The following is a 72,089-nucleotide window of genomic DNA, read 5'->3' on the forward strand; positions in this document are numbered from 1 at the left end:
CAATGTGTTGTATTAATTTTAAACATTCATTCAAAACATATCTTCTGAGAAATCTGGTTAATATGTTTGAGGGGTAAATGACGAACAAAAATGGGGAAACTACTATTAAGTTAACATAATTATAATAGGTATAACATGCTTCTCCTACAGGTAAAAATTAAATCAACCCTCAGAATTTTGCAAATGTATAAGGTTGTGTTACTGCCTTAAATCTAAAAGATAAACGGCGGCAGTGTAGCATAGTGGTTAAGGAGCAGGACTCGTAACCGAAAGGTTGCCGGTTCAGTCCCCGCTGGGATGCTGCTGTACCCTTGGGCAAGGTACTTAACCCATAATTGCCTCAGTAAAATATCCAGCTGTATAAATGGATAACATTGTAAAGAAGTGTAACCTATGTTACCTAAGTCGCTTTGGATAAAAGCGTCTGCCAAATGAATAAATGTAAATGTAAAATGTAAAATAAACTCTTGAGTTAGAAACGTATACATACTGTAGCATCTTAACATCGGACATTAGACTGATGCTCAACGCTTCTTGCAGACAGGGTGTGTCACAAATGCTAAGCAGTTCCCCAGTAATATTGCTTTGTTCCTCTGAGCAGCCTGAATAAGCTGATATTTGTGGTTAAACCGAACGGAGTGAATGAGCTGGTTCCCACCATTGCTGATATCTCGCTACTGAATACAGTAAAAGACCCCAAGGGCGTTGACCTTGTCTTCTCTCTGATTGCTGTGCTGTTCTCTGGTCTTCAGGGAACCTTTGCATTGCCTGTTCATTAAATGATTTGGGTACAAGCTTCCGGGCATTCTCCCAGGCTTGTAGAATGTGACAGCAATTAACTGCCAAGGGCTGAGAATGCTCCAGGTGATGTCTGTGGCAGGCGTGACTTTTTCTGCCTTCTCACTGCAAACTTACTGCTTATTACAAAGCACCTCCTTACTAATGGTTAGATGGCAAAACAGCTTCTTTCATCTTTCAGAATGTGTAGCATGTGACTTCACTCTCTTCTCCTACTGGCCCCTTTAAACATTGCGCTGCCGTGGCAACGCACTGGCCCAGAATTCCATCGCAGTTTTCTTTATATGCTGGGAAGAAAAAAATGAATGAGCGGAATGCGATTAGGTCATAGTTTTGTATTCAAACCATCTGTCAGTCCATCGCTTAGCTCTGTAAGAGCGACTGTGTTCCAGCTCAAAGCCCCAGTTTACCCATTCATTGGTGTTTGGTTCTGTGCTATACTTTAACCATGTATTTGTTGTGTGTGTCTGTGTGTTTGTGTGCATGTATGTGTGAGAGAGAGAGAGTGTGTGAGTGTGTGGTGTGTATGTCTAGGTGTGTACATGTGTTGATCAGAAAGAAGGATGTCAGAACTGGTAAAGTCTGGAGGAGGCAGACAGATTTCCTTTGTCAGAAGCAGAGGCACTTATCATTGCAGAAGCAGAGCATGGCTTCAGTTCTCCTGCTTGCCATATGTGTATGGAATGTTCAGATACCATTACCGAATTTAAATTTGAATTCGAATTGAATACGGTTCTGGCTTAGCCCTCCAAAAGTCACCTTTCTGTCTTCTTGCATACAGAGTACACAAATACCCGAGGATCAGCTGAAGCTGTTAATTTAACATGTAATTCACACCTTTACATTAACTGAAGTTCCAGACAAAATTCTGGGAGGAGAATTTTGAGATAATCCCTACACAGTTAACAAACCCATAACATCCCCTCCTCCTCCTCCCCACCTCCCCCTGTTATTTCTTCTGTTTACGATGTCCAGAAGGGAAAGTCAACAAACTCCTCTCACGGGCGGATCATCTTTGGCAGTGTACACATGCACTGTAGCTGACTCACAGAGCACTGATTGGAGATCAGTGATGCTGTGGGGGAAAGGGAGTACAGGAGCAGCTTAACACTGCTTTCATCTTTCCCTCCCTGTTTTTAAATAACTGGTAAAAACCAAGGTTCTGTTACCCTTATTGATCTCCAGTCTAATTGCCACTCATTACTTATTTCCCCATCATAATAAACACAGCTTGTGTGCAGAGTTCATGATTCTCTCCTTTTCTTCCAATTAGGTTGTACATGATTCATAACACTGGCATCCAGCATATCAACAATGCAACAATATCCCAATTAAACAGAGGTCATTACATGCAGTGAGAGATGTTTTTGTTTGTTAACTTAGTTTTCTTTCCAGTAGCTTCATTAGCTTATAGTTTCAATTCAATATCCATTATAATAACATTAATGATGCAAGGGAGGAGAATGAGCTGCACAGGAAACTCCTCTTATGTATCTGAGGTGAAATCACCCAATAGGGATCATTCCCAATGAATAAAAATAAATGTGTGCGTTTTGATTACCCAGTGTACTTCACTTCACACTGAGTTGATAACCAAAATGGATAGCAACAAAATCCCCTAGTAACGGTATTATCAATGGAAACAGTTATTGGAGCCTTCTAACACAGAGGATACCCAGAGCAGGAGACAGTTTTCATGTTAACAGTTTTCATGTCAAGCATACAGTTGCTAAATTCAGATTGTGGGCATTCAGATCAGGTTACTTTTGAAGAGCTGGGCAACTGTCAGGTTAATATTTTCCGTTCATTATGTCCGGGAAAAATTCTACCTCATTGTATGCTTGGCTGAAATGAGTCTCAGGCATTAAACTACAAAAGCACCGTGTTGCTATGGGCAAACATCAACAGCCTCCTATTGAATGCAGTACAGAAGAGGCTTGTTCTCCTCAGCAGAACATCACTTGCTTAAAGCCAGGAATGGGTGTGTCAGGCTCTTTTTCTTTGCTGTCTCTTTGTCTTTTTTGTCTGTTTTTGCTCAGTCCTTCTTTTCACTCACTGACTCTGAACTTATTTGGTTGGTTTGATCCCTGGAGAACAGTGTCAATACATTACATTATAAGTCAATAAATGACATTATACTGTACGTTAATACATCACTTATGTTTGCAGTAAGAAGAGGACAGGCACATATGGTATATAGGTTCTTTTCATTGTCTTCCTTTGGAGTGAATCTCATTCATTACAAAGGTTACTGCTCCTTTTATGATGAAAATAAAGGATTTCCTCAATAATACCTGAAAGAGAACTGTTGCATTACGTCACTGCCATTTCACAAACACTCTTATCCAGAGCAACTTACACAGGTTACAATTTTACCCATTTACACAACTAGATATTTACTGAGGCAGTTTTGGGTTACCAAATACCTCGCCCAAAGGTGCAACAGCAGTGTCCCAGCGGGGAATTGAATCAGCAACACTTTGGTTAGGAGCTGTGCTCTTTGCCAGTGCACCACAGTGACATGCTGTAATTGTTTCTCCTGCATAACTGATATGGACAGATGTGACCCAAAAATTGTAAACTCTGCCCTGGAAATACCTGTTTGATCTCCAGAATATAGCTCTCATCTGAATGTGTTTAACATTCTCTTTCCCCCATCTACAGGACCGGAACCACTGTAGGAGAATGACCATCCATAGGGACTGTGAAGGACGACAGAATCACTGGAGGAGAATGACCATCCATAGGGACTGTGAAGGACGACAGAATCACTGGAGGAGAATGACCATCCATAGGGACTGTGAAGGACGACAGCATGCCAACGTTCGGAAACGCAGATCAGAGCAGAATGAGTGCCACCCTTTCCCAGCTTCAGAAGCTGCTCTGTTTCTGCTCTGTTTCTTATCGTGTGCGTGGCACACAGGGAAAACACACGCCGTTCCCGTGCGGCGCTCGACAGCGGTGTGCTCGGTGTGGAGCGTAACGACTGGCAGGGGGCTGTGTGCACGGAGGATATCTATTCCTCCTGTCCGCTTTCAGAAATATTCACCTCCGCAGCAGTAAGGCTGAGAGTGCTGGGTTGAATTCCGTTCAGTGCTGGAATTTAGAGAAGAAAAACGCTCTCAGATGGAGCTGTGTTGTCACTGCGTCGGACTGTAGGCTGGCTTGTTGGTTGTTTGTTTGTTGGAGCATCCTGGGAGGGCTGGTGGCATCTCTTTTTTTGGTACGCCATCAACGCGGCGCCAAACGCTCTGAAGGCTGGCAGGAAAAACCGTTTGTAATGAATGAAATGGTTTCTAATTGCACTCATTTATTATTCGTTAAAAGGAGGGTGGTTCATTACTGTTGGACCTGGATTCACCACTTCCCGACGCTATAACCACAGAGCTGTGTACAGACAGCCGTGGAAGTGGACTTAGGAGCTCTGAGTCACCACACCCCCGTTCTTCCTGTGTTGTAAGAATTCGCATTTATTATTGGACACCCGAGGAAATTGATCAGAGTGTGACAAGAACAGAGAGGCGACCTTCCAATGTAATAATGTTTACTGGAGCTGAACGCAGACTCACTTTCCTCTTTGGCACCCGTGTTTTAACATGGGAGGTAACAGCTTCTCCACCCTGAGATTACAGCCACAGAACTCCCTCTCACATCCAACTAGGAGTGCTTTTTCATCTATGCTTATGGTAATATATATATATATGTTGCTGAGTAATTTTTCTTAGGGAAAACATTGATCTTTACACATCTGCGCTTCCTTGCAGATAAATGGCCAAGCATTGTGGCATTAAACTCTTAGCTGATCAAATGCAGAGTCACCTCAAACGCTAGTGTCACAGCAACTCAATACCAGCTTTCTTTACTAAATTTTTTGTTATTATCTTTCCTGATTTCCTTTGCAATTTAACCTCTCACGATCAAATGCCGCAAGGAAATGGATACTTATTTTGACCATATCCCTGCTTTTAAACACAGTTCCAGAGAGGCAGCAGGATCGCTCTATGGAGCTGTGAAGATACAGAACCTCTATGTTAATCTGAAAACATTCAGAACATTCTTAATCAACTGCACAAAACCCCTCAAGCTTAATATTACATCATAAACATAATGGATGTTCAAAGCACACTTGATGATATACCTTTGATTGAAACACATCTGATTAAATTTATTCATTCATCAAAATCATTTATTGAAAAATACTGTCCTTTAACTTTAACTTGTCCTTAAAATTATTTAATTAATCTATTAATCAAATGCTTTTTACTTTTTCTCTGGTTTTGGTTAAGCATTTTTAAAGGTTGAGAAAGTAATATAATAATGAAGTAATACGATGCTCTATAGCAGAGTTTGTTATTTAAAAAATACAATGGGCCACTCTGTAACTAAACGAAAATTAAATGAAAAAATATACACCTTTCTAGATTCCAATTAGGCGGTTACAAAAGAGTTTGAGAAGGTGCAAGGTAAAATGATTTAATGATTTCTGACCATGTTCGCATAACCTACCTACAGCATAATGCCTTTTTAAACGCTCAATTATGTCATTTCCAAATGACTGTTTGAACGGGTTTAGAGATGTGCACCTTTCGGCGCATTAATTCCTACCTTGATATAAAGTGCCGAGAAGCGGAGAGACGGGAGCGGCGCTTAGACAGAGGTCGTATTAAATTTGGCTGCCGGTCGGCCGAACATAGATCCCATTAATGCTCCAATCAATCACAGCCGTGGGGGGGAGAGGGGCGTGGTTTAAGGTCAGGTAACAGGGTGGCGGCTGAGTTTTGAGCCTTGCTAACGCCGGCGCGGTATTCGTCACGGTCTGTCAAAGAGCAGTGTTGTATGGCCAAGGCTGCGCTGTGTCTGCTGTTCTGTGGGGGTGTCGCTCTAAGTGCCGTGGCTGTAGCCGCGAAGATGATAAAGACGCCGTTACCCCCACTACCTGGCGTCACCGCAGGGACGGGCCCAGATAAGAGATACTTCATCATTTAACTCCGCTTTCATCAATGTGCCGATGGGAAGAGATAGGCTCATACAGACTGGAGAATAGAGCAATGCTCTGACATCTGAGCGAGGATTGAAAGGAGCAGACTCAGGGGAGGGGGGGCTTGATGTAATTAACTGTGGGGCGAAGGACGGGGGGGGGGGGGGGGGGGGCGTTCGGGGGGACTGATGCAGTCAAGGCGGTGTGTGCGGAAACAGTCAGTGCGCCTCGATGGGCCTGGAGGCAGTGATCACGTGGAGAGCCCCCAGGCCTTAGGGCAGCCATGACATGCTGGACAGTGATCTGTCTGCTTTGGCTATGAAAGGGCAGGCTTAAAGCCACGCTACAGCTGACTGATGTCTGACTGCAATGACCTCTGAATGCACTGTATTCTCACTGCCACAATGGGGGCTTTGTCCTTTCAAACATTTTTATGTCTCACTGTCATTTACAATATAAAACAGTACTGCTTGTTGAGAGTACAGTGTGCATATACTGGTGTGCAGCAGTATTTGCATGTTTGAAATTTTACACTTGCCATGGAAAATGAAAGCTACTTTATGATTTCAAACTACCCGCTAGTGATAATTATCCTAATATTCATACAACCATTATGCAATAAAATGAAATTCACTATCCCATTTAATATCTAACACTAGCAAAATTACATGAAGAGAATCTTTTACAGTACATAATAAATATATTTGGGTTTTAAAACACCTGAATATTGAATTTTAAATGAACTTTAAAAGACGGTAAAATATTAATATCATCATAAAATGGAGACATTTAAATTGAATCATTACTTTGAGTATTAAAGTTAAAATGATGTGCCAGATTCATTTTACCCCCAAGGAGCGAAGACCTGAGAACAGATTCAGGATGTTTGAATAAAATGGACGTGTTCTTCTTTGGGTCTTATCTGAATGTATGTGTGAATTTACTGTGTGTTTTAAAAGTGTGCTGTATGGCTCTGTGGCGCAACGGATAGCGCATTGGACTTCTAGTCAAGCACTACGAGAAGTGATTCAAAGGTTGTGGGTTCGAGTCCCACCAGAGTCACTTTTGTAGCCAATGTAAATCGCTCTGGATAAGAGTGCTAAATGCCAGTAATGTAATGTAATCCTATACCTATATTCAGTTGGTATGTATGTTTGGGGGGGGGGGGCAGGTAATACAGTAATTAGTGTGTAAGTAATTTATCTGCCTGTGCATTTCTGGAATGTCTCAATCTGTGATAATGTTCTGCTGAGTGGTAGGGTTCTAACTTGCAATCCTCAATCTAACAAAAGCGAGACACCCACCCCTCCTCCTTCGTACACATAACATCTTTTTTTTCTTGCGTGATCCCTCCAATAATTACCTGCTCAGTCATTCATCCACTGTCCTTCAGCTGAAACTGATGCACATTACAGAGGAAAAAAATCACACCAACATTGAGAATGTCAAAATTTGTCTTCCATACACAGAAGCTCAAGATTGAGGTCAAGTGTCTCAATTACAAGCCTCAAAGGATGGAGCCAAACGACGACTGAGAGGGACAAACAAATGAAGATGGATATTTCAAGGACATAATCTGCTACACAACTGGGGTTTGTGCATTTACAGTGCGCTCACAACACCGTGAGAGGAACATTTAGCTCCATGCTGTGCTGTCAGCTCTGCGGGTATTGACGTTGATTAACCACACAGCGTCAGGATTGCGTCACAGCGCTTCACTTTTGCTGTTGACGTCATCGCGCAACTCGAGGCAAGCCTATAAAGGTGAACTGCTGACCGGAAAAGGAGGAGAGAAAAGCCGGTGCCGGTGAACTTGAAATTGATTAACTTTGACTGTTGCTTTTTGTTTGCACTGTTTTTGGTGCAGTTTGGTTTTGTTTGTCTTATTTGTTTTAGATAGGAAGACAGCACGGCAGGTCGCTGTATAAAGATGTGTGTATTCGCCTGGACTCAAAGCCTGCATTGTGGAGACACGGTCGCCTCGTTGTGTTTCCTGAAGCCGAGCTGAACTGTCGTTTTTAAACTAAACTAAACTAAACTAAACTAAATGAAAGGTTGAACCCGCCGCTGCGGCTCTGGTGGCTGTAGAGCCGACAACACATCTGGCCCACCAAGAGATACCAGGAGTCGGTGAGTCATTATTTTTACCTTGTCTGTGTTGGATCGGGAGGTCAACCTCATGCCACTCGTTTTGTTGGAGTGTGTGTTGAGTGTGTGTTTGCTTGCACGATCACTTTCCCTTTACCGCCGTTTGGCATCGTTTCTTTTCGAGCCAAAGTAGTTAGCAGTAGCAACACGCGCTTAGGCAGTTGACTTATTTAACTTTACTTCACTCGCCGTATTTTTATATAGTCCTGATGATTTCAAAAACACATTAGAATTTAAATTATGTATTAGTGTGTGGTCACAACTTTTATTAAGAAGTGACGACCATGTTCTCTGTTAACGCGATACTGAGCTGTGTGCAAATTACCTTAAGTCCTGGCTAATGAACACGCCATATCCAACTCCAACTTCCAATGGTAACAACTAGGCCTACTACAAAACCAGAAAGAAATGCTGAGTAACACCCTGAGGTGCCCACCCTGAGGTGCCCACCCTGAGGTGCCCACCCTGAGGTGCCCACCCTGAGGTGCCCACCCTGAGGTGCCCACCCTGAGGTGCCCACCCTGAGGTGCCCACTCTGAGGTGCCCACCCTGAGGTACCCACCCTGAGGTGATTGACCGGTTCAGCCGGTACGGCATAACACTCCGACACCCGGACAGGCAGACCGGGAGAAGGGAAGACATGTCAGTACTGTCGTACCTGAATAAATGTTACATTAACGTGTGGTTACTCGTCCTGTATAGGGTACTAAGGCATTGGCGTTCCTCCCCGTGGTGTGAGACCGTACGCAGGGGGGTGTGGGGCATCAGTGTGGCAAAGTGGTAAGCAATGATCTTAACTGAAAGGTTGCCGGTTCGAATCCCCGCTGGGGCACTGCTATTGTAACCCTTGGGCATGGTACTTGATCCACAGTTACCTCAGTAAATATCCAGCTGTATACATAGGTAACTTAAACTATAACCTCTGTAAGTCGCTCTGGCAAAGACCGTCTGCTAAATAAAAATAATGTAATGAAATGGCGTCTTTGGTTTTGAGTGGGTGCAGAGAGAGCAAGCGGTTGCACGGCTCCACTTCCACACACACATCAGGTCTCTAAAGCTGCAATAGCATTCTGTATATGCTCCCTACAGGCACTGAAGGACACGTATTTAACATCTAAAGCCACGCAGTAAGCTGGAACACATTCTTTGCAGTGCCGGATGACGAGGTTTGGAATGGATTGACCTCCAGCAGTATTTGACTTCTGTTCTTTGAACGTTTAACAGGCTGCGGCAGATGAATCTTAGAACACAGGTTTACAAGAATGAGTGTCTTTGATGTTAAGAACCCCAACAGCACGCATTTCTTTGTTATTGAACGGTAGTAATGGTTTCATACAGCATGTTACTAACTCCCTTAGCTGCGCACTCTATAAAAGGTAATACATTTTGCAGTTTCCCCTCTGTAGTTCCAAAAGCAAGTGAAGTGTTCAATCATCACATAGTCTTTGTTTAATGAGCACTGCTCCTCTCCCCTCACAAATTATGCAAGCAGATAAATATCAATCACCCAGATGCGGCTTATACTGCGCGCCCTCGCGCCGTTCCCGGAACGATTCTTGCGCCGTTCGGTCTGGGGTGCACGGTTGTTGCCGATGTGCGATGGAGCCCTTAATCTCACAGCCATCTGAGGTTATCTTTGCACTAAAAGAGCAGAATCAAACGAACAGCCCGAAGAATCCAACAGGAATTACTTGCAAAGGGTCCCCATGCGCGGTTCCATTTACCTGCATTCTGTTGATCAACTGTGTGTAGATGTATTTTGGGGTGGATACCTCTATGATGCAGGTGCTACAAGTCACCTGCAATGGCTTTTCAAACTCTGAGAGACTGAGTGAGTGCGCACATCCATATTTCTTGAAATCCTGAATTTAAGTTGTGGCCTATGAGCAGTAGGCAATATGATGGAGGATGCTATCCCCCTTGTTAGCAAAATGACCAAAATGCATCCCCCTTGTTAACCTGCCATCCCCCCTTTCCATCCCCTATTTAGTAGCAGAGAGAGTGCTGTGTGTGCATCTGCCATCCCCCCTGTTAAAAATGAACAAATCACCTGCTGCCTGTCAGATGAAGTTATATTGGTGTATTTATTGATTGCTTAATTGATTAAGCTGTCTTTTGCTGGTTAGAGCAAGCTAACAAACTTTAAACCTCCACTGTACATTGAGAGAGTGTAGATTATACTAATTGGTAATTGAGCATCGACCTTACAGTACTCAACTCCAGGTACAAACTCATTTGTGACAATACATTTCTCTCCTTGAGGATTCAGAGCTGAAAGCTAGGCTAATGTCAAACCCTGATTAGCATTTAGTCATCAACTCAGAAGAGGTCCCATGGGTCCCATTGGTTTAAATGTAAGTGGACAGAGTGGCCATTGCTTAAAGATGCCTATTCTACACCCAGGAGACAATTTTAGTGAAGATTTTGTTGTGTGCATGTATTCAGAATATAGAATACATTTCCAAAAGGCTGTTTGTGAGAGATGCAAATGTTCTGTTATTATGCCAAATGCTGAATTCAGGTTTAATGAGAAATAAAAGGGTCTGTTATCTATGAGAAATATCCCCAGCACCACTGCCACAGTATAATGCCTGCACAATGTTGCATTTTTTTTTTTTTTTTTCTTCCAGGGCCGACTCGGGGAAATGCTTCTCGCTTCACGGTTATTGCATCTATTCATCATATTACCTCACCGTGCCGTGACGAGGGGAGGGGAGGGGAGGGGCGGGGCGGGGGAGAATAAAATCCACAAATTTATGTTTTCATAATGTTAGTTTATGTTGCATGACTGAGATGTACATCTTGACAAACTGTTCCCACAATGCCATTTTGTGAGCTGGATTAGCCATTGTCAATAAAACAATGCAGGAAGCGATTCAGTGTATAGACTAGCCTGTGTACCTTTTTATTGTCCAATAACAATGGTAACAATGTTTAACATTGCTTAGATTTTTGACACCTACAGCAAGAAGGACTTCTTGTAGTGATGATATTGGTACAGAGCTCTCCAGCACACAGGATACAGAGTCATTCCTAGAATTACATGGAGAATCAGCTCCATGTAAGATAATTTTAATACTTGATTGTTGATCTCCCCAACGTTATGTCACCTTGGCTTGACTGAGTCCTCTCTCAGGAGGGCTTTGATATTTTGTGAAATCTGCCTGGTCATAACTCAAGTCAAAGGTATGCAGCATGTGTGTGTGCACGTTTGTGGATTGGTGTGTGTGTGTGCACGTTTGTGGATTGGTGTGTGTGTGTGTGTGCATGTTTGTGGATTGGTGTGTGTGTGCGCGTGCGCGTGTGTGTGCGCGTGCGCGTGTGTGTGCGCGTGTGTGTGTGCGCGTGTGTGTGTGCGCGTGTGTGTGTGCGCGTGTGTGTGTGCGCGTGTGTGTGTGCGCGCGTGTGTGTGTGCGCGCGTGTGTGTGTGTGCGCGCGTGTGTGTGTGTGCGCGCGTGTGTGTGTGTGCGCGCGTGTGTGTGTGTGCGCGCGTGTGTGTGTGTGCGCGCGCGTGTGTGTGTGCGCGCGCGTGTGTGTGTGCGCGCGCGTGTGTGTGTGCGCGCGCGTGTGTGTGTGTGCGCGCGTGCGTGTGTCAGCCAGAAGGAGGCAGGGTAGTGACAGACATCTCAATAAGCAGGTTACTAAACATCCCACTGTCTGTAGATATGCAACCCCAGGGTCAATTGGCCGGTATTTTTCAGCTCATGCCAATAATCGCAGTAACTGCTTCTGACTGAAATTGTGCAAACCGCTATTGATCTGAATGTGAAATGAATGGAGACTCTGACAGCCATTTATGGCTTCATTTTGCTTTCTCTCCCTTTTCATTCCGTCAGGCTGCCCTGAAGTTTGAGTGTGACATGAACATGGGCCTGCAAAGAGGCACACTTTAATGGTGCGTGCGTGCGTGAGCAGGCGTTGGCATGCACGTGTGTGTGTGTGTGTGGACTGTAAATCTGGTGTTGAGCAGGTGGAGCAGTTCAGTCTAAGTGAGTTCTCTGGAGACGGGGTGCTCCTGTGCTGTGCCACGGAGGATGGTTGTTGTATTATCTCCTGTACTGGGGAGGGAGACATTCCCTATGTCTCCATCCACTATCCACTATACCAGGTATGGGTCAGCGTCTGGTTTCCTCCAGTATGACCAAGCCTGAGGAGTAGCCTTGAGTTGGGCAATTCATCAGAGTCTGAAGAGAGGGAGGTCCAGTGCCTGCGTAAAACGGGACAAACTCGCCTCGGAAAGGAAGAATCCGAGTGCGTGAGTGCGTGAGTGCGTGAGTGCGTGCAATGACGAGCCGCTGTGTTATGTGCATGCTGATGGGGTGTTTGGGTGACCTCTTCAAATCACATCAGAGTTTCTCTTGCAGGGCTCTCTTTTGCAGCTATCTCTCTGATGTGTGGTTCTGCCGCCACGCTGAACTGGCCTCTGTACGCCTCTCAGATCCAGCAGAAATGTGCAGAAAAATAATACTAGTGGCTGACATCAAAACACACACACACACACACAAACGCACACCCCCGTGGACATCAGTCTGATGTTTGTCCTTTGGTGTCTGACGCGGCAAACGCTGTGTAGTCTTCCTGCTCTGTGTCTTGCTGATATTTCAAAACCTGATAGGCAGCTGAGACTTGTGTTTATGTTCCTGTGTCAGTATTATGGGAGAGGTGATGCACCCCTTACCCCCCCCCCCCAAAAAAAAAAAAAAATTTGAGACAATCCGTCATCTTGATGATAGAGTATTGTGTGTTGTGTTAGGAACAGCAGATGATGATATTGGGTAATGTATCATGTGTACTACATCTATCATTGTTTTGTTGTTAAATATTTTCCTCTTGGATGATCTGTTTGGTATGAGTCATAGCATTTGTCTATAAATCACAATAAATATATTATAATCAGAAATGTGTTGCTCAGCCTAAGAATATATTGCAAGCATTAAAATTTAATATTAATGCAAAACGGAAATAAATTACAATATACCAAAATGGCAATTTAGATATTTTAAAAATGTTGATTTTGCTAAAAATTGTATATACTCAATGTATTATATTTTGTATGGGCAGGACTTTAAGTGGCATTGATCCGTCCAGTACTGTGGCAAGACAACTGAAAGGCAAGGGGATGTTAGCCATCTAAACAGGAAGAGGAAGCCAAGGAAGGCTTGCCTGGAATAGATAGGCCGTTAATTTCCCATTAGATCAGCCTTAGTACTGCTGCAGCTGAACCGATGTATTAACGTGTGAGTCTTATTTCCTGTGTCTGTCAGATTCCAATAAATGGATGTCACACCCGTCAGTTGTGGTACTTGAGGAGCTTTATTGGCCAGTGCGGAGAGTGATGGGGATGTTAGCCCACCTTTTGTCATCCATTAAGTGAATAACCACAGATGTCCATTACATGGAATGTTTCCACCTAAACAAGTCTCATCTCTGTGAGACCGTAACAGCAAAGACATTTCTTAAAACGCAATTTATTTTGTGTTGGGAGGCCTTAATTTTGTAAATGTCAGTGCTTTAATTTTTGATAAATGTAACTAATTGCCACTCTTCCATGCATTTGTAATATTTGTCTTTAATAGATACCATGGCAGTCAGTGAGAAGAGAACATTACTGGCTAGAATTAAATATTGCTGTGATATAAAGGTCACGCACTGTGCCTGGGCTAGTGTCTTATGCTTTAGGGACAAATATAATGCCTTCTGTTCTTCCCTCTTTATTCGAACTGTAACTCTGTGTTTGCTATTCCTTGGTTATCCTGTACTAAAGATGCTCTTAGTCCTTCACATTATCTATTTGTTCTGAGGGAATTACAAAGATGGCGCACCCCCCCCCCCCCCCCCCCCCCACCCTACCCCCCTTTTTTATTCAGACACTAGCAATATTTATAATGTACATGTAGCAGCCATTCTGCTACATGTATATTAATATGTCCTGATTCTACAAATGTGAACTAATATGTGCTTTTAAATGTTTAATAGCAGTTAAACAGGCATCACATTAATTATGTACGCAGGCTACAGAGAGATGTGAAATATTAAAGAGCGAAGTGAATTATATGGCTTTGATCTCGGCATGGACTGCAGGCTGCACTGGACTGATATGTGTAGATGAGCAGATACAGAAGTCCAGGCATTATTAAGCCATTAAGCCTCTGTAACCTCTGTTAGTTGTGGTCACACTTTCAAAGTATGACCACGACATTTTGTTGAATCAATGCAGCGCACACCAGAAATGCAAGGATTGCTGCCGGGTTCCTTCAGCATGTCGAACTGCAGATCAGGCGAGCCCATTGCAGTGGGGTTCCAAAGTGGGTTGACACCTCTGAAGTGGTGCGCGTGTCCTTCGTAAGCTCTGAAAGCTCTGAACCCGGACACCGCTCCTGATCTTGCCTCTGTTGACCCCCCCCCCCCCTTCCCCTTCCAGCTGTGTGGAGGGCTGTACCTGGAGTCCCTACGGTTTGGCCCCCTGCCCTCACCCCCATGGTGCAGTGGTGCAGTTCAACGTAAGAGACAAACACTGTTCACGATGGTGATTTTTATGGCTTTGTTGGCTTCTTTTATCTGGCCCGGTAAACGGTGGATAATCATATTGTATATGGAAAAATAACTTTCCAATCAGTTGGGTTTATCTGCTTCAGAAAAGTCCCCGAAGGCTTTGAAAATCAATGTTATTGGTTGACAATTACATCTACAATTTTTAGCCTTTAGTTGTCACAATTGGGGTGAAATTTGTTTTGTTTTTGAGGTTCACCTGTACCTAACAACTGTCTCCTGGCTTGGATGTCTGCGTGATACAAAACTGAATATACCCATACAAAAAAGTATTATACAAAAACTTTTCAATATGTTTCATCCATGCTTTCTGTCCCTTCTGCACTGTCCAAGGTGACGGCTCCATTGGACTGTTTTTGCTCCAGTCAGGTTCAGCAGACAGTGAGTTACCGAGACACTTCGGGTGAGTGGGGGTGGGGGAGAGGGACGCAGGTGGTCCGAACAGCACCACAGCCGTCAGTCACCCTGCAGCCTGCTCCACTTTGGACAGCTGCCTCCTACACCACTGGACCCTCACACACGTGTGTGTGTGTGTGTGTGTGTGTGTGTGTGTGTGTGTGTGTGTGTGTGGATATCTGGGTGTGAGTGACACTTTATGGACCTCAGTGTTTGTGTGTTTGTCTGTATGGATGTGTGTGTGTGTGTGTGTGTGTGTGTGGATATCTGGGTGTGAGTGACACTTTATGGACCTCAGTGTTTGTGTGTTTGTCTGTATGGATGTGTGTGTGTGTGTATGTATTGTAACAGCTGCAAGCTGGCATGAGTGAATGGTCTTTCTGGAGGCAACGATGTAACAGTCAGTTACACTACACTCAGTTACACTAACTATGGCCAAATAATTTTTTAACCGCAGCGTAGATGACACTTGCATGTGATGAATATTGCAGTTTTGCCTTATAAAATGACACTTGGAGCAAGCTTCCTCACACTGTGGCTGCTTATGCAGTATTGAGATGTCGTCTTGTTTTATAAACCCTGAATTTATCTTTGTTATTACAACACAGGAACAGTCACCTATACCGCAAAACGCATGTGTTCTTTGTAGTGAAAAGGCAGATATGTAAATTGAACTTGCCCAGTTTGTGTACATATACATTTGTCATGTAGCTGTACACGCTGTTAAATGTCATTGCACGCATGCAACATTCGGAACATTCAGATGTGACGCTGCGAACATGTGCGCGTGGAGAATCCCATCGAGAACGAGTTTAAATCGTTGTGAAAACGCAGGTGTGCACATTCCTAAGGTTCCCATAGGAACAGACGTGTTTCTAAGACGATGTTACACACAGTAAAGCCTTCACTGTGCCATCCTCGTGCTCCATGCGCAAGCCCAAGATTCTCGTTCCCACGTGAGGAAGTACAAAGAGGGACGCAGTGAAAGATCCATTATCTTGAAATCGCAGCCATCTCTACGCCGCCGTAATTACCGCGCGAGCTTTAAATTATTCGCCTATTGTGCTGCAGCGGTAATCTCTAAACGAGGAGTTAATGAGGACTGTATTAGGTGATTTATCTGCGCCTCTGTTGACCTGGGTGCCTGTGATCCGGACGCTCTTTCCTGGGTGGAACGTGCTCGCTAAGCGATCGTGGTAATGAGCAAAGACGGGAGGCCGCTGTCGAAAGAGCAGCCAGCAACACTGTTTGGCTTTTCTCTTTTTCTCTCTCTTAATCTGCAGCGGAAAAATCTTCTGCCGCATGGGAGGAAGATTAAAAGGGAAGCATAGGCACGAAAAGTTTACATGTGACAGAGGGAAAAGTAAATGGGCGTTTGGTTTTAAAATCAATAGGAAAAGGCCAGCTGTCTCGTGAGTACCAGATGAATCGGGAGTGATTTGGCTCCTGAGAGAATCGTCGTCTCTCTCCGCTCATTCAGAGCGAATCGTTGCAGTTTGTTTCCCCACCTTATGTACGTCCTTGAAATTATTCCTGTGCTGAATTTGAATCGGACATCAATGCTGCATTTTTACAGCTTCAATTTTTTAATACACTTGAGTCCATCTGGAGATGAAGAGTATACGTGTGCAGATTGAAATGAGGATTTTACCCATCTTCCTCGGCATTTTTAACATTTTCTCTTTCAGTTTCTAAGTCTCTACCATCTGCTGAGGCTTAACATCAAAATAAACCAAATCCATTAAACTACTCAGAGGGAAAATTTTGTTCTGTGCCATTTTTCTCATGTCATTAAGATTAGGAGGTGAAGTAACTTTAAAGGAGCTACAGCACACGTGGTGACTGGAAGCAAGAGCAGCTTCACCATCTTGCAGTGTGTTCTATGATGCGATTATGACCTCATAATGAACATGAATCAGAACAGGTTTTCTTTTTTCGACCATCCTAAACAATATTTTAGGCAGCGTTGTCTACAGAAACTGTCCTTTGTTGTAAATATTTTGAACAAACGTCTGCAGTGCATATTTGTGAGTGAAGGAACAATGCCCCATAAGTTGCTTTTTAAATTTGTGGCACTCAAAGCTAATATCGCAAATATGGATTGTCTGTTTGGAAGATTGATAGATTGTTTGTTTAACTGAGACCTGCACTCAGGTTTGCAGTTGTCTCAATCAACAAGTACACACTTCTGAGCCCAGGGGGCAAAATTATCAGTTAAACTGGGATGGTTGTAGCAGAATTACAACTCATTTAATCATCAGCGTTTTAACATCACTTTCCTGACAGGTGCTAAAAGGGGGCTTCCCTGGCAGGGATATCACAGGAGGAGAAGTGCTCTGTTAGAGAGGGGCGTGGGACACCCTGGAGTAGATGAATTATTGTGTTACTGATGCGAGGAGTGTAGCACTGTGGGGAATGTGAGAGCGTTCAGGGCCTCTCTGAGCCGTGGCTGGCCGGTCACAGCCTCCATCAGCGCAATTAGCACTCTGGATCCAGTGTTAGTCAACACGAGCACGAGGTTAATAGGGGAATCTCCTCATTCTAATCAGGCTCCAAGTTAAGGAGGAGAGCATTTTCTCTCTATCACTTGCCTCTCTCAAGGGTACAAGGGTTGAAATCACAACACAAACATCAGACATGAATATTAAAAAAAATAATTAAATAGCATCAGCATGGCATAGTGGTAAGGAGCAGGACTCAACCAAGAGGTTGCTGGTTCAATGCCCTGCTGGGGCACTGCTGCTGTACCCATGGAAGGTATTCCACCCATAATTTCCTCAGTAAATCTACTACATGGATAAAATCGTGAGTCACTCTGGATAACAGCATCTGCTAAATGATAGTACTGTAATATAAATACAAACAGAAATGCAGAAGTGGGGAGACTTTACGACTGAGGTTTTTCCATGCGGCGGAACTGCAAAACACACTGGCACCGGAGACCAAATCGGTGTCACACATCTCCACCGAGCATTGCTCTGCGCTGTGTCCTGCGAGCCCCCGATAGCCCTTAATTAACATGGCACACGCAGGTCAGTAAGCAGCAGAGCTCTTCAGCTGCGAGCAGAGTGCAGCCCGTCGACGCGGACGGCGATTAAACATTCCCGGAGTGTCACCGCAGTCATCTGTTAAGTGAGCGCACGAGTCACCGTGCCTCCTGTCTTGGAGCCATTCGTCACACACGGGCACACACACGAAGACCCGTTGCCATGGGGACGCTGGCGGTGTCTCTCCATCACTCGCGGGCAGGTCTGCGGAGCTGAAGCTCAGACAGGTGATCCCGTACAGGTGACCCACGACGTTTCGCATGTAGGAGTGAGACTGACGGTGACTGCAAAAAGGAGTTCCTGAGACCATGCAGGCATGCATGCAAAGATGGGGCAGCCACCACCGATAAGGAATGAAATGTGTTCTATATGGTCTTTTATTCACTTACTTGTATACAACTTTACTATACATCCAATGGCCAAACTAACTCATGGACGTGTGTGTCCTCCCGTCAGCCTCCCATAGCAGAGCACATGAACCTCAGAAAGCAGGGCTGAAATTATGCATTCACATGCTGAACGTCCCTACCCAGGCCAGCTTCATGTTTGAAGCAGCCGTTGTGGTTAAATGGCCTACTAAAGGGTACAACAGTAAATTCTCACCCAGAATTTAAAGTCCAGTTCTCTAGCTACAAAGGCAAGTGAAAGGAAAATCTGATTTGGTGAACTGGTGTGCAGTTTTGGAAATAAACTCTTAAATTTAATCCATACAGTCGGCTATATTGTATATTACACTTGTGATTCATCCCCATACAGCTAATATATGGTATTTGCTGCATTTCCTCATTAGGAGCCTACAGGAGAGTATCCCAGGTGCATCCTGGGTAATGCAGTGACTCTCAGCTGGAAACTGAAAGCAGTGCTCTGCTGATTTAAAGCCCCTGCTTTGGCATCATTCAGGCCTTCGCTAGGCACCCAAATGATTGCTTTTATCCACATCCCCCGATGAGAGATGTCACCAAACTCGGGAAACCGTTATCTCTTATTTGAATTCTAATCCTTTGGCAGCTGTATATATGGCATTCTGCCTTCCTGCTTTGGGACATCAATGAGCCCGTCACTGTTTAAACTCGCATCCAGAAGCTGTATAAAAGTTACCATGATTGTTTCTGTGCGACAGTAAAATCCCGGGGAAGTGTTTAAGATGCTCGGCCCTCTGCATCTGTGTCAAGAATGTGTTGCCAATCAGCCTGTGAAGGCTGCTGGCTGGGTTTTTGCTTGATCTGTCCAGCTGAACAGTTTTCCTGTAGTTAATTTTCATGTAAATACTCTGTTTTCCAGACAATAAGTCCTAAAATATAATTGCATGCACACTGATATCCATTTAGTGATAGTCGAACCACAATGGGTAAACTGCCACAGGGATTTCAATGCAGTGTAGCAAGACCGTCCAACAACATGCTAACATGCAGTATATGCAACGCACAGTAACCAGCTTGACTGGAACACCAATTCAGACCACTGGTTAGGTGCATATTTGGGGGTGCATCAGCACCTACCCATACTCGTAATGATGGAGAGACAGGTGGCCTGACAGCTTCATTCTGTCCTGCTTAATCCGTGCCACTTGAACAGGCTCATTGTTCAGAAATGAGTAATGTTGGCAATTCATTAATCAAACATGCTTTGCATTTGATTAATTTCAAAGGCATCACCACCATGGAATATTAATTTATTAAGGAGGACCTTGGCCTGTTGGTGACATATCATTACAAATGTATGGAGCATTTGAGTTCTGCTGTTGTATGTGTAGTAGGTGTTTTAACACACTCACAGGTGTCCACTTAATTATGTCCTACATTTGTCTGATGTTAGGTAGCACAGCTGAATCATTGCACCAGTGTGATCAAAGAACCCCAGATTCACTGTGTCAGGACAGTGAGCCCCAGATTCAAAAGGACTGTCAAGGCAAAAATTATTTTGTTGTTGCAGTGCCCTACATATTAATTCATACTAGTGATTAAACAGGAACAAGAAATGAAGTATAAAAGAAAAAAAAAATCTACATAATGTACGTCACGCTTTAATCCGAAGAAGTCGCAGAAGTTCAGATTGTTCACAAATAATTAATTCTATAATATATGAGGGTCACATGTATTCAGTTTAGTGAAGTCCAATCCATGACTTTTCTCTGACATGAATGATTTTGTAAAAATTCTAAGAAGGAAATATGATCTGGTGTGTAATTTTTCATTATCCTATGTTTGCCATTTAATCTGGGGTATGAATAAATATGGAGCACTGTACATGGCACAGCTTTTCTGCTGAGAAACCCTTTCCTATAAGATGACTCGGCAGTTTCAGTTAGCGTCTTTGAGTAGCGCAGGATTTTAGAAATGTTTCCCCCGCGTCTATGCTCCTCGTTAACATGCACCTGGACAGCTCGCCCGGTCCCGCGGCTCCGCCTGATGAATGTGTGCATTGATCGTGTCGGGGGTGGAGGGGGGCGTGAGGGGGGCGTGTCTGTGAGTGGGTCCGGGGATGAGCTGATGAATGGAGTGATGGACTGAGGGCTGAGAGTGGAGTGACGGGCCGGTGGAGTGAAGCGCTCTGCATTGCAGCAGACAGCAGCCACAGCCCAGACCCTGCTGACAGTGATATGTCTTAATCAGTCTGCATCTCTCTCCGCTCATGCCCCCCCACCCCCCCCAATGTACAGCTCTGTCTGCTGCCAGGATGCTGCCCAAGGTACACACACAGACACGCGCACACATGCACATACATACCCATGTACATACACACACCACATAAAAACAAACAGAAACGCACACTTAAACACAGACATGCACACACCACACACAGATAGGCATGCATGTGCACATATGACACATGGAGCTACACACACTCACGGTCACGCTCACGCTCACACATGCACATGCACCCAGAGCCACACACACACTGACATGCATCACACTCACACTCGCGCTCTCTCGCACTTTTCTCACATTTTTTTTATATTTATATAATTTTTTTTTTTTCTTTTTCTGTGAGTATCCCTTAAATACCACATAAAACTGGTGGGGCACAGGTGTGGGACACTGTCGAGTGTCAGGTAGCCTTAGCCTTCAACACACATGCACAGTAACAGTCACCAGCAACGGCCGTCTTAGTGCTTGCCAATGGTTTCCTATCCATGGAGGGTATAAAATGTCAAGCGATGCCACAGAAATCAAACTAAGATGCCTTCCGCACCGAAGGGCGATTAGCCTTAGATTCCACTGCAGTGAGAGCAACCTCTGAATGTTTATCTAGCTTGGTGCAATGTGTCACGCCCCCTTTTTACCCTACCAGGGTAATACTGTCAGTAACCTTGCAGCCCATCCCACTCACCCACCCCGAAACTGCACATGCTATACGGTCCAAAGCAAAGGTATTATGAAGGAATTGTCTCAGGTGAACTTTGGGTTTGGGAGCCCGGTAACCAGGGCAACCACGCAGTAGGGAGAAAGTGGCATCGAAACGGCAGGGGCTGTGTGGATGAGACGTGGCTGTCTTCTGTTTTAAGCCTTTTCACAAACCACTCACTGGCGTGGGATGTGACACAGTCTCCCGCTAAACCGCACGTGGCACCGTCACTGTCAGCGGGGTCATTCGGGGTTCACCCAAAGCCGCGAGCCCCACGCTAGATCTGAGCTGGTCCCACTGGGGCCCTGAGTTGGTTTTAACAGTGTGACAGATGGTGCAGAGTCTGTTGTGTAGCTCGTTAAAGGCATGTCGCTGTGCTTGAACCCAACGTGAGAATAAAACAAACACCCTTCGGCTGACAAATGGCTCCTGCTGTTCTCCTCCACCCCTGCAAGCACAGGGCTGCAAAACTCAGCCCTGCACGCCCAACCAATCAGAGCCTCACTGCCTCAGCCCTTACTGACCAATCAGACCGTCAGCCCTTTCCAACCAATCAGAGCCTGGCTGATTAGAGTCACACACATAGCCCACCCCACCAAGCCCCAAATTAGAACAGGGTCAAACTCAGCCCTCTATGCAAATCAGTGGAGAAAAATGATTTCCTGGAAGGGAAGAGCGTAAATTACAAAAAAATTAATATAAATAAATTTTGTCCCTACATTTTATGAAGGAAATAGTTTTCCAGAAAATACACTAACTCCTTGCAAAAATTGCAAGAATTTTACGTAAAGAAGACACTTTATTATATTGTACATACATTTCTTAGTATAGTCAGTTTTTGTTATAATAATACCAGTACATCAAAAATAATAATGATTATAATTATTATATTTAGAAAACTAGCAGTTAAACTACTCTTTTACTTTTTTAAAAACATAAATATTTTAGTTCTGTTTATATATATTTGTCATGAAAAATAAAAAATATCACAGGGAAAAAGTTACAAAGTAGCTGTTAGGCATTATATAGGGTTTTGAATCCACTCCTCTCACAAACAAATGAACACTAATGTTTTATGTAATACTCTTAGTGGTGATGAGTGTTCAGCCATGGCTGAGAGAGGAAGTGAATATTACTGTGTGGGATTTACTCATGAGAGAAGCAGAGGAATATTCAATTACTGCTGTCTGATCGGCACTGAGAAATGAGTTTCCTGGAGGAAGGAGCCCGTTTGGGGGCCAGGGAGTTCTGGGGGGGTTTATTCTCAGCATGTGATCACTGCAGGTGAACTGCAGATGTAAACACCTGGGCCGGTGATTTCCCCGCCCTGCTGTTTTTATGCTTTCTGTAGGAGGTAGGGCTATTTCGTTGGCAACAGAGAGAGTTCCGCTCTTCACTTACAGTGCATCCACAGTGTATCCGCAACTTTTGGGATTTCAGCTGTGTCCAAAGAGGATGGCAATTCCAGGTTTTTTTTATATATATATATATATGCACGGATGAAGCATGTAGGAGGTCTGGAGGTGTTCTCTGTGTTAATGAGGACCGAGTCACCAATGAAGGGTGGTTTCCAGGGGTTGCCTCCTCAGAAGATGTCTTCTGTAGGAGGGAGAGCAGAGGACCTTCAGTCTCCCGGCAGGTCAGAGAGCGGGATATCCCCGTTCCTACAGCTGGATCCAGCGAAGGCTGTCGTCAAGATGCATCAAAGCTACGAGAGAAAAGCAAACAGGTGCTTTTAACGGGTTTGTGTCTTAAAGACTGAGAGTGAGAGAGACATTAGGTGATCATTCAGATACGTCAATGCAAACAGATTTGGTGACTAACCACTCATGCTTTTCTAGCCACTGTAGCCACTACAGAATCAATCTTTTTCACCAGTGTAGGGAAGGATTTGACTTGTCTAGTTTGTGTTGTGTCCTGTCTCTTTCATTATCAGTAATGGGGAGGGAACTAGAACTACTCTACATGGACAGCATTGTGTGCGTATACATGTTTATATGTGTATATATGTGTATATGTATAAATATATGTGCAAATCCATGCATGCAGATGTGACTTCATGACTGTGTGTGTGCGTGTGTGTGTGCGTGTGTGTGTGCGTGTGTGTGTGCGTGTGCGTGTGCGTGTGCGTGTGTGTGTGCGTGTGTGTGTGTGTGTGCGTGTGTGCGTGTGTGCGTGTGTGTGTGCGTGTGTGTGTGCGTGTGTGTGTGCGTGTGTGCGTGTGTGTGTGCGTGTGTGCGTGTGTGCGTGTGTGCGTGTGTGCGTGTGTGCGTGTGTGTGTGCGTGTGTGCGTGTGTGCGTGTGTGCGTGCGTGCGTGCGTGCGTGTGTGCGTGTGTGCGTGCGCGTGCGCGTGTGCGTGTGCGTGTGCGCGTGCGAGAGTGAGTGTGAGAGAGGGGCGGAGGGGGAGAGGGAGACTGAGACTATGCTAAACTGTAAAATCAAGAGGGGGATGAACCTCTCAAACTCTGTCCTAAGGTGCATGTATCATCCTGCCAGTGAATTGTCTTCGTGGTTAAATATTAACACACCCCAGTGCCTGTCCTGCCCACAGCAGATTTAAGACTGAGTGCTGACAAATGAGACAGCCTCCAGCCCTGCATCAGGCCTCTGTTTGTTACACACCTGTAGAAGAGAACAAACTCTGTCTCCCTGCGTTTAGAAACCATCAGATTCAGTAATCCGTGACAAGCTAACGAGACTCTGTTGTTCATGTGAAGTGGCGGATGTTTATGCAGAGAGCTGCGTTTTCTGTGCGTTTCAGTAGTGTTGACCGTAGCCTGCCCGTTCTTCCCTCTGACTCTAACTCATGGAAATGCTTCTGTTTGCATCATGGTATTGCACAAGATCAGTCTTTATACCCTGTTCAATAACAGGCCTAAACTTGTGACCTCACAACTGGGTGTCACCCTGAGGTTCACACACTGGGGGCTGGTTTTGACAGCGCAACCAGAAATATAGTGCAAGCATGATGGTCAGTGACAGACCAGAGGAGGTGGGGCCAGGGCAGCTGTGGTACTTTCACAATAGGAAGACTTTAATAATGTCAGAAGGGTGTCAACATGCACTGGCAAACTGAGGCATAGCACCGTACCTTTGAAAGTGTCCATATGACACTGTTATCCCAATGGTTTGCTCATTGAAGCAGCAGACCACTGTCATTGTGAGCACGATGTAGTGGCAAGGATTAAGGAGCATGCGCTTATCCGACATACCTAACATACATGTGTGAAGGTACCGCTAGCATTGCAACCTACCTGTGCTTTGATTGAATGGACCCCCTGACAATGACATAAATGATATAGTTGACTGATGGTACTTGCACCTGCATAAGATGAGCTTTTTTTTTTTTTTACTTTGACTTGTAATCTATTGTTCTGAGGCAGGTTGGTTTATGTATAGCTGTTTTTTGTCATTTCTGTTACAAGGCAGGTTGGCTTGAACCATATTGATATTGTGCTCGGGTTTTAATAAGTGTTTTAATATTTGACCACTCTCAGCTATTTGCTAGATTGATTACTGCAGTTAGTATGAAGCAGAATTAATTAGAAAATGTGACAAGCCACACAAGATGGGCAATCTATTTTTTTTTTTTTTCAGGTTTGCACCAGGCCACTGTTAGAGTAAACAGAACGAAAATGGCATTTGTGTTTTGCCAAAAAAACACATAATCCTTTAAATATTTACATTACATTATATTATCATTTAGGAGACACTCTTATCCAGAGCTTACATAGGGGTACATGTTTTACATGTTATCCATTGATACATCTGTTCTGTATATTTACTGAAACCATTCTGGGTTAACTACTTGCCCAAAGGTACAGCAGCAGTGCCCCTGCAGGGAATTTAACCAGCAACCTTCCGGTTATAAGCCCTGCTCCTCACCACTATGCTACAATGCCAATAATGTAATGTAAATGATGAACAACCACACCCTAAACCTTCTGACCACCACTCATCCTCCTTAACTGGTCAGGGTACTACAGCTATGGGGATGAAAACTGTGATCTCCATGCTGTTGGCATTTTCACAGACTGCACTGATGTGAAATCGCAGCAAGTGCCTGTGTGTGACTGTGATGCTTTTCCGTGCCATAAAAACGGGACTCACAGGGACTGTGATGATAATATCACAGATAGTGCTGGATGTGCAGCTAAAAAAGGGGTCATGACTCATTGAAAAAATAATAGAAAACAACAACAAAAATGCGGCATTGTTTGTGCACACCTGACATTCCCATAAATCTGCCTGTTAAAATGTCCCTGTCTTCCCCAGCTCAGCTGTGGTATCGGGGGCTTACCTGTCCCAAAGCTTTACACTTCTACAAGAGGCGGTGCAACAGCCAGCAGATATAAGAGCTGCAAAACAAAATAAATAATGATAAATGAATTCAGCAGATGTGCGATATGCCTGACCTGAGCCCTTACAGTCAGAGTGTGGCAGCGCTGTCGGATGGTGCTGAGATACACGACCGGGATTGTTACAGATAGCAGATGAACTATGCCAGTCACCCAGTGTAAGGACGTCTGAAAAACAAACGAAAAATCAATTTGAGACCAATCAAGACAATCTTTGTGTCCTCTCTCATCAAGGTAAGGGTCTAGGCTGTTACAGATGGTTAACGGCTGGGGTAATGGTTCTGTAAATATTTAAAAATTCCTGTCTATTATAAGATGTAGCTGGAGATTTTTCCCAGAATGCACTGCAGTGTACATGTGCAGAGCTATGCGCAACACAGATACTATGTTCACACTCGTAAGTAAGGATCCCCATCCTTTATTATCTTTATAAGTGCTATTTAGTCCCAGGTATCCGGTTACCACTTTGTTCAATTCAGCTTGTTTTTTATGCTTTCACTTTCATAGCGGAAATCTGGTTTCAGTGTCGAAGGACACAATTATTCTTATGATTATATCACAGCCATCAGTTCAATTGATCTTTGGCAGTCCTAAAGGGTCAAGGGGTCCTAAAGGCTCCTCAGTCTGAACAGGAAGGGCATCTGGCTAGGGAAAGAAGCTTATAACTTCTGGGTGTGACTGGATGTTGGATTTGTCACTATAGTGAAGGTGGCATTTCCTGCCTCCTGCGTCACTCTGTCAGACCTGGAGCTGTTAACTGCTCGCTGTTCCGACTTCCTCTCATTTCACAAGCCCAGCCTGCGGTTCTGCTTCCTCTGAGTGCCGTGACACGGCTTGCAAGGTGTGGGAATGGGTCTTATGCCAGTGTCAGCTCCACAATCATCCAAAAAGAAGGTGCACGCTCACCAGCACATGCAAGCATGCATGTACACGCACATGCACACACCCTCATGTGAGCACATGAAGGCACATGCGCGTATTGCAAACGAGCGCGCACACACACACGTAGACAAGCAAGTACGCACGCACGCACGCACGCACGCACCCGTAGACAAGCAAGTACACACACACACACGCGCACACACGCGCACACGCGCACACAAGCACACATACACACACACACACACACACACACACACACACACACACACACACACGCGTGCACACGCACACACAAACAAGTACACACACGCACACACACACCTGTAGACAAGCAAGTACACGCACACGCGCACACACACACGCGCACACACACACGCGCACACACACACGCGCACACACACATGCATGCACACACACACACACACACACACACACACACACACACACACACACACACATGCACACACACACACACATGCACATGTGGATGCATGCATGTGCACATAAACACAGCATTATAAAACAGTGTGGTGGAAATCGGAGATACTGCAGGACGTTAGTCGGTGTGACAGACCCCTTTTGAAGGACAGATGGCTCAGGTACTGTGAGCAAAAGACAGATTTAAATACAAAGCTGGATAAATACATCACTACCAAAGGTGCTGACAATTTCAATGGATTTCTGCGGAGAGGCTCTGTGGGATGTGTTGGCTGAATGGGCTTATATTCCAATGCCTCTTCCATGAGTCATAAGCAGTCCTTCTGTCCTGGCTGGTTCATATTTCTCTGCTTGTTTTATTGTTAAAAGAAGTTGGAGGAATTGTAGTTGCACGTGTCCATGTATAAATGCATCAAGTATGGTAAAAGTAATGGGAGTGTGGTGTCACTGCGAGGTGCCCTTTTTCCAGAACATGACTGTACAGCAGGCTGTCCTGTTTAGATTGTTAGACTGCTGTCATGCGTAGCTAGCTGTAAGTAATGGCAGAAGAAAGATAAAGAGTCCGGGACAGTTATCCTCAAGCACCCATCTGAACCCCCGACCTGCCACAAAACACAAAACCATGTACAGCAGAGTGCCATGAAGCAAAGCCGTGTCTGCTGGAAGCTCAAGTAGCACCTGCTACGATGCTCTGAATTTTTCTGCTTTTTTGGTTTTAATCTTACTGTCACTTTTTTTTCTTGAGTAAGACAATTCTTACATGGCTGCTTTAGAATCCCATTTTAGTTTTTTTAGTTACCTATTCTATTACATTTCCTAATGGAGAGATGCTGCGTCATCAAAGATTAATGTGAGCTCATGATTGAGGAGATATGAGACTTTTCACAATGCAATCCTTGCTTATTAGCCGGTAAATACAGTGTCATCGGTTACTGAGATGCTTAAAAAGTGCGACACTCAAAAGAGAGGTTTTCCCAGCTGAAGATCGTGGGAATAAGAGTGTGAAAGAGAACACAGCCTCTCTCCATAAGAAGATTCACCCCAATGCTGAAGGTTACCTTTGGCAGCTGTAACTGAGAAAACACATTACATTAGACTGTGGAGGGCCACTGACTACTGTGATGTGTGATACAGTGATATAAGATGATTAAAGTGCTGTTCCTCAAAGACACTGCTGGAGCCCATAACATCTACAGAAAAAAGATACTTAATTTTTTTAGTATATTTCTACAATTTCTGTATCTAAAGGTGACATTCATGAGTATCAATTCTGCACACAGGGAATAAAGCTTCTTTGTACATTTCTCAAAATGCAATGCTGTCTTACAGTAAACGCAGCCCATCGCCGCCTTAACAATGTTATTTTTCACGCTTACTTTATGCACTGAAATACATGCTGGAGTCGTTGCATAGCCTATTATACTGCCACTGCCCCTCCTCCCACTCGCTCCCACACACTCCCTTATTGAAAAACTAGGTTTCAATAAGCAGTCGTGTCCTTGTCCCAAGTTAGACAGCTGCACTGAGCTAAATGTGAGGAATTCAGCCAGTCACACAAAAATCACTGTTATCAAGGTTCTGTTGCTATGACTACACTACAGTTCTGGGCCACATAACTCTGCAATTAAAGAATTAAGATGAGTCTCCTGTCTCTCATGTCCTTGAAGAACATGGCACAAAAAAACTCTTTGGACATTTTTAATATATCACTGTAATAATTAAAAAATGAATATGATCATATATACGTTAATATGGTCAGCATTTGTGACAGGTTTTTAAAAAGCAAATCTTCTGCTTTAACCTCCAGGGTCACCCCTTTAAATGTGCTCTTGTTCTGAGTTTTGACTTTCACATAGTTTGTAATGAAGAAATTAGTTGTTTTTCTATTTTTTTTTTTTTTTTTTTGAGTAAGCTGGCCTTAGCCTTGAACTTATTTATTTCCCAAGCCTAGAGCTGTGAAGATCTATATCTGGTCGTATCACATCAAGCTGCCTCGGCCATCTCCAAAACGCATCATCAATTATTTACAGTCATATAAAACAGGCTGGAGGCTCAGAAGCTGCCGTTTATCACACTGTGAGCTCCCTCTTCGCCTGCTGCCCCCCTAAACGCCACCCACACAGCCACTCGCACACACACGGCATTATGGGCCATGACCTGTGACCTCTGACAAGAATCAGCCACACTGTTCCTGGAGGCCTCTACTGTGACGTCAGGGAACATTCTGGAGCCTACGAAGGGGCTAGCCTACTTGCTATTTACAATATTGTTCTTTTCATGTTCAGGTTATAAAAGTGCTGAGTAATGTGACTGAATAAATCACTGAGTCCCTCCTGCTCCTCTGTCCTCCTGCTTTTCTGTCCTACTTAGTTGACTACCTTTTCATGTCATGCTATTCATGTCAAAGTGAAGAAAAAAACATCTCAAGCTTGAAGGACCAATCAAATCAGTGGCAGAGCTGAAACAACTGATGCGTTCCCCCCTCACTTTTCTCTGAGGAGCCAATGACACTAACCCTGAAGAAGCTACCGGAACACTGCACTTACCCTCTCCTGATTGCTGAACACTCACCTCCCTGCTAGCTTGCCTATGGGAAAAGTAAAGGTGTAGATTGCATAAACTGCCCCTCTGTTATCACGCACGCACGCACGCACGCACGCACGCACGCACGCACGCACGCACGCACGCACGCACGCACGCGCAGGAAGATGAGCGCTTTGCGTGACAGGTCAGGCATTATAACGGGACACACAGCGTGGCAGTAATTGCTTCCTCCGCCGAGGTCGTCTGTCACCCCGCTATAGATGCTAATGGCTGGGAGACAAGGCTGTACAGCCCTGCTGTATAAATCTACCCATAAGCATGTGGCACGAACAGGTGTCCTGCAGGAGAGAAAAAAACGCCCAATCTTGGAGGCTGACCAAAGGCATTAATCATCAGCTGTATATTTCTTTTACTGTTGGAGTGTTAGGAAGCCTGCGGAGGTAGGTCGGGGAGGGGGGGGGGGGTTTAATTTAAATGGGGGGCGGGGCCGCGTGCTGCCCTTTGGTTCTGCTGCAAGGATTGACTCCGCTCAGTCGGATCACGGTCCACAAAGTGAACCCTTGTAACACGGTGTCATGAGACCGCCCCACCCTGCAGCTGCTCGGATTTCCTCTCAGTAAAACCTGAGTGGCTCTGTTCCCCTTGCCAAGGGCATCCAGCTGGCCAATAATTATACACACGTAGATACAAAAAAAAAAAGAGAGAACCTATGTACAGTATACTACATGTATTCTGCTCACTTTGGGCTGGGCAAAATCTCTCCAGCATCTACCTACATATGCTGTATATATCCTGGTCATTTTGGACTCAGCAGAATCTCTCCAGCATTTAGTTGCATATACTGTATGTATCCTGTTCACATTATGGAGCTGTGTAATAATCATTTATGTGCACACCTGTCCAGTGACCAGTGGCCACACTCACTGCTTCTGACAAAGGCTGTCAGCTGGCTGAGACTCCCACTCTCGGCTGAGACCAAACTATACCGTTTCTGCTGAAATTCCCATTGGCTAAACCAGCTTTCAAAAAAAAAAAAAAAAAAAAAAAACGCTTATGCCGAAATGACCCCTCCTTGAAAGGCTGATCCCTGCCTCTGTGGGCTGGAACAGGCATTGTTATGGGCTGTCCCATGTCACTGCTGCTCAGACCACTGATCTGAGGCCTGTCACTGATGAGCTGGATTAAGATGTTAGGGCAAGTCTAACGGAGGAGCAGACTCCAGTTGTCTTTTACTGTCGACTTGGATCAAGGAGTAGGAAAACCCAAACACTGAGTGCACAGTGCATCCGCTCTTGGATTTAGATGCGCAGTGATGCGCAGGTAGTGATGTCATCAATAGGTGTGGATTTCAGAGGAGTGCCCTCTTAAGAAACACACACGCTACCTCCCTGCCCGGAACATTCATGCTGCCCACCTCCACTTGAGATTAGAGCGTGGCATATGAAAGCTAAACCTACATCTTTTCCCCGCTTTCTGAGAGACGGAAAGCCCAAACAGATGTCAGCTTTATCACAAGCTCCGGTTACTGTGCTCTCACACGCTCCTCTTTTTACGGCTGTGCGGCTGCAGCTGACGGCGGCCTGGACGTTGTCAGTGTGTTAGGAGCATCAGCATTATTAATATGTATACTGCCATTTGCTTAATAGAACTGGAGGGAAAAAAGCTTCAAAGGGAAATGCTAATCTGTGTGACAGAAGCAGCTGTCGGGCCTGTTCTCAGGCCGTCTCTGCGAGTCAAAACAGAAAACGGGCCCATATACTGCTGTTAATAAATTAACCATGATATACAGTGCCAGTCAAAAGTTTGGACACACCTTCTCACAGAGGGGTTTTTCTTTTTTTTTTTTTTTTTTTTTTTTAAACCATTTTCCACATTTTAGAATAATAAAGATGTCAAAATTATAAAAACCACAAATGGAATTATGCAATGACCAAAAATTGTTAAACAAATCAAAACTATCTTAATTTTTTTTAATTAATTTTTTTGGAAAGAAATGCATACATAGGCATTTAATTCACAATTTATATTTGTCAAATTTCAAGCATTTAAGCATACGTCTACAGATCAAAATGTCTTTGAATGCATATTTTCCATTATCTTAATTAGGTGTGTCTAAACTTTTTACTGGTACTGTAGCTCAGGAAATTGTGGATAAAGGGGAAAAAAAACAGAGTTGGCATTATATTGGTCACCCTCCTGCTGCTGGAGACTTCTCCCTCCCCTAATCCCACAACAGTGCACAGCACCCGAGGTCAACATTTAATGAGTTTCTCTCCAAATATCTCCTGGCTTAGGACCTCGCTGACCTACTTCCTGGGGGCAAGAAAAAAAAAATTTGTTTGAGTTCCTTGTAATATTGCACCAGAGTCACTTTTTCTTGCCGTTGATTCGTGTGATGTCAGGGCTTACAGTTCAAAATGGACATTCAGAGATGGCCCTCTAACACACACACGTGCACAATTTCCTTGGAAGCACAATGAGTGATTACAGAAACGCTGCATCTTTTTTAGGCTGACACTCTGTGCGCTTCATAAACACCAATTTCTCCAAGACAATGTCAGGCTGTGATGGCTTTCTTTTCAGACCTGAACAACAGTCCCTCTTAGCACAGCGGGAGAGTCGTTCTGGGTATTCTTAGTCTTAGAAATGATAACGCAATAAAGTTGTCTGGAGAGAGTCCCACTGACCTAGCTGAAAGAGTCCATTCTGTCCTCTGCTCCATAAAACAAACTGTACCAACTAATCTCCACTGTGGGACCAGGGTCTTAGTGCTACAGCTTGCAAACCCAGAGCTTCGGTGTTTAGGCCTACCTGCAGCTGAAAAACCCAAGTCCAAACATTTCATCAATGTTCTGTTTTAAACTGTGCTAAAACTCAATAATTAAAAGATCAGAATGAAATGCAATAATTAATAATTACAGTGATACATCTTTAAATAGCATAGAGCTGTTCAATAAATAACTGAAAGGACTGGGGGGAAAAAAAAAGGATATTCTCATCAGAGTTCTTTTCATTGGCACATGTCATCCGACAGCTAAAAAAACTGATGCTACTTTTAATTATGCTCTGGATCATGAAGCAGTCTCGCAAAAGGTCCTGCTTTAATTAAATGAAATGGTTATTTAAGACTTCGAGCCAATAATTACAGAGCGGGGAATGAGAGCTTTTGCAAACCAAAGGGTGACTATGACTGTCTGACAATTAATGGCCATGTCTGGAGATGGGGCTCTGTCTGGCAGATCAATCAGTGCGGCCAGGCAGAACCAGACAGCGCTGTCTGTAAGGTGCTGTCCTGCGGCTCTCAGACCTGTAATTGCGCCCGTTTGCTGAGGTCCCGTCTGTTGGGCATTATTTCAGGAAGTGTGATGCAACACCTACACACAGGTTACACTAAGCTGTGATTGGTGGTGTGACATTGTGCTGCTGTTTACCTCAGGGTTTTTTCCACATCCATGGGTTTCCATCTGATTAGAAGCCGGAGGGCAGGCCGAAAAATAACCCCCGGAGAGGGTGTGGCCAAGGCTTGGAGGGAAAGCCACTGTGAGAGAGTCGCTCATCTCTTTACGGTGAGGCAGGTTTCCCCAGTGTCCCCTCCTCAGGAAACTGCCACTGCTTTAACCCCTTAGTGGCCACGCTATTGATTTAATCTGGACTTCCTGCAAAAACTGCAGCACAATTTAACGGGGCTGTTGGCCATTGTCAATATACCAAGAAATGTGTTTTAGCAGGTCAATGTGTACATTAGTTTGTGAAAAATTGGAATTTTGGTCATACTTTCCTGCATGAGGTGTACACTAAGGTAGTTTGCCTTTTAGCACAAAAAAAAACCCAAAAAGCAGCTTGCTGATGAACCAATGCAGCAAGCTGACAAGCCAAGTTATACAAGGGAGAACTACCTACAAAGAATTAACTTCTTAATAATCCATCCTATGAATATACCGAATGACCATTTTCACACTCATATTGTAAATGGGGGATAAACCCCGTACATAAATAGATATATTCAACAAACTGTTTATCTTACCAATATTATATTCATCCAATTAGGGGGAAAAAGCTCCAACTATACAAAAGTAAAGATGTACACCATAGTATATTATTGTGTGTATGGTCTGCTTCCACAAACCATGTTACAGAAAGCATACAAAACGGAAAGATAACAGAATTACAGATAAGTAGATAAAATTATTGATTACAGGAAACATGCCAAATGACTTGAGTGAAAGCCGACAGATATTACGTAAAATCTGGCATGAAAGCCAGTTTTCCCTCATATCTCTAGGCAAACCCCGATGCATGAGCCGAAATGTGAAAAACGCATTAGGACATAGGTATTGGACAGAGCTTATAACCCCAGGGAACAAAACTACTGCAAGCACATCCAGACAATATGAGCCAAATTAGATAAGGCAATGCTGTGATAAGCTAAGCAAAAGATCTGCAACCACACTGAGTATAGTTCACACGCATGTACAGTCCATGTCTGTGGAGGTTCCAAATACCAGATAACTATAACAGCAGTAGTCATTTATTTTATTCATATATCATTTCCATATGGGTGTAGCCTCAGGCATAAGCCAATGGAAATGCAGGCATATATTTCACATACTATTCATTCAAATCTGGCCAGTGCTGTCGAAGCAGGCAAGTAAGCACAGGCCCCAAAATAACAGGCTTTAAGCCACTGCGGCTCGCAAGCCAAAAAGGCACAGGATCGTGCCTTTAATCAAGGGGGCAATCCCGTGTGCAAAAGGGGGAATGACAAGGCAGCACCAAACCTGATTTCATCTCCCTGTAATCTGAGTGATTATCTGATTTTAATGCCTCTCCCAATTACCTGCCACCATCTCCCACTCTCACTCAGTGCCAGGATTCATTTCTCACTTCACCTTAGGGAAGAGAAAAGAGTCTTCTCCGTCACACAGCCGTTGGTTGTGCTGCAGCGGTCGTCACAACCCGAATCTCAGGGTCACAGACCACGTTACATCAGCAGGGGCGGGGCCTTGTAGCCCCCTCCCTGCCAGCTCCTCTCCTGTGACGGGCCGCAATGCCGCCAGATGATGCCTGTTGGAGCGCTCTCTCTCTCACACGGTCCTGTCTGCCTTTCTGAGTTCTGCCTCTTTGTTATCATCCAGCCGCAGACCTTGATGCTTCGTCGTGTGACAGTGCGGCGTCTTTATCCCACCTCCTCCCAGGAAGGCCACATAAAGTGGCATGCTGTCAGAGTCTGGAGTGGCACCGCACAGGGAGCTGAGAGGGCCCAAATCATGACTCACTCAGAACACAAGGTCTTAGAGGGTCCAGGGAGGTGACTGGACAGCCTTCAGGTTGCTTTCGTCAATGTAAAAAGGGTGCTTCTACGGCATGCAATTACGCACAACACAGCTACAGATCTCCAAACTGAACACAGAGCACTAAACTCAACATCATCAGCTGTCTCCACGGCAGCACGCATCCATTCTGCTGATGAAAAGCACACTGTCGCCAGATTAGCGGGCTGTACCAGAACCACGACGCGCGGCCCAGGGCTCTACCCTGACAGCATCCTCTGCTGCTCATTGCTGAGCTGGTAGGCGGTTTTCGGAGGGAGAGGGAGCAGCTTGGATCGTGGGCCAGTGTTACTCCAAACAGCATGGCTGGAAGCTTGCCCTTGCATTTGCTTAGAGTCAGCTTCCCTTTGGCCAGGAATGGAGCAGGGGTCTCGGGAAGCTGATTGGTCAGTCCCTGCTCCAGCTCTGTTGTTGCATCAGTAACAGTCTCAGCCAATCAGGAATGTCAGCACAGCATCCCCACGTCACTGCTCTCAGAGCAGGCCCCTCGTGAAGCACACCGAGATTTGGGCTTGAGACCATGAGGCAAGAGCATGAGACAGGAATTATTCACACTGAAGCACAGTTACATGCGTGGATTCTTTTCTGCCACTAACAGGAAAGGAACAATCTGAGTAAAGAACCGAAACTGCAGTCCTTACGTTGTGAAAAATGCCCGTCACTGCCAGTCTGTGCTTGCAGAGAGTGTCTCCGTGCGCCCTGCAGTGAGGGGAACCATCTGTTTCTGCCCACGCCAGGCCTGACCTCACCAGACAGCAGCTCCACAGAGTCAGCAGTGCCACCAGCCCGCTCTGCATTACGGACACTGTGTACACACACAGGCACGCACGCAAGTACACACACAGGGTACACAGACACAGGCACATGGACATAAATACACTCACAGGTTACATAGGCACGCACAGACTCTCTCACACACACACACACACACATACACACACACAGGATACACAGGCACACGCACATACACATGCATAGACACTCACATATAAATTCTTGCATACTCACACATGCTGTACACGCACGCAACGCACACAATACTCATCTCCACAATATCCATAATAACCAAGTCTGGGTCACAGTGTTTTCTTCACAAATATCTTGGCATCTATAAATAAATAACTTTAATTTAAATCACACTACGTCAGTACATATACACGCACCACTAATGGATAAAAAAGTTTGAAAATAATCCTCTTCTGTCCTCTCTGCTACTTAGCAATAACCTGCTAAAGATAATAAAAAACTGCATTTTGAGCCTGAAGCAGCTGGAGGAATTTCATGCACCACTTCTGATAATGAATTATTGCTATTACCATTGTTATTTTCATTATACGACCATGCGTAACACTTCTGCAATAAGCACAGGCCAGGCCAGGTTAGTCTGATTTAATTCTGCAGCCAGCAGACTTACACATTACACTAATAGAGGCAAAATGAAACTTTAATTGGAAATCACAGAATGCGTGGGGATTCATCCATAAGCAATACAGATTTCCTCTTCTTGGGCTCTGTGCTTAGTAGCTCGTTTCTGAATTAAATGCATCCAAAAGCACGTTCCACTGCTGAAACGCTTATTTTAAGGCCCAGACTTCCATAGAGGAGAACAGAAGCACAAGGGCAGATAAGACAACAAAAATACAAAGAGTCGTGGTATTTGGCCCATACCACCCTGTGGAACACAGTAACCTCTTTGTGTGTCTATGCAGGTAGGAAAAAAGCCAAAACTAGGGGATTTTTATGAAACGAACAAGCAGGCAGTACAAAATGGAAACTCACCACAAGTAAAGCAATGGCAATGAATGAATGCCCAAAGAGTTGCTGGACTGCCCAACTAAGTGCTTAGATGCAAAGGAGTAACTGCTGTTAGTAAACCGACCACAGGATGTCAGCGCATGGTAGTATCAGGTAGAATTATTAATGTGTTTTGATGGATGCGGTATAAGTGTATAAATAATATCACAATTATACTATCTATGCAAATGACAGCAGACAGTCTTTAATAATATTGTAATACTGTGTTAACTGCATCTACAGTGTAATAGTCCTTGATTAATGGGTCCTCTGTAAGTATTAACGCCGTACATGTTTTGCGTGCAGTCAAGTGAACAATACAGGTATCTGATTTATTATAGAAAGTGTTACTTTGAAATCATCGCTGTCCAAATGGGAAATATGTCATTGCTACCTGCTGCATAAGCAGAGACGGGTGAAAAAAACTGCTTACCCAGTGACTGATTTTAATCATAAATTAAATACATGTGCACTGGCATATTTAAGAGTGGTCTGAGTTGTGGTCCTGCACTGAGGGGAAAAAGGCTGAAATAACTGCACATCACAGACAGGAGCTCACATGTAGCAAGTTCGGTGAAACAAGCCCCCAGTCAGATTCCCCTCCTGGCCCCCTGCATCTGGTCACTTAATCATCCCCCTGCAGCCGACTGCCTCCATGATCCCGTGCATCCTCTCCCCACCCTGTCTCTCCAGCTCAGCTCTGTAAAGGAAAACTGCTGTCAGTCGACCTTGGTGTTAGATAAAGGTTAAATTAATAAAAATAAAGCGTGGTGCTTCCCGTGCCAATTCACCATGGGAGCATGGTTAACACGGCCCTCTACATTAACCCTCACAACTAAATTAAGTGATAACATCCACAACTACATTTGCTCTTTATTAAAGAGATAATCCACTGTACTGGACAATAGCCTGCACGATGAAGCAAAGGTCTGCCGTTAGGTCATTACCGAAAGCCTGCCGCCGGAGCCACCTGGCCGTCTCTGCACCTCTGGCACGATCGCGGCGTTTTCACCTGTTCTGACGACGCTCCTCTAGGTGACCCTCCCTGTCTGCTGGGCTTTGATGCATCAGCACTTCTCCCACTGTGGGGCCTTCTGCACCGTGAGCAGTCAGCCTGAGGTCAGACAGTCCTGCATATTCAGTCCCTGACCGCTGCGGGCAGCACACACACACACACACACACACACACACGGGGATACACTTACACCCCTATCAGCAGGGTGCTGCATCTCAAAGCACCACCGTGTCTCTCCTCTATCTCCCATCACTGGACTATGAGGAAGTGACCGTAGGAACGAAACTTAAGAAAATGCAAATGCTTAGAGTAAGAGCAAGGATAACCAGATTATCCAGCTCGTGTGAGAGATTACCTCATACGGTTAAAACTTTCATTCTTTCCTGTGGGGGGTTATGGTGGGATCGAGGCTGCTCATAAAGTCCGTCCTCAGTTCTGCGCTCATGTGGAGGTGAGGAGCAAGAGCGAGGACTCATCTCTGACCTGACACTGTTATCCACCCGATTACCTCATATGATTAAACCCTGCCCTTCCGTTCATTCTTGTGGGAGTTACAGTGGGGATTGGGGCTGCTCATAAAGTCTGTCTTCTGCTCTGTGCTGCTGTGGAGGGGAGAATATTCCGGTAGATTACTAAAAGCCCTTTGGTCTGCCAGCCTGACTGCTGCCAGGCCCCCCTGCAGCGCCTCTTCAGGGGGCAGGTTTTTGCCAGCCTTGTCTGAGGCGTTCACCCCCGGGCCGCGTGGGCACCCTGCTCCGCCCTCAGACCGAAACCCAAAGCTCCGTGTCCTGCTTTCGTTTGTTTTGCTGAGCTTTCCATTCCTGAACCAGACCTTTTGCTGAACACAGGCCTTTTATGTAACGACTAGTCTCAGATTACACTTCTACAATATCTCCAAGCGAATAAAAAGGTACTGTAAGTAGTTAATTAGAGCCTTTAAAATGGTAATTAAGCACTTAAGAGCTTAGCTGGAATATCGGACAGCCAATGTTAATCTACGCTACAAAACAAACCAGTATCTCAAGTATTGTATGTCCATATATTTCTGTCTCTGCCTGAACTGTGCAAGCATGCAGCAGTCTCTCCTATGACCTCCAACACCTGCATCACATGGACATAAATCTGCTCCTTACACATGCCTTTAAATATATGACTAAACCTGTCTGCCCTGCCTGCATCTAGATAATATATCACTTGCACTAAATAATGAGGTGTAAATGTATTTAACATTTAACATACTGAGCTGCGGTAAATTTTTTGACAGACCCTTTAACTGCCACCTTTGGGTCAAAAAAACCTTCACCCATCTTATTTTCTACAACATGAACCCCTCCAGAGCTCAGCCATGCTTCTGATCTAGCTTGCCGCGTTCTCCAGCGGAATCAGAATCCCTCTGTCACTATGTCACTTATGCTACCTGTACCTGTGTGCCTGTAGTTAGAATCGTGTCGTATCTGCTGCCAGCAGAAGCACGCCACATCGCTGCCACAGAGCATGAAAAGACAACATTTGTTTCTGGAATCAAACAAGCCAGCATGTAGCCCTTCACAAAGCTCCGCAGGTAAAGCTGAGGCTGTCGCAGGTACACCTGAGGCTGTCGCAGGTGAGCTGCAGCTGCAGTACCCGACGGTGCCTCGGCCAATGGGATATAATCTCTCACATCACCCCTGCTGGTGCTCTGGTTCTGTGTAATGGGAGAACACGGTGGGATTCAGGGGTGCCTATTACGTGTGGAAAGCGATCTTCGAAGGGTGCAACCAGAGCCGTTTAAATTCTTCTCCGCTATTGGTGAAACGCTGCTGCAGTACCCTGACTGGCGGAAACGCGCTGCTGACTCTCAACGCGCTGCAGAGAGGGGAGGATATTAAATCAGGAAATATTAAAGTTTCTCATTGCTTCCGTCTTCCGCTCACATTGCATTTCATTTGCATTCATAAAACAGTTTCGCTAGGTAAACCGATGGCACCGACACTGCCATACTGTAAAAATAAAACATACTGAAGAAATGTGCGTCTGCTGATGACATCACTGTCCGTCTCTCGACGCAGCTGAGAATCCCGTGATGCGCCCGCTGTGCCGTGGCACGGTTGGGCCTTTGGCTTTGCTGTAGGGAGCACTGGGAGGGTAATAGTTTCTGGAACATGTCACAGCTTTAGGCGCAGATAAGGGTCCCCTGAGATTTCACATGAAATCTCTCTTAAACGATTTCTTTTATCTCGTCCATCAGACAGTGGGGGTGGCCGTGTGACAGGCCTGCACAGGTGCTGGAGAATGGAAGGACATGCTGTGACAGGAAAAATGGCTCAAACTCACAGTCAACATTTTCTGTTTTACCCCTTGCTGGAATCAACACCGTATCATAACTATAATGTATATTTCTATTTATATCTTATTGCTTTCTCAGTCCTACTCCTGGAGGCCCACTGTCCTGCATATCTTCTATCTATCCTTGCTGCTTGATTAAATCAGGTGTGTTCAGCTAACAAAAAGTGCCACTGATGAGTTCAGTCATGTAGGTAGAGCAAGGATAGATAGATATGCAGGACAGTGGGCCTCCAGGAGTAGGACTGAGAAACACTGGCTTAGAAGACGTCTACATTATGAGAAAACAGAACAGAGGAAAAGAGTTTAGCTGGATGAAGGAAAAAAAAAAACTTAAAACAAAATACACTCCCATGGGTTCATTTTCAGACACTTATTGACCTTTTGCAGAACTTAATATTTGATTCCAATTTAATTCCACTTCCAGTTCCAATTTGATGTGCAAGTTGAATGATAACTAGAAGGTAAATTACAGTAATTTTCAGTGAACACCTGTGCGCACTTTAACTTCCCTGTTTGTTTCTGTGAAGAGAAGAGTGCTTTTTCTGTGCATTTTCACTGACCTCTCAACAGTGGCTGCTGTACACTGCACTCATAAGGTTAAATGACATTGGACAAAAGGCACAGATAAGATTGCATATGTAGTGTAACATATACGAAATGAAAGTCAGAGCATATATTGGTTATTTCCAAAACATAGGTCACAGAATAATGCCAGTTTCATTAAAAAGGAGCAACATTTCGCTTTTAAACGTGCAAACCGAGTCTACAACCTCACACCACAGCATAATGGTAATGAGCCTTAATGGGCTATTTTCAACAGTAAAACCAAACCAAGTCAAACCATTAACGCCGAACCGATTCCCACCGCAGCAAATTATTTCGCAACACTCTGGGGTTCTTATTAGCACTCAAGGTCACAGGATGTACACCTCCCAATTGGGGGAGAGTGGAAAACATACTGCAATAAATGAGTGAATCACCCATAGACTCCTTTCGACCACCAGCTTTAACAGTGCTAATGGGTGCTGCTTCAAGACTGGGATTCAGTTTATCTGACTCAGTTAAGAATCAATGTTAAAACTGTGTAGAGCAAATCACAAGGCATTTGACTCTGGAGAAGTTTGACATCAGTCTGCTACTATGCCATCTGTCCATGGTGCTCACCAAATAATAAACACTGTCTTTCAATGAAGATAATCCTGTCCCAAAGGGACCTGGGCATCGGCTACATAAGGAAGCATGTATGTCGCACAACTGCAGCCAAAATTTCAACAATAATCTAAATTCTTTCGCACACGGAAACCGTGGATGTAAGTCACAGCACTACCCTGTAACTGAAGCTGATAGTCCTGAATCAAACTCTTACTGTCGAGCTACTGTGTCAGATCAAAAAGTGACTCCTCACTTCACCCAGCAAGACTTTAATTTGTACCAAATTTCACATCTTTTTTCTTATTCTTTTCCTTTCCACTTTAATCTATGGCTGTTTCTCAGAGAATCAACTTTAATCACATACTGCAAACATTGAAGCAACCACAAAAAGGGGACTAGTGGTTAAATTCTTGAAATTGTTTTTTAATAAAACTGTAACTGCTGTTAATCTGACTTCCTAACTACATCCTTCAAATCTCCATACAGCCACACCCTGTAAAACTGCATACTTAAACACTGCATCCTGTAAAACTGTATCTCTTAAAAACCTCCTGGAAACTTCTGTCTCTTTCTTTCAACTATAATGTGTAGTGCATTACCTATAAGTAAACACAAAACCTGACCTATTCATTTACTTCAGGGCGTAGTATAGTGCAATGGCAAAGCTAATAACATGTCCATCTGAACTGTTTAGCTTGATAACCGAGGGCCAGATTCATTTTAAGGCAAAGGCTTTGCCCTCAACTGAGTAACAAATACATTCCTTTTTGCATGTTTTGCATAACATGTTAAGTTCATTTCAGAGGCCACCAAAGGCACAATGCTGTACAGGAAATACAAAAAAAGCCATATTTACTGTAGACCCATAAATCAAAATGAAACAACAGAGCCTGCCCTCATAACTGAATTCATGCAAAGAGCCTCATTTAACACAGTAAGTGTGTCACAGAAGTCAACAATGAAGCAGCTCTCGCCACCTAAACTCACTGTGGAACTTTTAACCTAAAACTACAGTGAAGTGAGAGTCATTGAAAGCACAATGTTACCGCTTTACAAAAGCGCATGAACAAAGAGCTCCTCCACGCCTTCAGCTATGACACATACCTGTTATTTTTGGCCGCTTTATAAAAAGTCTGATCCTGTGACAGCATCGCTTTGAGGCTACAATCAAAGAGAAAACTGCATGCTGTGTGTTGCTGTAAAATGCTGAAATGATACAAGACTCAGAAGCTGTAGGGTGTAGCCTCAGACACGGTCATCAAACCCCCGGTAATGACTTTGCGCTTTCCCAATGTAAAGGCCATTACCTACTGCATCCCCCACACTGATTTTAATCCATCACCTAAAAAACACAATGGTATTGTGTATGTGGGGTTTTAAAATGCACCAGATCAAACACAAGTGTGGAGGTAACAGAGAAAATTCACTGTTTGCAATATATAGCACCAAAGAAGTCAGTCCTATTGAATATTTGAGAGTTACCTGATGCTTCAAAGTTTTGCATGACTAAGACAGTCACAGGATTTAAAATGACTTAAATTTATTGGAATATGATTTCACTGATTTGTTTATGAACTATGATGAATTGTGAATAAGTGATGCCTACATGTTCAGCATAAAACCTTTGTTACAAAGTTCCCTCTGCTCTGCAAAGCATATGATTAACTCTCCAAAATGATACCAATTAGGGTCTTTTGAAGAGGTGCTTCACTTAAATGAATTACATGGATTTCAAATGACTGCAAACGGCTGAATGAAAAACGCCATCCCTTCAGGTTTGAATTACGAGGAGACCCAGAAGCCGAGTACAATGGCCAGTGTGAGAGGGACTTCATTCCTATCGTTTCCTACACCAGTGCATCTCACAGCACCACCACAGAGCTGTTCATTGTTTACTGAGACTGACTGACTGTGTTCAGTTTTCATTCTGTACCACCGGAATGGAGAAAGAGATGACAGAGAAGCTATTGGCTGAGATGCTATATTTGGCCTATGAATGGAAGGCTAGTAATTCTCAAGGTCACAGTCATGCGGCGCTGAAGTTGCAGCTCGTGGCCTTTTGGCTAAATCCTGCTGGACCTGCAGGCTTTGCTGGAGAGAGGGGGAGAGGGGGGGTGCACAGCGCCAAGGGGACGCTGTCTGGAAGCGTTCAGTCCTTTTCTCCACTCTCGCCACTGTTTCTAAGCTGTTTTCTTCTGAAAAGGTTAAACTTCTGAAAAGGCTGTCTGGGAGGTGCCATTTCAACAGGGTGTGCGCACACCACTGGGTTGTGGTATTTGAGTACCAAATCCACGTGTTTTTCTGCACGTCTGCCTTTCTTTTGGGCTCGGCTAGAATAACTTCCACCCCTACGCCAACCTCAGAACAGGTGAGTACCTGGGCAATACCGCAGCTGCAGATGAAATTACAACCCAAATTTTTCACTGCAAAAGCACATAAAATGTCTCTGAACAGTTTAGAGACAATCTTTACTATGTATGATCTTTACTAAGTATGATCCACATGCAGCTGAAATCCACACGGTTTAAAGTGCTGCTTCGCCATTTTACCGGCCCAGAGACCTGCTCGAATCAGCAGGCACACAAGCTGAGGATCCTGGGAGCTGCACCCCAATTCCAACAGCACCCCCCTACTCTCCCGCCTGGCCCACTCAACAGCAAACAGACAGACATCGAAGCTGCAAAAGGTAATTAAGATCATCAGTAAAGGTGTCTATCCATTACTGCACATGTTAGTGACTGAGTAAAAAAACAGCAGTAAGCTGAGAATCACATTGCACACAGCTAAATGCTCTTTAATCAGACAGGCAAAAGCTGTAAACAGTCTCATTTCTCTAGAGACCAGTGGTCTACAGCAGTATCTGTGCTGAGGATTTGCACTGTCGGAAATATTAACCCCTGGCAGTGCTGGCCAGTATTTGGGCCTCTAAAGTAATTATTTGGGGAGAGGCTTTCAGAAGAGAGGGTCATCAGGTCTTTTTTGTACAATCTTCCATGAATTTTACATGACATTCTGTATTGTGACAAGGTAATGTAAGCGAATTTACTTATTTGCTGTGTTTGTTAAAACCACAGTTTTGCTTGTTGAAGGCACAGTTGCGCTCTGAATAGGGCACAAACTGCTGAAAAAAAATTGAAGTCCATCAAAACCTCTTAAGGGATAATCCAGCATGGTTTTTTTTCTGAGGCAGGCTGTACAGTTGGCTACATGCTCACATTTTAATTCCTGGGTCAAAAAATCGCCTGTGATTTTGCCAAAGGAAGTGGGAGTCCATGTGAACAGTGGATAAGCCCACATTGAGGTCAGTTAAAACACTCACTTTTCCTATCCCACTGCCTGGCTGACCACTTACCCGTCCATCTGTTCATACATCTATTCATCAACCTGACTTGCAAGGTACAGCACCAGTTGAGGAAAGATGTCTTTCAGACACCTGCTAAATCGGGGACAATCGATTTTTTTTTTTTGTTTTTGTTAGTGCTATAGCAGCTAACGATAGTGGTGGTCGAAAGCATTTCAAACCACACAGTAATTTAACAGATGTCCTATATTGTGACCAGATATTCTGCTCATGTATTCTGTGCATCCTAACGTCCATGTCATCACAGATGTTCTATATTAAGACCAGATATTCAGCTCATGCATCCTAACTTCCATATATAGGAGGTTCCAGCTGATAACCGGGGGCTCTGGTCCTGCGTCTACTGCTATATTCTGTATAGATCTTCTGTGTTAGACCACGCCCCTTCAAGAATGTTCATTGCTCATTTGGCAAATCGGAACACTTGTAGCTTCAACAAGGGCACATACAAAATTTTCAATATGAAGCGCAGGCAGATGAATATCTGGTCCATATATTGACTATTTGTGGTAAAATCCTCTGCTACGATTACAGCTCACTGAAAATACAACAGGCACAACACAAGCAGAAGGTATATGACAGGTGTTCTTGTGTGGCTGACCCCAGCTCAGTCAGCAAGACAGTTACCAGCCCAGCATCATAAGGGGGTTAAGCATTGCTGGGCACCAGTGATTACCATGTACTGGTCGGCCGCTTTTTAGTTCAGTGTCAAAGAGGCAAATGCGCAGATGGGCCTATTTATCTAATAACAATACATATACCACTGTGTCACAAACAAGCAGGATTTGTGCTCATAAGGACTCGCAACAAAGGTCTGTATTTAGCTACACGTTAAACTGCCCGATCACTTTCACTTTGAGATCACTCTGGAAGGAAAATATCTGCTATATCTGGACCCTCTTAAAAAAAAAAAAAAAACGTGCCGTCCCTTTCTGGGGAGTTAGCAGTAAACGAGAGGCTTTTTTCCCCCTTTAATCGCAAAGTAAGGCAAATAGTTCACCTCCAGGAATCTGTCCTGTGGCTTCAGTCAGCTGAACCACTCAGCATTTTCTCTCCTGGAAATCATTACCAACCACTGTAGGAGACAAAAACACAAGCCAGGCAAATACTGGGATATACTTTCCCTTCTTGTGTCACACACAGCCCTTACAGATCTAATACGAGATAAAGCGCAGCCGGGGCAGAAATGAGGAGATAGGCCTGCAGAATAATTTAACTGCCAGAGGCTGGCTGGAGTGACGTCTCAGTTCTGAGAGATTTCGCATTGAGGTTTATATCAGACAGACGTATGCGAATCTCAGACACTCATTAGACGCTCATTCATACAGACTTAATAAAGAACTGTCTGACACTTGTAACATCTGAAAATGGTGACGTGGGAAACGTAGTTGTTTGGAAATCTTACATTATTATTTCAGCTGGAGGTACTTTCATGTAAATCCCCAAATATGATTTTAAAATCCTCATAATGTTTTTTTTTTTTTTTTTATCTTTTTTCTTTTTTTTTCTTTAAATGTATGTAGCCGGGACACATTTTGCAATAAATTATTCTCAGAACCCAACTTTAAAATGCATGCCTTTGGAACTGGGCATAAAAATAACTGAAATCATGGTACTAATAATAATAATGAACCGAACTGACAGGGCCTGCTGAGCTCTGCAGTATTACCTGAGGGACTGTGTGAACGCATGTGTGTGCTTACTGTGTGTGTGTGTGTGTGCGCTGACTGTGTGCGTTTGTGTGTGTGTGTGTGTGTGTGTGTGTGTGTGTGTGTGTGTGTGTGTGACCTTGTGTGTGAACATGTACGGCTGTGTGTGTGAGTGTCTATAGTTCAGGGGGATGGGAATGTGTTAGCTTGTGTATGACCGTATATGTGCATGACTGTGTGTGTGTGTGTGTGTGTGTGTGTGTGTGTGTGTGTGTGTGTGTGTGTGTTAGCAGGGAGGGGTAGTGTTAGCTTGTGTGTGTGTGTACAGCCATATATGTGCGTGTCCATGTCTCTCTGTGTGCGTGAGTGTGAGTGAGCAAACAGTGATATGACCTGCTGTGATCTCAGGGACTCTGGGAGTATTGGGGGGGGGGGGCTCTAATGTGGGGCTCAGATAAAAGCCGTGGTGTTGCCCCCCTCCTACCCCCGCTGCTGCGGCCCTGAGAATCAGACAGACCCAGCCTCCAGTTAGACCCACCGTTCACGCCGTTATAGAGGCTCCGGTGGTGTGGGGACAGCTCCTCTCCCCCCGGCCTCCTCGACGCCCCCTCTCTGCCGGGGCTGCCAAATTTTGCGTGTTCGGGGCTGGGGCTGAACTGGTGCCGGAGCGCCTCGGGGCTGGCCCCGCCCACGCGTCCCTTCGGCAGGTGCTCGGGGGTTCCCGCGAAGGCCTGCTTGGGCTCGGGACTCCCGCAGCTCCCCACGCTGGCCCTGTGCTTGTGGAAGTGCTCAGGACTCGCCTGCGCGGCCCCCAGCAGCTGCTTGTGTGGCGGCGTCTCGGCGCCCCCCCGTGCCACGCCCTTGCCGTGCTTCTCCGGGCTGGGGCCTCGCAGGGCCTTGTGGTCGGGGCTGGAGAGGGAGCCGCAGCGGGGCCTGCAGGAAGGCGGCAGGGGCAGCGGGTACTCCGGGCTGCCGCTCCTGTGCCGGCTGGGGTGCTCAGGGCTGCCCCCCTCCCCTCCGCCCCCCGCCCGGGGCTTCTGCAGGTGCTCAGGGCTGCCCCCCACATGCCCGGACAGGAGCTGCTGTTTGTGGTGCAGATGCTCAGGGCTGCCCCCTGCTGGCCCGGACAGGAGCTGCTGCTTGTGGTGCAGGTGGTCTGGGCTGTCCGTGCTGCCCCCGCTGGAGGTGCTGCTGCCGTCCCCCACGTCTCTCAGAAGCCCCGCCCCCGGGACCGCCATGTGCAGGAGGCTGACCTGACTGTCGATGGAGTTCCGGCACCCGGCGGCCGCCGCCACCCCGACCACGGCCCCTGCCCCGCCCCCGCCCCCGCCCCCGCCGGGCCCCTTCTCCTCGTCCAGCATGCAGCAGAGCTCCTTCAGCTCCAGGTTCTCCCGGATCACCTCCTCCTGCCGCAGCTCCAGCTCCTTCAGCCGCTGCAGGTAGAGCGCCACCTCCTTGCGCATGACGCCGGCGCTGTAGCGGCCCAGGCGCTGCCACTCCCGCGACACCCGCTTGCCCTTCTGCCGGTCGTCGTCCAGGAAGCAGCACAGGTCGCGCAGCTCCTGGTTGTCCTCCTGCAGCTTCTGGTTCACGTCCTTTAACGACGGCGTGACCGCAGAGATGAGGGGTTAAAAAACAAACAAACAGGATGAGCGAAACGTATCTCACGCTTACAGCATCCCCCGTGTGAACATGATGCACAGTGCACAGCATCAGCCCCGCTGGGTGGCCTCTGCACGTCCTGGTGTGCGTGATCTACACAGAGCAATGCCCCATTTTCACCTCACTTCTGTGCAGAAAAATGACAGCATACATGTCTCCATGCCAGCGAAATGTAACTCTGGAGATGAGTGTGAGAGAGAGGGAGAGAGTGGGGGGGGAGTGGTATGCATGGATGCAAGGGTGTGTGTGTGTGTGTGTGTGTGTGTGTGTGTGTGTGTGTGTGTGTGTGTGCGCGTGTGTGTGTGTGAGTGAAAGAGTGTGTGTTAATGAGTAAGTGGGTGTTCATGCACCTGATTGTGGGTGAGCATGCTCTACACACAAGTGCACAAAGGGTCATGTTTAGCATTTGCACCCGAACAGTTTGCTTACAGTAGGTGTAAGCTGCTTACACATGCTCTGAGCCCCTCTTCTGATCATGCAGGGATTATTCACGGCGCAATTTATTGGATTTTTGGGCCTAACAAACTTGTCTAAGATCCAAAGTGCTTCATCCCACATTCAAAACACCTCTCACCGCAGTAGCTTAACCTCAGTTTTAACGCCAGGCCTCTTAAATAACCCCTTAACACCATTGCAAATGAACATTCCGACTCATTCAGGCGCCCCTCGTTCACTCGCACCCTCCGGTCAGCCGCATGCGGTTGGTGAGCGTCTTCTCCTGGTAAGCATCTGTCTCCGTAATCCGCTCCATCGTTTGAAAAACACTGCAGAAAGTGTGCTGTCAGCTGCAGCCTACTTTTTTCAGCCACGGGAGATTTGTGGAAGTCAGCCTGGCTCGCGCACACCGCGCATTTCGGTTCCGAGTTTGTTGCACTGGACGCTCTCGCGCAGGCGAGCTCCGCGAGCCGACAGCCGGGCTCACTCGCGTGAGACACGCCTGCTCGTGCAGAGCGCAGAACATCGACTTCCGTTACTTTACCATTTTCCGCATATTTGGACAATGTCTATCTTAGCATCATGTTTGGAACTTTACTTAGTGCCAAAATTCACTGTTTTTCAAACGAATGCAAATTTACATTTTTGCGCTTTTCTTCAAGACGCGTGTGATTGTAATATTAGGTTCGCGCGCACGTGCACACACATACATTTAAAGAAATGTAAAACTTAAGACCTCTGTAGTCACCTTCCTTTGCAATTGTCACCTAAAGATATCCATGTTAATTCCATGTTGGAGTTGCATTTTTACGGTGATAAAAGGTGCCGGTATTTAAATCGCAAACCCCGCATCGCCCAGACACGCTCTCCTCCTACAAATGTCCAAAACGGGTCTCACCTTCAGCCCCCTGATTTCGGTCAGGTGCAGCTGCAGCCTGCGGTTCACCTCCCGGATCAGATTCCCGTGGTCCAGCATGACGCTCATCTTTTCGGCTTCAGCTCTCCGCAAGCGCCGCACCAAGTCCTCCTTACTCCACTTCAGCAGGTCCTCGTCCGTCAGCTTGGAGATGTCCTCCCCCGGACTTTCCGCGCCCTTGGTCAGCTGGGGCTGAGGTTGTGCCTGCGCCGCCTTCTCCATTGGTTTTAAGTTGTTCCGATACAGTCAAAAGAACAAAATATAAATATTAAAGTAGAGACAGCTAACCCCTGGCACCTGAACTTGTCGAAGTGGTCTTCCTACAGTGGCTGTGGAGTTTCAGCTAGCCCTCTATATGTATCGCATATTTGGTTTTTCTCCGCAGCCCATCTTTGCTTTGAGAGGTTAAAGGATTTCAGCGATTTCCATCTAAAATAAGTATTAACACAGACAAATAATGAAGCCCTGTGCAGAAGAGACCGCAGACGTCCGGGGTTTGTGATGTTGCACCCTCTCCTGTCGGGCTGCCTCCTTCGCAGAGACCCTCACCGTCTAACGGGATGCCGGCGACCATGCCTCCCGCCGCGTGCGCTGCTACCGGCTGCAGAGCGCGAGGGGAGTGCGTGATCGTGACTGCAGCGAGGAACCCGGCGGATCGGCACGCGCAGTGGTGGAGCGTGGACTCTCTCTCTCTCTCTCTCTCTCTCTCTCTCTCTCTCTCTCTCCCTCCTCCCCCTCTCTCTCTCCCCCTCTCTCTTTCCGTCTCCCTACCCTCAGAAAATTACAATTCAATCCAAGTATTGGAGGACGCGCATAGCCAGCGCCATCTGCTGCATTGAAATATATCCTGTCACTTCCACAAAATATACACATGTAAGTTTACCGCAAGGTTTCGTCAATTCAATGACGACTGAAATCAACAGAAATTACACCAGTGTTCATGACTATACGCCTATATTACGTTTTTCGTTTTACACGGAGTTAGCTGCGTGGTGCACAAATCCCAATACCAACTACATTATACTACAAATTAACAAAATGGGTGTCCCTGGTGTCCATTGAAAATACAACGGACGGTATAGTATGCAATAATGGATTCTCATGGTCAAAAAGGGACGTAAGCGCATATTCCAAGCAGAAGGTGTTCAAGCACTGGTAAGAGAGTGATGCGTGCAACAACAATGTCTCCACCTGGTGGATAAACACAACACTTACCCGAAGGTTGAATGAGACCTATCGAGAAAGCTTATCGAGGGAGGTGTGCGTTTGTGTGTGTGTGTGTGTGTGTGTGCGCGCGCGCGCACGCGTCGGCCAAAGAAATGCAAATACAATAGTACAGTGGAAAAAGAAACGTGGAACTAAATTGCCCTCTGAACTGCTGAATGTGCAGGCCTGCAGTGCTTCCCTCATCTAAATAGTATGCTTTTTTGAATTGCTTTTTGTTGTGCTAATTAGCAAATTAAGGTGTATTGTTTTTGTTCAGATTCTTGGCAGGTTTGCAAAGGTCCGTGTTGCTTTTTTCAGGAATTAATCTTGCGTGCAGGTCTATGCAGGTTTGTTGAGCAATATTAACATTTAGGGTGGCAGGACACACCACGTAAAATTCAGGACAAGTTCAGTGTAGCTCCCGTAACTTTTTTTTGACATCCTGGTATCCTCCTAGCCTTTAGCATATCTTTCTCTTCTGGGTGGATTGTTTGTAATATTTCAACATCTGTATTATCCAATCACATTGCGAGTGGTGTGAACACCCCACCCACGTTGATTGGAGCTGCTTGAGGAGTGCCCATTCTGAGAACTCCACTCTCCACTCAAAAGCCCCTCTCTGCACACAGACATGCGCATAGGCATCATTTATGCTGGGGACACTAGGGACATGTCCCCACCACTTTTTGTCGTGGCCCATTTCATCCCCACCACTTTTTGAAAGCCTTTAGTTAGTTGAACACGTCGAACCTGTCTGCAGGCCATTCAGAATGCTGCTGCAAGACTACATACTAGGTCATATAGACGGTCTCACATTACCCCTATACTTATATCTCTTCACTGGCTTCCTGTGAAGTATAGGATCCAGTGTAAAATTCTCAACCTTACAGAGCACTGCACAGTCAGGCCCCTGCTTATGTGGCTGACCTACTTCACCCTCACTCATCAGCTCACTCTCTTAGGTCTAATAAGCTAAATTTATTGTCTGCCCCACGCACTCGCTTAAAGACCCGTGGCGATCGAGCTTTTGAGGCAGTTGCACCTAAACTGTGGAATGCTCTGCCCACACTCTTAAGGTCTGCTGATTCTGTAGATTCTTTTAAAAGGCAGACAGACACATCTGTTTAGACAGGCATTTGGGTAATCTGTATGGACCAGGTCTGCATTTTATGTATGTATTGTGTAGTTTATTGTGTATTGTGTATTTTTATCATGTATTGTGTTTTTTTAGTTTTTAGCTTTGTTCTTTTTAAACACGTGGCTCGGGTGGTCATTTCATCTGTTTTTCTCTTTTATGTTGTATAATGCTCTCATCGAGCACTTTGTGGCTTATGTCCGTGAAAAGCGCTATACAGATACATTTTACTTATCTATGTCAGTGTTGCACACTTCTGTCTCCCCAAACAAGGAGTGTTTATAGAAAGCAAAAATGTCTAATGGCTGAATTACGTGGATAAGATGACGAAAAGGGGATAGAGGAACGTGAGAAAAGAGTATGTTTGGGTACATTCAGTGCCTCACTCTCACTGTGAACCTGTCATCTGACCTTGCACGTGTGTGTGTGTGTGTGTGTGTATGTGGCCTCACACCCCATGCCTCCAACAATCCTGAGGTGCAGATACGATATTTAAAAGCAAGAACAAGCCTTTCAGACTTACCCAGTGCCCACTTTGCAATACAATCATAGCTGGACCACAATTCCCTTGTCACTAGCTGATCAGATCATTCAAATGAATACATTGCCCAAATTTTTATGTCTTTGTCAATTTTCAACCTCCCTTCATTTATACCCAAAACCTAGAATTTTAGTAAGAATTTTAATTTATCAACTTGTGTCAGTCTTTTATTTGGAATGAAAAATCTCTTTTGCACATGCTGTTTTCACTTGTTTACACAGCGATAGCCCTGGCCAGTGAACAGTTTTTTGTTTTTTTCCTGGTGTTAGGATTTATCAGGGGACCTCTGCCTTCTTCCTTCTGCCAGAGTTTTTCCCTGCGCTTGGCTGTCCTACTCTCATGCCAGAACTTGATCATAAAGCATTCCCAGAAAATCTAGTCACAATTTAGAAAACATTTCAGTGTAACTTCACTCCTTATTCACCCCAGTTCCAATCACCTGCTGCCCGAAATGTCCAGCACCAAATTACTTTTCTTAGGTAAACCTCTTAAGTAAAGTAAACTTAAGTAAATATCCAGCTGCATTAATGTATGATTAATATGTTGATACATTAAACATATGAGCAACTTCCAGCACAAGAGAAAAGAAGTGTATCCATATAAGATGAATGAACAACAGTGTCAGACCAGACTAACAACACTCCCTGTCCGGTGAGTGTTAGCATATGAAATGTAAGTCACACTAGATAAGGGTGGTTGCTAAGCAAATATGTGATGGAAGATTGCACACTGGCTGTATTGTCTGAACTGTCACAATTTACCAATGTGTAATGTAAGGTTGCACTCTGGCTACTGTCTGAACTGTTCTCATACAAATATGTGGCATAATGTTGTCTGACTGATTGATTTGATGTCGCTCTACTGGCAGAATTCATTTTTCTCCTAGAAGAATACCTTTTTTTACTGGAAGAAGCCTGTCCCACTCATATTTACACAATGACTGGGCCATCCTTATCCAGAATAAACTGCATTTTTCACTGGTGGATATTTACTGAAGTGGTTTGAGTTGATTATTTTGCGTGAGCATATAGCATCAGCAGCCTACCGGGGAACTAAACCAGCAGTTACTGGGTTAGGAGCCCTGCTCCTTGTCGGTTTGTACCACTACTGCCACTGAATGTGTCATCTTGGGACGTCCTGCCGCTACCAAAGTAATATTTTAAACAGCCTATACGGGAAACGGAGGCACCGGGTACTGCTAATGCATCTCCAATAAACCTGCACAGCTTTGGTGATGTTTTAGAGTTGGGTACACAAAGAAACTTCCAGCTGTAGATTCGCTTAAAAATGCAGTACGCGGAAGCAGGTGGAGTGGCGGGTGTTTTAATTAATTATATATTGGTTTCTAAATACTCGTTTCTAAATATTCGCCTCTTGACTTAAAGTAGGTGCGCAATACATTTAAACTGAAAATGCCATTGACTTTTACTTTCTGCCAAACAAATAAGTTGATTAAGAGTTCCCTAACGATGACTTTTGATTTCCAAGAAGATCTCTTCAGATTCTCGTAATGCGCATGCAAGAATGTAGCGGAACATGTTCGTGGACAGAGCAGAGCCACCCAAGAGTTGCATCCAAACAATTTTATCGGAAATCCCACTCTGAAGGACAATTCAGAAATGGTTCCGCAGAAGGTAAACAAGTGTTAGTAATTCAGAGAAAACAGTTCTGAGTTGATTCTAAATAGGAAATTTTAGAAATAGCCTACTACAGTCCCAGTTTTGAATATATAGGAGACCTGTGTGCACGAGGAAGGCAAAACCGCAATATTTGTAAACCTTGTGGTAGATGGATCTGTTTGTGCCAAAGCAGGCAGTCGTAAGACATCGCTATTGTTTACAGATGACGTAAAGGATTGTGGATAAGCAGGGTACGGTAACCGGAAGAGTGCGTTCCGCGCTCCAGCACTCAGCAGCTGACACCGGCGCGATGAGGGCGGCGTTACCTGCGCTCATTCTCTCCGTCTCCTGGGTGCTGGTGTCTCCGCAGCCTCCGCAGGACGGCTGGACGGCTCCCTGGTTTTGCCATGGCTATGAGTGCCCACCGTACACCGTTGTACATCAATATGAGGTAAAGCACTTTTTTTTTTTTTTACTAATACTTTTGTCTGTCGATCCCGATGAGTTAATAAATGTGTTGCTCTAACTGCTCATTTTAAATGACAACATTAAAGCATCTTTGTTTTATTTTATTTTTTTATTTGGTAAAAACAGAATTTTGAGGAGCGTCTGTATAACGCCACCCGCTGGATGTCGACCGAGGTCGAAGACTCAACTTACACGCCTTTGTACAATGGGTTCATGAGGCTGTATTCTTACACCGACGGAGCGAACGAAGCAGGTAAGTGACACTATGCAGGGAGACACTTTCCAAAGAAAGTCCGTTAGCAATTTTAAGTTATCGCCATTTCGCTTCCCCCCTCCCCCAACTGATTATTGTTCACATAGGTCTGAGTCATCCATTTTAAGTTCGTGAACAATTCTGCAAAATACAAGATGATTATTCTCTGAAATGAGAATAGTTTTAAGTTTTTTGAGAAGTGTTAAGGATCTGGAGAAACCTCGTAAGAGTGCTAGTTACAGTTTGGATATGGCGTGATGAGTTGGTCATTATTTTCCCTGCAGGACAGCAGCTGGCGCTGACGCGACCTGTTGCTGTCACTGTGCTCGACTCCGACAGCGGAGAGACAAAGCAGGTGTCCATCGCTCTCTATATAGGACCCTACACTGACCCTCCCAAGCCCACAGACGCATCCATTAAGGACGTCAGCGTGCTTGCTGGCACTGTGTACGTCAGGTAAGAGCAAGAAAAAAAACCCGTTCAGCTCACAAATGGACAGCATTGTGGTGTCGTGGTAAGTAGTAGAGCTCAAAACCAACGGGTTTTTGGTTCAGTTCCCTGCTACGGTGCTGCTGTTGTACCCTTGGGCAAGGTACTTAACCCATAACAGCCTCAGTAAATATCCGGCTGTATAAATGGATAAAATGATGATGTAATGTAATGTAAATGGACTCGTGCTGAAAGATGTGGCAAAAGGCATTCGGTTTCAGTATCCTGGCAGTAAAGCCATTCTTGCTGCCCCCCCCCCTTTTAGGCAGTTTTCTGGAGTCGCGCATGAGGCTGATTGGCTGGAGAACCTTGCGTCCCTGAAGAGCGACCTGCGGTTGGAGGGGAAACAGTACAACTCCCAAAAATATGTGGCCGCCGGGTACGACCCCCCATGGACCCTCATCAACCGGCACAATGAGGTGTGGATCCCAGCAGCCTGAGCTTTCTGAAGAGCCCATCCGTTCAACAGCAGCATGTATCCATTACAGCAGCTGAATAAAGCTGTTGTGCTTCCTCCTTTTTAAGAGATAGAATGTACCCCCCCACTCCCTGCGCTGGTGAATAGATTTCAGGTTTCCAAACACCTTTCGTATGCTCTGTTATTGACACGTATCCTCCCTTTTCCACACTCGATACTCTTTTCCAGAACTGTCAGAAGAATGGGAAGTTGGTCACAGTTCTCATGCTCAGAATGGGGTGAGACTCAAAGTCATTGTCTCACAGATGCTCTTTCACAAATAGAGGTCAGAGTCAGTGTCTCATAAGGTTTTTTTGTTGTGTTTTTGTTTTTGTTTTTTTAAATGCAAATGCTGTTAGACAGTTTCGGTCTTTGTGTTTTGTATATCTGATATAGTAGGCTGGGTAGAGAAATCCATTATCAGAATGATGGAAAGAAGTGGCAGGAGAGTGGATGGTACTGTCTTTGTTTCTGAGATAAATCCCCTTTCTGTGATAGTTTTGCAAGGCTTCGGCTGAATAACCACTTTGGGAAATGTCTTCAATGCCAGGTCTACAGAGATGATTTTTCATCTCATCCCAAGAGAACACTGGAAACAGACAGATGGTGGTACCGAGGTTTATGTGCCACTGTTTTGAACGAAACTGTATGGATTTGCAATAAAGAAATAATAAGTGATGGAAATAACTGGAGGAAATCATGGTTTTGTTTTGATGCAATGGTACAGCACAGCAGAAGTGAACCGATGTCATTAGCTGGCATAAAATCGGCCGCCAAAACGGGGTGTGATAGACTGTCTGAAATATGTGATGTTGTGATGAGTACATCAACTTCAGTCTCCATGTGCAGGAACAGGGATATTCTCTTGGGAATACATCATTAAGGCAGGATTTCCAAATATGTGATGTGAGCAGAAAGTCCCTTTTTCGTATTTTTGCAAACCCTTGAAACAATGTGGCAATAATGGTCAATCACTCAGATTTTATTTGGGATAGCTCTCTGAAGACAAGGACATGTCACAGAGCACTTCACAGATCAACATTGAACAGTGTCATTGTCATTCCAGTGATGACAAAGTGTTGCATTCCAGCTGTGGGATAACATTGTTGACAGCGAGAGAGAAGCAAAGCATGTGGTTTGTCTTGTTTTTCCTGATTAACAAGCCTAGCTGCCAAAGTGCTCTGCCATCACTGTCTGATGTCTATTGACTATGTTTTACTTGGACTAATGTTGTAGCATTAGCAGTGTATATTTCTTAGTAAATTTTTTTAGCATAATGTAAAAAACATATCAGCTACCTTTATTATTTTAGATGATAATGAGGAGGTCAGTTGTTGCTTTAATTTTTTTTTTTTTGTTAGAACTAAATTTATTTCAAGTTCACAATGACGGAATTAGTGAGTTAAATGCAATCTGGTAAAAAGAAAACGGCTATTGATGGGTTAATCTAATTTAAACTGGCATGCTTGTTTATGAATTGAAGATCTTTCCCAGATTAAGGGAAGGCTTCTCTTGTGTGTGTGGCGTGCTTGCACATGTGTTTGTTTGTGTCTCTGTGTTGGTGTGTGTGTGCGCCTGCAGGCATCTTTGTGTGTGCATGTGTATCATTTCTGTGTGTACGCGCTCGTGTGTGTGCATGTGTATCTGCATTTATGCATGTGTGCATGCATATGTGTATGTGTGTGTGCATGAATGTGTACATGTGTGTGCATGCGTGTGTGTGAATGTCTGCATGTGTGAGCAAGAGTGTGTATATATGTGTGCATGCCTGTGTGTATGTGTCAATGTGTGCATGTGTGTGCATGTGTGTGTGAATGTATGTACATGCGCGTGTGTATGTGTGAATTTTTGTGTGTGCGCGCGCACGTATGAATGTGCGCATCTTTCTGTGTGTGTGAATGTGTGCGTGTGTGTGTGTGTGTGTGAATGTGTTTGTGCGTGTGAGTGTGTGTGTGTGTGTGTGTGTGTGTGTGTATGTGTGAATGTTTGTGTGTGTGTGTATGTGTGAATGTTTGTGTGTGTGTGTATGTGTGAATGTTTGTGTGTGTGTATGTGTGAATGTTTGTGTGTGTGTGCGTGTATGAATGTGCGCATCTTTCTGTGCGTGTGTGTGTGTGAATGTGTGCGTGTGTGTCCTTGTGTTTGTGCGTGTGTGTGTTTGTGCGTGTGTGTGTTTGTGCGTGTGTGTGAATGTGCGTGTGTGCGTGTGTGTCCTTGTGTTTGTGCGTGTGTGTGTGTGTGTGTGTGTGTGTGTGTGTGTGTGAATGTGTGCGTGTGTGTCCTTGTGTTTGTGCGTGTGTGCGTGTGCGCTTGCTGTGGCCGCCAGCTCCGTGACAGGCACCTGTCTTGGTGGCGGTGCGTGTGTCCCGCGCCCATGCCACTGTGGGAAAGTGGGTCACGCCGCCAGAGAGAGGGTACGGAATGCACTGTGTCACTGTGACTGATAGGGAACCCGCCTAATTAGTCTCTCACTTCCTCTCCCCGCCAGCAGATCTGATGAGGCTGCACTTTTACTTTAGCTGCTCTCTAATTTATTGCACACTCGGCAAAATGGGACAGTAACCTAAAAGCAAAAGTTTTTAACATCTCGCGGGACCCCTGCGCGCTCTCCCTGCCGCATTAAAATAAATTGTCCCCAGTAGTCAGTCCTATTAGAATGCTGATGACCTGAGAGGTCTGAGTGCTGTGCAGATCGGGGGCCGCTGCGCAGATCGGGGGCCGCTGCGCAGATCGGGGGCCGCTGCAGCTTGTTAGATGTTGTTTGCTGTTCAGTTCGCTTGTCAGTGGAGGGAAGTGAGTAAAGTCTGGCCTGTTTAGAGGAGAGCAGCCTGACAAGGAAACGTCAGATTGTAACACGTGTTACAGCTTCCTTCTGTAATCTGAATACTCGGCTCAATGCGCAGAATAATGGATATAACTGCCTCCAGTCTCTCTGGTCAGCTTGGATAAGCACTCTTCGGTTCAACATTTCAGTCAGGTCTTCTTAAATGTTTCATATTGTCGTCTTTTTTGGTGAAATGAATAGTTTTGAGAGAATAAATGGGAAATTCTAATATTGTTTCTCTGGAGTCAGTATGATTATATCTCTCCTGACAAAAATCCCATTTAGATGTATTGTTGAATGCTTTGAGTGAGCAGTGTCTCTGAGATGTAGTGTGTATTACTGCACACTAGATGGGGCTGTGGATTTTCTGAGCAGTACATAAAACTTGCTGGAGAATGACGAAGCCCTCGGAAGCATTCTGAGCTCTGTTATGTAATTAGAGAAGCTTTTGATACAATAATAAGCATCTCCAAAAGCTTTTGTGTCATCTTCCAACACAATCTCTGTCGTCCATAACCTCAGCGAAATCTACTGTATTCACCTAAAATACATGAGCCTCACATGAAATTACAGTATAGTACCAACCAATCAAATTATATCTGAAGTACCCTTTTCCACAAAAAACAGTTAATCAATCTTTATTGTCAACATTTCATCAGGGTTTGGACAAAGAATGCAACCCTGGTTCTGAAAAGGCTCAGTCCAGAAGGTTTTGCAAATCTGTCCTTTGTTCACCAGCAGCTTGAATACCTGCAGCAAGCGCTGATTTATTAGGCCCCACCCTCCCCCTGCTAAGGTAACTCAGAGAAGAAGGTTAAGCTCAAACCAGGTTCTGGCTCAGCAAGTCCAGGCTGAGCGGGAGAGCACAGGCTATGACCTCTGCTCCAGGGGTGAGGAGGGGGGCTCTTTCTGCACCAGGGTCCAGAGCTTCAGGATACTGTAAGCCGTTTGGAGTGACTGCAGCGTGTAGGCAGTGTTGGGCCCGGTGAAGCCGGATCGGAACCGCAGTCGGGTCCACAGTGTGACGTCACCTGCGTCACTCCACAACAGGAGCCTCGACTCCGAGAAGACTCCTCACTCCCTCACTCCACTCTGTTTCCATGGAGACGCTCTTATTGCAGGAGACCGGTCCTTTTGTCAGGAACATAATTATACTTTTAAGAACACATATCTGTAAAAATAACACAAAAGTGTGTTTTTATGAGTCATAGTGAACTCCAAGTGAGGTGTTCATTTATCGTTTCTTTTTATTTTCCTCTTTTCTTCAGTACAAGTCTTTTTTTCCTGGAACAGCGTCAGACATTGAAAGTATTAGATCTGTATTTAGAACACACAGCCCTCCAAGATGCGTGCAGGTTAACCCTGCGCGGTTTAAATTAGCATTGTCATTTAGCAGTGCTGTGTGGCGCAGGGTCTGAAGCCACTAAACTTTGGAGAGGAACGACAACCTAAGTCCCTCAGCTGGGCGCCTGAGTTTAAGAGTCGTGACAACCTCCGGGATGCAGAACCTATCTGTGATATTTTATTCATTGAGATGTTTGGAACTCTTTTATTTTTTCATTTCTTTCCTCCTGATATCGCCTCCAGACACATCACACCTCCAGGGGTCCACACCCCTGTTTTATTAGTCTGTAATCACTTGACTGGTGAGTCAGATGGATTCACACAGGGCTTGCATTTCCAGTCTCACCCGTTTTGGTTGTTGTACTCCATGATGCTGAAGCTCAAGGGATAAAAATCTATCAAAAGCGAGTGAGATTGCAGAGAAATCAATGAGAAACTACCCATTTTTAAATGATAAAGTTATGTAAGAGAAACACATTGGCTTGCAGTAAATTATTGAAAAGTATATTTGTTTCTATCATGTGGTTTACTTCATTGATATGGATGTAAAACCGCGCTTTAATGGCTGCAGGCGCCTGAAAAGCCCACCATTCGACTCAGTGATCATGAGCAAGTAGGCAGCCTAATAAAGGTATGAATTTATTTATTTATATGTTTGTGTATTAATTTCATTTAACAGGAACCATGTGCAATGTTAAACATGAATGGAGACATTGGTGATTTGTATTAGAATTAATTACAAGTTAAATTTCATATGCTGTTCCTGTGCAAGTCACAATATTACAATGCAATTGCAAGGCAGGAAATTAAACCACAATTGCTAATCCAAACGCTGATGTAATAAAATCATCTTCTATAAAATGTCCAGCTTTGAGAGCACTGCTACGGTGCGGTCTGTTTTAGCAGGCTTCTTCAGTGGAGGTCTCTGTCAGCCTCTTACCCCACTCTTCCTCTCTGACTGCCTCCTCCTCCTCACTTCCATATCCTGTCATCAATTTTTAGCAGTTAGGAAGTGGTAGTGTGGCTGTTCGGAGCTGAAGATGACTTGCAGAAACGCAAAGTAGGCCAGCCTGCTGAAGAGCGTGAGGTTTCTGTGGATTGTTGTATCCGAAATAGGGTTTCATCACCACAAAAAAAAAAAAAAAAACCATCTTCCACGAATACCTCCTCCTGTGTATTATTGATGAATTGCTTTTATTTATACCCAAGGTGCAAGGCAAGGCAACCAAAGCTTTCCAAAAAAAAAAGTTTGGATGAAAATATTGCAGGGTTTTGCTGATACTGAAGTGCTGACTGCAGCAAAAAACATTCAACTTTAGACCACAATTGTTGCACAAAGTGAATGGAAAGCTGTGTAAGGCACATTCCAGACACAGACACAGGCTGATCCAAACAGCGGGCAGCAGGAGTTGCCCTGAATACCTGATACCTGTTTACAGTAACTGAGTCTGTCAGGCAGCTACCAGGGACCACTGATACACCCTCTCTAAAGGGGAACTAATTATTTCTATTGTTTATGGTATTGTTACATTACATTATTAGCATTGAGCAGATGCTCTCATCCAGAGAGACTTACACCAGTTATTATTATTATTATTTTTTTAACAATGTTATCCTTTTATACAGCTGGATATTTACAGAGACAGTTGTGGGCTAAGTATTTAGCAGCAGTGTGCCAGTAGGGAATCGAACCAGCAACCTTTCGATTACAAGTCCTGCTCCTTAACCACTATGCTACACTGCCGCATACATGTTACATATTGTATATTACAGATGCTTGATTGCAATGTTGAAGACTTCAAGACCCAAGAATATGTGTGTATTCGTTTATTTATCTGTAGGGATCAGATCATTTTCTCTGGGTATCTTAATCGAGTATAAATATATGCGTAAAGCCTCAGAATTTGGGGTTATGAATAACAGATACCCTTTTTTTTTTTTACCAAAGAGACACTGTGGTTTAATACATGACATTTAAGTCATAAATATTTCCCTGACATTTCTTAAAGTGCAGCTTTCTGAGGCTTTCCACCAGTGATCACCGATGTGTCACCTGCTCTCCTCAAAGGCGCTGATCTTGAGCACGGTGCTTCCATTTTCTCCAGAGGGCTGATTAGATTGGAAGGAATAAATTGAGCAGGTTTCCTCTAGTGCCCAGGAAATGTGCCCGTGGCACAGGGTACATTACACTACACTATCAGCATTAAGCAAATGCTCCTATCCGGTGCAACTTACATAGGCTGCAATTTGTACATGTTGTCAATTTATATGGCTGGATATTTACTGAGGCAATTATGGATTTAGTATCTTGCAAGGGTACAGCAGCAGTGCAATGTACAATGTACAGGCAGCATTTGGTCAGTTACTGTGTAAATGTAAATTAATTAATGTATATGTTTCTGTACATGTGTATGTGCTTGTGTATATTTTTTGATTAATTGCACATTTATTTGAAAATTACTTGCAATACTGCACATCTGTCTGGTCATGCCAGTAAATTTGAATTTAAGAGCAGAGGGGGTGCAGTGAATTGATATACTCACACATTTTCCATTCAGAAAAACAATTCAATCTGAGCCGAGGCAATCTGGGGAGAGTCAGGTTTGTCTGCCTCAGGGCCGCCGCTCCCTGAATGCGGCCATAGACAGGCAGGGTGTGACTCAGCTCTGGGAAGCACAGTGTAGATCTGACATTCAGACTGCTCATAGCGGGAATAGCGCGTTCATCATGAGGAATTTCAAACCTTTGGAGGCATAGGTGTGTCTCTGTTGGAGGTCCTTTCCTCTCTGCTATCCAAAATATCACAGTCTGGCTCTGGGGATGAGGGTGGGACCAGCAGTACAGGGAGAGCAGAAGAGGCAGGAGCCTCGGCGCCCCAAACTGAAAACACAGCTGCCGTCATGAAAAAAACAGCAGCAGCACAAGAAGCAGCACATTGCTCCGTAATTTCACCTTAACAAGATTCATTGTTTTAACTCCAGGCGCAACTGGAGTCGCCAATCCAGCGCAACCAGCGAATCTCAAATGGCTCAGGTTCAAGTAAACACAAGTGTTCTAAGTGAATATTCATATTCAAATTGGGGTTGCTTTTCTTTTTTTTTTTTTTTGAATCTCGAAAAGCTCACTTTTAAGTAAACATGAGTGTACCAAGTGAATGTTCTCATTCAAACTGGGGTTAGATTCCCTTCTGTTGCCACCATCGCTGGTTCACTTAAGTTCAGCGCCTTAATATAAACGGTCATGCTCCGATGTGTTTACACAGCACGTCCGTGTCCACAAAAGCGCCGCGATCGGACACGTGCCACGGCAGGGACAGGGGGAGATATTGGCATTGTCCTGCCTGTTCTGGCCATGGCAGATAGGGAGAGATGTCCAGGCCTTCCCGCTGAGAACACTGTCTCTCCCACAGGGATCTGTTCCAATGTCCCTCCCTTGTCTGCTGCCTGAAAAACAGCCGCACGTGTCCTTTGCGCCCGGCTGAAACCACGGAGCTCCCCTGTCACAGCCATGCAGAGAGGGCCTCCACGAGAGCAGCAGTTTTTCATCTTACTTTATCAGCCCCAGTTTGGATAAGACTCTTTCTTTCTCTTTTTTCCCCCCTCCTCTGTCCCCATATTGTTCTTCCTTGCTGCTCTCGCATGCTGGGATGTGATAATCGGCTGTTTGTTCGCCAGTGCTGCTGAAAGCATTTCCGTGCATGTGGGGGGGTGGGGGGGGTCCTGTGACTGGGCAATGCTGGAACAGCTAGGTCTTATCTTGCCTCAGCACAAGCTGCGGTCTGTGGAGGGGGACCAAGCCCCCACTGTCAGAATTAATCTGGATCAGTGCGCTGACTTCTCTCCAATAACCCCTTTGGTCTCTGCAATGGGAGAGAATACAGAGACGACGATATCCAGGGCTTTAATCCCAGATTCTTTACACAGGCCTGCAGTCTTTTTTCCAAAATATCTGTGGACGTGTGCTGGCTGCTCCACCTGTAATTGTTCTGTGTAGGTCTGTGTCTCTGCAGTGAGGAGCTCCTGGCTCAGCTCTCTGCCCCTGGTCAGAACCAGAGCGCCGTGACCTGCTTTAACCTGTGGGGGGCGCTGTGGTGATTTTGCCGAAGTCAAGGTTTTAAGGACAGAGCAGTTCAGTGCCAACAAAGCAGAGGTCTGGGCAAAAATGTGCTGTTGTAATGTTGTGTGAATATTATTATAGTTTAATAATATTATTATAATATTATTATGCTTGGCTGGTAGTCACCCTAAAGGAGGGTGACCTACAGAGATCACCTTTGAAACATTGTCCTTTTATAGAGCCGGATATTCTATCAAAATGGTTCAGGTGATGACCTGAGGGGTTCAGCCTGGCTATTCTGGTAATCTAAACTGCAGACTCCTGGGCCCAACCCCAGTTCTGTAATCTGCACCCCTCACTGCTGTCTGGAGGAATGCAAGAGAGAGCTCTGCTTGCATTCTCTGGTTTTGGTTCACTGTTCTCCATAGAGGTCATGCTTACCCCTGTGCAGTGTGTTGTATTGATGTTGGTTTATTTTTGCCTGAGCAGAAAGAAACTAAAAACTAAAAGTTAATGAACACAAAAGAAAATATTTCCTCTCGGTTCATGTGATGCATGTACGTTCTGTACTTAGGGAGGGATAGACATGTATGTGGTCACCCAGCAACTCCCTGTGTCTGTCACAGGCTGGTCTGGTCTGGCCTAGTCATACCTGATTACTTACATTACATATTACATTACTGGCATTTAGCAGACGCTCTTATCCAGATCAACTTATATAGGTTACAATTTTTTAGATGTTATCCATTTATACAGCTGGATATTTACTGAGGCAATTCTGGGTTAAGTGCCTTGACCAGGGGTACAGCAGCAGTGCCCCGGCGGGGAATCAAACCAAAGTCCTGCTTCCCTTACCACTTTGCCATACTGCCGCCCCACTTGCGCTACGTTTGAGGCACTCCCGCGTGCTGCAATGGCTTCTGCATTTACTGGGCTAATGGTGTTTCCTCTGGGCATAATCTGTTGTCTGTGGAAGTGTATCTGTGGAGCTGGTCACGACACACAGAGACAGATGCACGCTTCACTCTTACAGGTGCAGGTTTGAACAGTCTGATGGCACTCTGCAGTGGTTTTCTCCCAGAACAGTGGATTGTCTAAACTTATAAAAAGTCACTCTCTGCCCTGCGGGAAAATGACTGACTTATAAGGTTTTGGTCTGTGGTGGCAAGTGCTGTCAGTGTATAATGCAGAGGTTTTTTCAGGACTTCAGCATGGAGCTGGCATCTTATTTGATTGGCTTGACACCACTGTGCCTCAGACCGGGGGCAAATCCACCACTGTGGAGAATTAGCTGGAGGAAATAATGTTAAACTGTACACTCTTGCCTCATCTGCACATGAGCAGAATTTCAAATATTTTGGCAAATATTGCCATGCTCCTGCAATGGAAGTTTATTTGTAGGCTGTAACGGTTTAGATTTTGAACCCAAAATTTCCCCTTTACCCTGATTTCTTTTCATCTCAAGTATGGTTAGTCAACAAGGGACATTTTTCTCTGTCACATGCAACCTAGTGAATAGAAGCCCTTAATTGGTTGTATGGTCACTCCATCTGCTTAGACTTGTCTGTCCATACCCACACAACCATGTAGAAACATATACTTCTCATTGCATGAGTAGGTTTATCTTATATTATTCTGCAGGCAGACAATAGGGATAGCTACTGGACAAATCAGGTCTCCCCATGTTAAACAGTCTGTCACCTCTGTATAAATGTATACCTGTGAATTTTAGATAAGTTTTAGAAACCCCCTAATTAATCTTTATCCTTTTTTGGGTCATTGTAAGTGTTGGTTACGGTTGTGAGGGAGTTAAAAATGGATGGTACAGTATTCTGGTAAACAGCTTTTGAAGATATTGTTGTTGGAGACTGAATGAACAACCCACAATCCCCAGGAGTGTGGAAGTCTACTGCTGTGACCTCAATGCCTTCCTTTGGGGACCTTGCACTCTCTCACATTACGCCATTCACCTCATGTGGTCCTCTCCGTCTGTCTGTCCTCTGTGGGAGGACTCAGATTCAGCAAAAAGACTCTACAAAGGTTAGGAAAACACAAAAAACAACACAGCACAGACCTCTGACGAACAAACCTGGCAGCTTTCACAGGGGTCATGATCATTGTATTCACTCCTGATACATGATATATTTTACATTCTGTCAAAGCATACAGCAAACAAATAGGTGTACATCACTGTATTGTAATGTATACTACACATTATCTTACATAAAAACATAGCTTTTTTTGTGGGGATACATAATTCATATTTTTGAGTTATGAACATAAATACACAGCTTACATTTTTCAATAACTGAACCAAACAAACAAGGCCTCCCCTTCACTTGAATAGCGTTTGTATTGCATTGGGCCGTTGGGGCTGTGTGCAAATGGTGTTTGCACCCGCACGCTCTGGTGCATGTTCTTCCGTGCGTGTGCGTGTCCGTGTCTGCGTGCACAGGTCTGTAGTGGTGTGAGGACAGGACACGGCTCTGAGCCTACGTGACCTCTCCTGGCCACACACCTGGCTGTGCAGGGCACTGGCTGTGCAGGGCGCTGTCTGCACCGATTAGCCCGGGACTGCACTGGTTGTCTAGCAGCAGATGCAAAATGAGATGCAAATCTGAGGTCCCTGCGGCAGGTCTGGGGTATTATGAGTGTGTGGCTCTGCGGCTTGCTGACATGGTTTCAGCCTGCTGGCTGTTCCTCTGTGTGCGTGTGTGTGTGTGTGTGAGTGTGTGAGTGTGAGTGAATGTGTTTGTGGTGTGTATGACCCTTGTGTCCTTGGTCTTGTAGAGTGGACACTTTCACAACATTTTGACCCTGAGATACCATTGGTGGGACCAGTGATCAGGCCCAGGAAAAAGCTGTGGGTGGAGCTTCGGAAGCTCACATGCTGTTGGGTGTTCCTCTGTTGTGGGTGGAGCTTTGGGGGGACCTATGGGTGGGGCTGTGGGTGGAGCTTTGGAGGCTCACATGCTGTTGGGTGTTCCTCTGTTGTGGGTGGAGCTTTGGGGGGACCTATGGGTGGAGCTTTGGAGGCTCACACGCTGCTGCGTATTCTTGGCTTCCATGCAGCTCAGAGCCCCACATATTTACTTCAGTCTGATGGAAAACAAGGCTTTCGAAGCTCCTGCTCTGGGAAAGATCACATATTTTCACACTATTTCTGCCCAGAATCCCAGTGATAGAAAATGTCCCTTTCTGTTAAATTCAGATATGATGATTCATTCATTTCCCTGGCCCAGAGCTGACCCACTGCAGAAGCAGAATAAACAAGTGGCTGAAAGCAACAACAGACCAGACGGTTTCTCCCTCTCTCTCTCTCTCTCTGAGACAGTTGGCTGATTCTCATTAATGAATGAAATCGAAAGCTTGACTTTAATTAATGAAGTCACGAAAACCACATACTCCCTCCATCTCTCATTCACAACCAAACAACCGCACAGTGTCAATTTGTAAAAACTCTCTCTTATACACAATTCAATTACTTTCTCCAATTTCAAGGTCCTTTGTCATAATATGCATAAAATAGTGCTGCCATAGGATGAAACAGCAACAATAATATAGATATACAATAGAGAAAATCTGATTTTTAATCATTGGTAGTAATGCTGTGGTAGCAACAATAATATAACAATAATAAAATTAAAAATAAAGTGAAATGAAGTGTATGGATCTTTCTCTCTCTCTCACTGTCTCATTCTCTCTCTCTCTCTCTCTCTCTCTCTCTCTCTTTCTCCTTGTGTCCTCAGCCTGTATTTGGTAATGGATCCTCCCCTTTTCTGAGAGAAACCCTAGACGGAGAGGCAGTCCCAGAATAGAACAGTGTTCTGGAAAGAAGACATTCTGGAATCCCCACAGACCGGGCCGATGCTGGTGACAGAGTATATTGATCAGGCTGACGGCAGGCGCTCTGGCTCCAGCTTCTCCCTTTCCTGCTTGGTTGATGCAATGCAGTTGGGGTTTGGATAGAAAGGGCTCTGTGAGATATGTACCTTCCATGCTCAGAAGATTTCTCCTTTTGATTCGAGTAACAATCCTAAAAATGAACATACACTGAACAATACTCATTCAGAGTGGCTGATATTGATGTTATTACAGCTTGACAGTGCCTGTGTGTGTGTGTGTGTGTGTGTGTGTGTGTGTGTATGCTATGTAAGTGTAGGGTTGTATGTCTTGTTATATTGTTAATTTATGTTTATGTATATATGTTTGTCTTTTTGTGTGTGTGATAATGTGTTTGTATATGTATACTGTAGGTATGTGTCTGTACGTTTTTGTATTTGTGTGTGTATGTATGATTGCGTGTGTGTGTGTGCGTGTGTGTGTGTGTGTGTGTGTGTGTGCGTGTGTGTGTGTGTGTGTGTGTGTGCGCAGCCCATTAAGGTCTATTGACTGTCTTGCTCAATAATGACACAAGCCGTGCAGCGGGTGCCGTGTGGGAGCCCAGCGGCTCTGAGCAGAGGGAGCAGCAGAGTTCACTGTGATTGGTGGTGGGTGGCAGCAGGCGGAGTTCCTTTTTATTTCTGAGAGGGCTGCAGAGTATAGCTGTAATAGCTATAATAAAAATATATATATGAAAGCCTTCAGAGACAGAGAGAGAGATTCCTCTCACTGTACTTACGGCAGGGTTTTCACTGCATGCTGCAGAACCAGAGATCAGATCCTTTGTGACGTATATCGTACTGGCTGGTGGAAAGCACAGCACTGATATTGTACCAGGATCAAGCAGCATCAAACAGAGGAAGCCAGTGTATGTCCCCTTAAATTTACAGTGGGTCTGAACCAGTTTTTTTTTTTTTTTTTATTTTGGTAATCAACCCACCTGCCAGTTTCTGTAAGGATCACCACCAGTTACAGATTCCTCTTTACTCAGCCATGTCTAATGAGATAGTGGTACCTTTGTGAGCTTAAAAGGAAATGATTCTAATAACAGAAAAAGAGATCAGTTTATGTGAAACAATTTTAATTGAAAAGACACCTGTGTTTTGTTTTTAATCACTTCATGTAAAATGCAAAGAGGCAGAGCTACCACATCGTATGCAATCAAGTCAGACAGAACCAACTGATGATGTGAGGTCCTAATTCAAATTGGCATTCTTGTTTGTCATGCAAAACGATTTAAACGAGTTACTGAACATGTATTTTGTTCAATGTGTTCAATAATCTTTGTCCCTTGTTTGCAGCTGTTTCAGGCGTTTCAGTTTTTTAATGAATTGTTTATAGTCTCACTGAATATTAATAGCTAAATATGTGTCAACTGGGCTACAGCAACACCTCACACACACATTTTTGTGTTCAGTTTCTTTGATTCATCACGTGCTGCTGATGTCAGAGTCAGAGCAGAGTCCCTTCTGATGAGTAATATGAAGGTGAACCTGAGGAAGGAGAGGGAGAAAAAGAAATGGTGAATTTGAGTGGGGAGAAACAGTGTCTGGGAAGAGTGCTGCTTTTAAAGACCGAATTTGTGCTGAAAAGTGCTCTTTGGTGGAGAGGCATTGGTTGTTTGGGCCTGCAACAGCCCTAAGTGCTCAGCCCATTTGTCTGTGCGGTTTTCTTTTTTTCACTGGGACTTGTATTATTGCATTTTTGGGGTCTCCCATCCCCCTGCCGGTTCCCCTGCTGTAGATTGTATTTTTGACCTCTCTGCTTTGCTCCATGTTTTAGAGTAGGATTTTGTGGTCCTGCCTGTAGTTTTTCTTTCTCCTTTTCCCTGATCGCACCTTAACAGACACTCCACAGGGAGATGGACTGTTACATCTGTGCCTTCCTTTTAAATAAAACAAGCATCAAACCAACCCCCACCAAAGGTCCTGTAGCTGTTGGGGCCTGGAGGACAGGGCAGGTCCAAGAGGAGATCCCCAGGGTCGGTGAGGTCATCTATCGAGTGCCTTTCTGGTTTGCGAGCTCTGTCACTTGCACAAAACACTCAGTTAGGTTAGGCTACCTATTTCACCCTTTCACCCAGACATTAGTATTTTTATTGTGAGACGGGGAGCTCCTAACAATACTGTGAGCAGAGAGTTTGAAAAAAACAACAAATCTAGATCAGTAGTCAATTAACAGAGCTCAGTTCCATCAAATTAATTGGGAGCTCAGCTGGAAAGAGAATCATCGTACAAGCTGTACCCCCCAGAACCGGGGCTGGTAAACAGTGGAGCTACCAGTTAAAAGCTTGTTCAAGCACAGACTCCAAGGTATCCTGGCAAGGTGCTGTGCGCAAAAGGTACGCGGTATAGCCTTGACGAAGAGAGCGCTGGCATGTTCTTGTCACCAGGCACAAAATAAAGAGAAGAGGAATGTAGGTTTGGCCGTACACTGTGTCTCATTGCTCACCGCTGTTGCGGCGTGCTCGCTGTGACCTTTGTGAGCTCTGCTCTTTAATGTAACAGTGTTGATTTAACGCTGTCCTGTATAGCTGTAATCCTGTAATGCTGTCATTGTTACTAGACTGTATAACACTGCATTTCCCCACAAGGAGGAAAACAGAAAGCTTGGCTCCTTCAAAGTTGCACACCTTTGCATGAGTTAAAAAAAAAAAAGGAGCCAGAACTTCTCAATACCAGAGCAGAATATTTATATAACGTACAACTCTATGCTGCATTTGTGATGTGAAGGTCAGATAGACCCAGACCCAGCAGGACTAAGCAAGGACCTGTGCCTGTATTGTACCTGCAGTAGCCTGCCCCTGCAATAATAACATCAGCTTGACTGGCACCAGGTTTTACTGCTTTAAAAACACCCCCAGTGGCATGGAAACAGCTCTCTGCTGACACAGGGTGACTTACAGCACCACGATGACCAGGTGTCATGTCTCCACTAGTTCCGCAGATGCCACGATAAAGACTTGTGTGTAATACAATACAAATGTAATAACAAGACAGAAAGAGGAAGTTGTTGGTGAACATATCAGGGTGTGGGAAAGTAATTAACTTCTGCAAAAAGCAATTCAGTATTTTTTTTGTGTTTTTCTGCATTCTGCAGGAGACTCTGATACATGACAGCAGGGTGGATGAGGAGAAAGGGGGGAGATTGACAGAGAATTGACTGAGATCATTGCACTGCTCCCATCACAGTGTAGTAGGTGGGTGTGGGTTAACTTGGGCATTTCCCATGTTAGCAGGTTCTAACATTGCATTTGTGTTTGACTGGATTGCAGCCTCAGAACAGAATTGAAATAGAAAACTATTGGGACTAATCAATCACGGGCCTCCTTGTTAATGGCATTTAATGGCATTTCTACACAAAACTACCATTAACTGATACCTTTCAATCAGTCAGTGTAACAGTCAATGAGATGGAAGTCAGTTTTATCGAGCGCTGTCAGCGTTGAATGATCGATGGTTCATTTTCAGTGGAATTTTGCGTCCTTCAGGATGTATTTACTGTAGCCGGAGTGTGGGCTGATGGGAAGATATTTGAAGCTATCAAAATGATGACAACACGTCAGACATTTAGGAGCTTAATAATCAAAGCGAATGGAGTATAGCGTTTTGGCTTGAAGATCTGCTGAATGTTTTTTTTGCAGAATTCTGAGGTTCTGCCTCCTTCCAGCATTTTTGTTCAGACTACAGCTCAGACTCAGGGCAGTGTAGAGTTTGCACAGTTCACCTCTGCAGTGGATTCTCAGGTACTGGAAGGCGAAAAGGGCACAATTTTAAAATATGCAGATGTCCAGAATGTAAAGGACAATGTGAGGGCCTAAGACAAATGAACTCACCGCACGGGACAAAGGAAACATCAGCAGATGTTAAACACAGCACACATTTATCAATGAGGCCACAATGACCGCAACATCTTTCATTCCTACAGAACATGATGTCATTGGGTCCAGCAGGTAAAGAATTTCACTAAATGATTGAAAACTAGAAAAATGAGCAATGTGTATAGTTTTGAAGATTTGCATTGTGGGTTGTCTTCTATATTTATTCCTTATTTATTTTCAAGCAGAGATGTCAGATTTGTTATTGCTGTGTGTGACTGCCTGTGTGCGTCTTTGTGCATGCGAGTGTGCATGCGTGTGTGTGTTTGTGCATGTGAGTATGAATGCATGTGTGCTCATGCCTGTGCATCAGTACATACATGGACATGTTTCTGTGTGTACAGTATGTATCTGTGCTTTTTGTCCCAGGCTTTTGACATTTGGACTCAAAACGTAAGACGTGCTGAGAATAACTGCAATGAGTGATGACTCAGATGATGGCTGCCGGTGCCGGTTTTGAAGCCTGTCGACATTGATCGGTTTAAGATCCGAACGCTGATATTTTCTTCAAAGTGCGTTTCTTACAGAGCTGTTTGCTTTCTCCCCGCCAACCCCCCCCCCCCGTGACTGTAAACTGTGTCTCTCTGTGTCTCCACCGCCACTTGTAACCAGCCAGAACAGGCTTCCAGGAAGCAGCTCTTCTCTTTTTTTTACCCTTCTAAACCACACGTGTAGCAAGCGACAGAGCTGCGGTGCCTCTGTGGTGCATCTTGTTCGTGTGTTTATGGTGCCAGAGATGCTGTGAAACCATGCTTCCAAGGCATTTTATCGTTATGCACTAATCTAATCTCATGGTTAGGGGGGCCTGTGTTTGC

At 44.8% G+C, this 72,089-nt stretch overlaps 2 protein-coding genes and 1 non-coding gene across 5 annotated transcripts; 2 read left to right on the top strand and 1 right to left on the bottom strand.

Annotated features, from left to right (window-relative positions):
- The first annotated feature begins 6,745 nt into the window (after positions 1-6,745).
- trnar-ucu lies at positions 6,746-6,838 on the top strand. The gene is made up of 2 exons: positions 6,746-6,782; positions 6,803-6,838. It is a non-coding gene; the product is annotated as a tRNA-Arg (tRNA).
- Positions 6,839-22,760: 15,922 nt separating this feature from the next.
- On the bottom strand, positions 22,761-49,737 carry ccdc85a (coiled-coil domain containing 85A). Of its 3 annotated transcripts, XM_036546130.1 has the most exons (4): positions 49,106-49,737; positions 46,649-47,705; positions 25,563-25,620; positions 22,761-22,969 (listed from the first exon to the last, which is right to left on the bottom strand). In XM_036546130.1, the coding sequence occupies exons 1-4, from the start codon at positions 49,343-49,345 to the stop codon at positions 22,954-22,956; spliced, it is 1,371 nt and encodes a 456-aa protein (XP_036402023.1). In that variant the 5' UTR covers positions 49,346-49,737; the 3' UTR covers positions 22,761-22,953. The 3 variants fall into 3 exon arrangements, with proteins under 3 accessions (XP_036402023.1, XP_036402024.1, XP_036402022.1); XM_036546131.1 differs by lacking the exon at positions 25,563-25,620; XM_036546129.1 differs by lacking the exons at positions 22,761-22,969; positions 25,563-25,620 and having other exon boundaries at positions 46,428-47,705.
- A 4,108-nt stretch (positions 49,738-53,845) lies between these two features.
- Positions 53,846-55,967, top strand: soul2 (heme-binding protein soul2). The gene is made up of 4 exons (XM_036547364.1): positions 53,846-54,075; positions 54,219-54,345; positions 54,630-54,801; positions 55,100-55,967. Exons 1-4 carry the CDS (start codon positions 53,935-53,937, stop codon positions 55,272-55,274), a joined length of 615 nt encoding a protein of 204 aa, XP_036403257.1. The 5' UTR covers positions 53,846-53,934; the 3' UTR covers positions 55,275-55,967.
- The last annotated feature ends 16,122 nt before the right edge of the window (positions 55,968-72,089 follow it).

Source organism: Megalops cyprinoides, chromosome 15 (assembly GCF_013368585.1).
Source record: "Megalops cyprinoides isolate fMegCyp1 chromosome 15, fMegCyp1.pri, whole genome shotgun sequence".
NCBI lineage: Eukaryota > Metazoa > Chordata > Actinopteri > Elopiformes > Megalopidae > Megalops > Megalops cyprinoides.

What these genes read in the sequence shown, in the direction of transcription:
- ccdc85a (XM_036546129.1), bottom strand. Translation starts at nt 49,345, where the DNA reads ATGGAGAAGGCGGCGCAGGCACAACCTCAGCCCCAGCTGACCAAGGGC. An exon ending in CCGAAATCAGGGGGCTGAAG is followed by an intron (nt 47,706 to 49,105) that starts GTGAGACCCGTT and finishes CCGTCGTTAAAG; the next exon opens with GACGTGAACCAGAAGCTGCA.
- soul2 (XM_036547364.1), top strand. Translation starts at nt 53,935, where the DNA reads ATGAGGGCGGCGTTACCTGCGCTCATTCTCTCCGTCTCCTGGGTGCTG. An exon ending in CCGTTGTACATCAATATGAG is followed by an intron (nt 54,076 to 54,218) that starts GTAAAGCACTTT and finishes TGGTAAAAACAG; the next exon opens with AATTTTGAGGAGCGTCTGTA. An exon ending in GCTGGCACTGTGTACGTCAG is followed by an intron (nt 54,802 to 55,099) that starts GTAAGAGCAAGA and finishes CCCCCCTTTTAG; the next exon opens with GCAGTTTTCTGGAGTCGCGC.